This window comes from Leucopleurus acutus (genome assembly GCF_964270905.1).
Source record: "Leucopleurus acutus genome assembly, chromosome: 19".
NCBI lineage: Eukaryota > Metazoa > Chordata > Mammalia > Artiodactyla > Delphinidae > Leucopleurus > Leucopleurus acutus.
In genome coordinates this window covers 23,052,781-23,120,489 of record NC_139161.1, presented here as the reverse complement: position 1 = coordinate 23,120,489, position 67,709 = coordinate 23,052,781, and the positions used below count along the sequence as shown (strand labels likewise).

The following is a 67,709-nucleotide window of genomic DNA, read 5'->3' as shown; positions in this document are numbered from 1 at the left end:
AAAACTTGTCAACAAGAAAATTAACTTGGTATGATGATATTTTCATAAGTAATAAAATAGAGACAAATAGGATAAGAGTTTTTAGGTGATTAAGAATAATTACATTTTTAAAAATTAATTAATTAATTTAAAAATTTTATTTATTTATTTATGGCTGCGTTGAGTCTTTGTTGCTGCTCGTGAGGTTTCTCTAGTTGTGGCAAGTGGAGGCTACTCTTTGTTGCAGTGGACAGGCTTCTCATTGCAGTGGCTTCTCTTGTTGCAGAGATCAAGCTCTAGACACACAGGCTTCAGTAGTTGTGGCATGCAGGCTCAGTAGTTGTGGCACACGGGCTTAGTTGCTCCATGGCATGTGGGATCTTCCTGGATCAGGGCTCAAACACGTGTCCCTTGCATTGGCAGGCGGATTCTTAACCACTGTGCCACCAGGGAAGTCCCGAGAATAATTACATTTTACGGTATGTCTATTTTTTTTTTTTGGCCACACCACGCTGTTTGTAGGATCTCAGTTCCCTGATCAGGTCACAGCAGTGAAAGCCCAGAATTCTAACCACTAGACCACCAGGGATCTCCCTGGTATGTCTACTTAAAAATAGGTTCTCCAAATTTTGGGGTTTTGCTAAATTAATTTAAATAATGGAACTCATTGAATATTCATATCATTTCCAATTAAGATAAAATACTAAAACATTAATTGCTAAGCAAGTCTAAGTTTACCTACTTTGTCTTCTTAGATGTTTGGGTTTATTGGAAGAGAAAATGTATGTTTCTAGAGGTTTGGAAATATATTCATAAGTTCACCAATCAGGAAATGTTGGTATGACAAACAGTTCACAGTGGCTTGCTTCTTGGTTTCTTAATCTAGCAACTAAGGTTTTTTAAGGGCTAAAAATTATAATACATATGTAATTAAAGCTACTAGAAATAATATGGGAAACGTTTCAGTATACAAGGAAAATAGGTGTGTGTTTTAAGTAAAAGAAGGTATGAGGAGGGACTTCCCTGGTTGCACAGTGGTTAAGAATCCAGCTGCCAATGCAGGGAACATGGGTTCGATCCCTGGTCCGGGAAGATCCCACATGCCATGGAGCCACCAAGCCCGTGCACCACAATTACTGAGACCACGTACTCCAACTACTGACGCCCGCGTGCGTACAGCCCATGCTCTGCAACAAGAGAAGCCACCACAATGAGAAGCCCGCGCACCTCAATGAAGAGTAGCCCCTGCTCGCCGCAACTAGAGAAAGCCTGCGTGCAGCAACAAAGACCCAATGCAGCCAGAAAAAAATGGTATGAGGAATGGAAATGAATTTTGTTAAGGGAAAAGAAAGTAATTTTGTCCTAAAGTGTCTCAAAGGGAGATATTAAACTAATTGGGCTTATTTGTTATGTTAAATTACATGGGAAGCATTGTCAAATAAAAGGTAACATTAAGCCTCCTTTATGTTATGCCTATATAAATATATATTATAAACGTTCCAGAAATTATGTGAAATTCCTGGAAGTCTTTTTTTTTTGGCTGCTTCAGGTCTTAGTTGTGGCATGTGGGGTCTTTGTTGTGGTGCGGGGGCTTCTCTCTAGTTGTGGTGTGTGGGTTTTCTCTCTCTAGTTGTGGCATGTGGGCTCCAGGGAGCGTTGGCTTTGTAGTTTGCAGCACGTGGGCTCTCTTGTTGAGGCGCACAAGCTCAGTAGTTGTGGCTGGCGGGCTTAGTTGCCCTGTGGCATGTGGGATCTTAGTATCCTGACCAGGGATCGAACCTGTGTCCCCTGCATTGGAAGGTGGATTCTTTACCACTGGACCACCAGCGAAGTCCCTCCTGGAAGTCTTATATGTCCTCACATAAAAATGTCATTACTCATTAAAATTGAGGTTCACACTAAAGGGACTGAACCGAAGTATTAGAGAAATGCTCTAGCTGACTTTCATACAAAGGCAACAACAACAGAATCTGTAAAGGTTATGGCACGTGTAGATAAAGTCCATTCTGCTTTTGCAAAAATGAACCCCTTGCTGTCAGACTTTTGCCATCTTGATGTCTTTGTAACATGACAACAGTCTGCTCCCAAATCAGAGAAATTAAGATGGGTAAACAATAGCTGTAAATTAAACAGTTGGGGCTGCTATGGGAAACCCAATACAGCTGCTTGGCTCTTCCTGGCTCCCTGGCAACCCCCTTTTTGTTTGATGGGTTAAAGCCTTCCCTTGCTGCAAAGCTGACATCCTCCCAAGGACAAAGAAACTGTTAGAAAATGTATTTTCCATGTGGGGTATGCTTTCCACAGTCTCCAGTGACCAAGGCACCCACTTCACTGGGCAAATCATAGGAGTCTTCTTTTTATCTTTTATTTTTAAAAATAAAACTTTTTTATTTTTTATTTTATTTTTTATTTTTTGACCATGCCACATGGCATGCGGGATCTTAGTTCCCCAACTGGGCATCGAACCCGTGCCCCCTGCAGTGGAAGCACAGAGTCCTAACCACTGGACCTCTAGGGAATTCCCAATCATAGGAATCTTAAAAAAAACCTTACAAACTTCTTAAAATGATTACTGTCACCATCATCCTCAATCACCAGGCATGGTCAACAAAACTAAAGGAAAAACTAAACTCAAGCAGAACAAAAATCAACTACATGGGATTTGACTAATTGGTAAATGTGATTATGATTTTTATGACTTTTTATCTGAAATACTACTGGCTTTTGGGCTTCCCTGGTGGCGCAGTGGTTGAGAGTCCGCCTGTCGATGCAGGGGACACGGGTTCGTGCCCCGGTCCGGGAAGATCCCACATGCCGCGGAGCAGCTGGGCCCATGAGCCATGGCCGCTGAGCCTGCGCGTCCGGAGCCTGTGCTCCGCAACGGGAGAGGCCACAACAGTGAGAGGCCCGCGTACCGCAAAAAAAAAAAAAAAGATCTACGATCAAAAGGGGGAAATAATGGAAGAAATTTTCACATAGAGGTATGGGGAAGTCATTCTGGCTTATAGATGATTTATGTTGAATTTTATGCTAATACAGACTGTTTGTGGCCTATCAAACATACATGATGCATCTGCTTTACTCATCAAAGAAAAGGGGACATTGACCAGAAGTAAAGAATATCCATGTTAAAAATAAAGTTCCTGGGACACCAGTGCTGGTACTCTTCTGATGATAAGACTCTCTTCCCAGGTGCTAAGGCCATACTGACTTGCTGTGTACATGTTGATCTGGTTTTTTTTTTTTTTTTTTCCTGGAAACCTTGAAGGAATGTATCTCTGACTTGTTTGATGTTCTTTGTTCTGACAAGATATAAAACTGTGCTGAAAACCATGCTTCTCCAGAGCAGTTCCTCAGAGATATCTGAGAGGCTGTCTCCTGGTTGGCTCAAATACAACTCTTTTATATTCCTATTATAGTTTGGTTATTGATTATTTGTGTTGGCAATTCTTTTTATCAGACAAATTGTGCTGCTTTTTTTGAACCAGCTGAACGATCTGACTATCTGACTATCTTCAGTGAATAAGTTAAATAACATCTTTAACATGCATTCACTTTTATGCCAGTATGGGTCATGGTTTTACCTTTTTTTGTTTTGTTTTGTTTTTTAATTAATTAATTTTATTTTGTTTATTTTGGGCTGCATTGGATCTTTGTTGCTGCGCACGGGCTTTCTCTAGTTGCAGTGAGTGGTAGTTGTTGCAGTGCGCAGGCTTCTCATTGCGGTGGCTTCTCTTGTTGCAGAGCACTGGTTCTAGGCGCCCAGGCTTCAGGAGTTGTGGCTCGTGGGCTCTAGAGTGCAGGCTCAGTAGCTGTGGCCCACAGGCTTAGCTGCTCCGCGGCATGTGGGATCTTCCTGGACCAGGGCTCGAACCCATGTCCCCTGCAGGCGGATTCTTAACCACTGTGCCACCAGGGAAGCCCCGGTTTTACCATTTTTGGTGAACATTCTCTTAGTATTTCAAAATTTTAATGCAAACAAATACATGTTTGACATAATTATAGTCATAGCCTTTATAAAATTATTTTTCACTTACTACTATTAGGTAAAAAATTCTTTTATACTGCTGTAAAACTTCATAATGATTGGTTTTGTTTTTTTTTTGGTTGTTGTTACATAAGTGATTCTACCACACTTTACTTCCCCATTCTCTAACCATTGAATATTTAGGTTATGCATTAAACAAACTTTATATATTTATTTATTTATATTCTTTTTTGGCTGTGCTGTGCAGCATGTGGGATCTTAGTTCCCTGACCAGGGGTTGAACCCATGCCCCTGCAATTGGAAGCACAGAGTCCTAGCCACTGGAATGCCAGGGAATTCCCTAAACAACTTTTAAAAAGTAAAGATTCTACATCTATTTAACTGCTTTGTAATTCTTGAATTTGACTATCATTACTATTTTTACCCTATAAAATGACAGCAATGTGTAAGTGAGAGGAATCCATACTATATACCCATGTCACACACATAAATATTGTTTGGCCCACCAAAAAGGAGTGTTGATGGGAAATGAGCGTTCCAAGCACTTTGAAGAAAAATAAAAAGGCAACTTTGCAGAGGATCCTTTGCTACATGCAGTGCACTTATAAGTGCATGTGTCTGGGTGTCTCCCATGGCACCCAGCAAACTGCCTTGCACATAGAAATTGTTCAAGTAATGTGCCTGTTATTTCAGCTGCAGTCAGGGCACTTTCTATGGAACTTGTTTCTAAGAGCATCTATGCCAAGAAAAGGGTGCCCTAAAAACAACCATGAATAGCTCCTTTCAAGGAAAGCTGTTTTCCCCAGAAGGCAGAGGGAAGATGAAGAAGGACAAGATAAAAACAGAAGCCTGGAGAGCTTCCCTGGTGGTGCAGTGGTTAAGAATCTGCCTGCCGATGCAGGGGACATGGTTCAAGCCCTGGTCCAGGAAGATCCCACATGCCGCGGAGCAAGCCTGAGCACAACTACTGAGCCTGCGCTCTAGAGCCCACGAGCCACAACTACTGAAGCCCACGCAGCTAGAGCCCATGCTCTGCGACAGGAGAAGCCACCTCAATGAGAAGCCCGTGCACCACAACGAAGAGCAGCTCCAGCTCGTGGCAACTAGAGAAAGCCCGCGGAGCAACAAAGGCCCAATGCAGCCAAAAATAAATAAAATAAATAAATTTGAAAACAAAACAACAAAACAAAAAAACCAAAGAAAACCCAGAAGCCTGGAAGCTCCATTGCCCTCGTCAAGTAACCCCATTCCCAGGGGCTCTCTCAGCCCCACCAGATACACACCAAAATGGGAGACATCAAAAGAGGTGCTGGACAGCAACTTCTGTTTCTGTTTCACCAATAACAGTACTAAGAATGTGTGAAGGAAGGAGCCGTTCTCTATGAAACCCTGCAAGGCCTTGGCCAAGCCACCATATTTTTCTGGGCCTCACTTTCCTCATCTGAAAACAAGAGAAATACCAGGGTCTTTAAGATCTCTTCTGATTTAACAAGACTTCTGATTCTGTGATTGGACACAGTTCTATAACATTCCCTAATACATTGCAGCATTTCAACTCCCTACTTCCTCCCTGGTACATATACCAAGACTTTCTTTTGACTGGCACAGGAAGAGAGAGCTTCTAGGCGGGACCTTGGTTCAGGGGAGCAAAAGCAGGACTCTCTCTTTTTTCATTAATTACTTAAAGGAAGCATCTCAAACTGAGAGTGTGTGTCAACTGTAAACAACCTTCTGAGGGGTTTGTCATTGTCTTACTATTTATTTAGTCAGGTGGGTGCCTTCGGCACAAAAAGTGAAAACAAAAGTTTCAGACCTATATTTTTTCACACAATCTTTCCTCTGAGTTGGAGCTCAGAGTAGGTACATAGTTCACATTTTGCAACAACCGGAAGGACCCTCCAACACACTGCTTCAACCTTCATACCCAGGCTCAGAAAACCCCTCACTTATTTGTCACGTGTATTTTTCTGTTTCCGGTTTGTCTGCTACAAATCGCTGATGCTCTCAGTTCTCCTGGCTGTCACTCTCTGGCCCTGGAGAGGATGCCCAATGGGTTCGAAGCCTGCTTTGTTCTACAGTGGGGGCAGCTCTACTATTCACCCTGCGTTTGTTCTTGTCATCACCCCTGAAAGGACAGCAGTGCCAGGCTCTGGCCTATTAGCTCCCACTGCAGCCAACCCTCTCATAAATAACCCGTTGTCAGGGATTTTAATGGAAGCCCTCTGGAAGCTGTAAATCTCTGCAGCTCCCTCCTGCATCCTCTCCCTCATTTCCATCACAATATCACTCCACAGGAACCAGAGACCAAAGTGTGAGCTTGCCAGAGCAGATTGGTAGGACACTGGGGAAAGAAAGAGGCAGGATGGGGGGAGGGGAACCAAGCTGGGACAGTTGGTCTTAGGGAAGCATCTGCTGAGTGACAAGTCGATGATGGTCACCTGGGTCCTCGAGGCCCTGGAGAGGGGGAAGGGCAAGATGGCCTAGGGCCACCTGGAGGGAAGAAGGAAAAGGGAAAAGGGAAGAGGACAGGATGGCAGAGAGTTTTCTGGAAGAGCAGCAGATGGGCTGCTGGTTCCACCTCGGGCCCTACAGTGTGAATTTAAGTACCACGTAGCAGGATTTCAGTGTCTGCTTCGGGTTAAGCTATGCCTTTGCCTCTATCCTCCTGCCTGGGCAGATCAGCAGGTAAAGGGGCAGTGTCCTGTGTTGGCAGGAAATCTTTTCCTCTACCAATTTACGTCTGAAAGGTAACAGTTTATATGCATACGAGAGCAGTCTAGAGTGAGTAACTCCCCCGATAGCTAGGAATTAAGGTTTATACATCAGTTTAATAAGGGTGTGTGCGGGGGTGCTCAAGGCTTCAAAGGATAGAAGGCTCTGATGAGACTTATTTAGACAGTTTGTTTGGAATATCCGTGTATCCCGGGATGGTGCCTCCCTGACTGGAGGTCTCCCTGGAGGGGTGGGGGTGTTGCTGGGTTGTAACTGCTGGCTCTTGTAAACCTCTGCATTATTCAGATAAGGGAAGTTCAGATAAGATTTCTTTCTGCATCTGCTGTAGCTCAAATGTTTCCACCTTAAAGTAAAAACCATCCTGAAGGGTTCTTTTTAGTCCCTTCACCTGCTGCTTCTCCAATATCCTGTCACAGCATAGCATGAAGTCCTGGGCATAGTCACTGACCAGAATGTTCCCAGTGAATCTGCTAAAAGCTTACACACTCTAAGAAACACTCCTGGACTAACTCCAACATGCTTCACATCAGAGACGTGGACTTTGCCTCTTCCCTTAGTTGTTTCGACTACAGGTTTTCTGAGATGGCCTTGTTTCTCCTTTTTACATGTCTCCCCTCAACTGCTGGAAAAGAGCTCTACCCTCAGTGGAGAGTAATGATCCAAATCTTACATAAATCTTACTCCTTGGGACTAAATGATTTTTTTTACAGGAGCAGTTACATTTCAGTGGCATCAAGTTAAGCATCTGGAAAAATTTCAAGAATGAAGAGGGATGGACACAGGCAGCAAGACTCCTCGGCTCAATCCATAAGGGAGTTTCTCCAAATCACTATGGTTCAAGACCTTAACATCTATCCTTTGTTCAATCTTTCACCAATCCTGAATCAACCCAGGCAGAAACAGCCCTACTGGCTGCCAATCCTTTGCAGGCAGGACTCTGAGCTTAGACAGGTGGAAACATTAGGAAACCACAATTATTTAAATCCAGTCACTACTCTGATTCTCCACCTAAGGACAGTCAAGGTGTTGCTTCGAGAAGCCAAGACCCCTGAGCCCTGGGCGGCCCTCTCTTATTGGCCAGTTCAGTGCAAGGGCCAGGACCCCCCACACTCTGAGGAGATGGCATGATTCAATAAGCCTGAGCTGTTCATCACAGGTTTGTGATGCCCATTTTACTGCTAAAGAAGCGAGGCCTCAGGTCACGTCAGCTGCCTGAGGTTACACAAGCAACCTGAGATCTTGACTTAGGTCTCAATCCAGTGCTCTCTGCAAGGTGCCTCCTGCTCCCGGTTTTGGCTTTTTATCCTCCGCAGAGGCCCGAAGGGCAAGGCGCCCCTAGCTCGGCGCCACCCGCGCCGCCGGAGCTCCGGAGGTAGACTTGCGGATCTGCGTTAGCCAGGACGTTCCAGCCGCGCCTGCGCACGACGCCCCGACGGCGCGGGCCCGGACCGACGCGGACGCGGAGGCGGGGCGGACCGGGGAGGGCGGGGACCTGCGTAGGGTGAGCGGTAGTCGCGCCTCGCGCGCTGGGAGCGCGGCCCGGCGTCCCCGCGTCTTTGGCGTCTCCCAGGGCGACCTCGGGCGCTTCCTTCTCCGAGCGGTTAATTGGGGAGCGGGATGGGCGCGCATGTCAGCCTACCGCAGGGGCCAGTCGAAGGCCTGGAAAGCCCTATATGCAAATAGGAGGGCCGGGCAGACCCCAAGTTAGGAGGGGCGCGGGTTGGGGTTACGGGTTGTCTGGCAGCCAATGGGAGCGTGTCTCAATCCTTCGAGCAGTGGACCCACAAGTGTGGTTGCGAGCGGTACGGGTGGCAGAGCGGGGCCGAGACGGGAGAGTAAAAATCGCGGGTAAGAGCGCCCCAAAGCTCGGTGCTGTCCCCAGGCCGCGGCTTCCTAGTGCCTCTCCACTGAAAACCAGGTTCTACATGTCCCCGTTGGCCCCCACGGTGCCCAGTGCCTCAGGGCTACCCCCTCTGCCCTCCCTGGTGGCGTTCTACCAGGTGGCAAAAGCCACCCGCACCGCACCCGCTTCCTCTCGGCTCCATAGCCCACCGCTTCTCAGCAGGTCTAGGTATCGCTCACCCTCTTCCACGCCCCATACTGAGTTCACTGCTAAAATATTCTCACAACCTTTTCTCATCCTCAAGACCCCCATGCCCAGGACCTTTCTCGCACACCGACCCTTCTTTTCCCAGCTCCTTACTCCCCTCCTGTCCTAGCTTTTCTCCCGAACCCGGGTCGCCCTTTGTGTGCACCCTCACTTCCTGACCTCCCTCGATTTCCCAAACCCGGTGCCCCCAGGGAGCAGTCCCTTAGATACAAGAGATCCCTGGGAATCGCACAACCCTCTCCACCTCCCCCTTCCCCATCTTTGGATCCTTCTCTTGATAACCTTTCTTCCTTTGCCTGGAGAATCCTTAACAGAAAGACGCTGCTGTTTTTCTTGGCAGCACAGCCCTCTGCAAATAACCTACCCCCTTTCCAGCCTCTTTTTCTTTCATTTCCAGATGTTATTTCTCACCCTCCTGAAGGAAGGCTCTTCTAGGCTTGAGAAAAGTTCTTTGGGATATGAACCCTAGGGAAAAATGTAACTTCCATTTGGGGATGACGCAGGAAGGGAGCTAACAGTTTACTAAGCACTGGTATGTGCCAGGCACTTAAATAAGTTATTTATTGTATACACCAATGCCACCATTATATTTTCATTTGACAATATAGCCCTTATTTTGAGCCAAACACTGCTTTAAGAGCTTTAGAAATATTAACTCATTTAATCTTTAAAGCAACCCCATGAGATGAATATTATTATCTTCACTTTACTTATGAGGGAACTGAGGTACAAAGAAACTCAGTTACTCACCCACAGTCGCCCTTGTAGTAAGTGGTAGAGACGGGATTTAGATCCAGAACCATCTGTCTTTGTTAGTTATGCACTGCGTTTTGTGGAGAAAATGGCTGGGCATGAGCCTGCTCTGAAAAGTGCATCTTCCAGTCTTGCAGAATTCCTCAGTTTCTAGCAGAATAAAAGGTGGCATCTGAGTCAGCAAGATTCTTATTGTTCCCAGGGAATGTGGTCAGTCATTCTCAGCACTTACTGGCAAAGCCCTTGAGTACTTGAGTGTCCCCTCCCCTCCCTTGTTAGTCCACGTTTTGCTAAGGATCCCTTCAGGCCCTGTGCTGAAATTCAAAGGGTGGCTAGAATGCAAAGCCAAAGACCATAGAAGGCATCTTATTTTATCCTGCCTGCTTCAAAGCTCAATGCACTTTTCTGGATATGAAGCTTTTATCTTCCTGGTGATTCTGTAATGATGGAGAAGACAGGGAATGAGGGAGGAGATAAGTACTGGCTTCTTATGACATACTGTGTCAAAGAGGCAAAGCTGAAAGCAAGATTCAGGGGTCCTACCTCCACATCTTTTTTTTTTTTTCCCCCAATCTACTTCGACCTTTTCCAAGGACTACCCACTGAAAGCCTTCAGAGGATGCATCTAGAAGGGGAATGAGGACCAAAAGATGAGAAGAAGAGGGGAGTGCAGGAAAGCCTATTATTTGGGAGAAGAGAAGGAAAGTCACAGGCAGACACAGTAGGAAAAACTCTTCAGTGCCGTATGAATTCCTACAGACTGAAAGAAAAGTCTAGGCTGTGAAGGTCAGGGTGAAAAAACTTGGCGAAAACTTGAAACACTTAACTACCAAATGATTCTTTTCCTCCCATTTACAGAACACCCATATTAATTCAGCCTTGCAAAGGAAAGCACTAAACATTTCCCACCCTTCTGCAATACCCTTAGAGCCAAGAAGAGTAGTCAACATGAATAGTCCTTCAGAAGTGGAAACGAGTCCCTCCAAGAAACCTGCAAAAGTGTTTGTTTGCGTGGAGCCATCCCAGTGCTCATCCCCTCCCCCTGGTGGCCAATGAAGGTCATTTTCATGCTGCGTAACCCGGCTTTAGTTGGCAGCCTCTGACTTGGAAGATCCCAAGATCAAATCCCATACCAAAATGGAAGGAAACATCAGGGTTTTTTCACTGTCTTAACTCTCCTACTTGGGAAGGTGAATTGAATGTGTCTTGTGTCATCAAGAAAAACTGAAGATGGTATTTTCTATGTTTGCTACATATATCTGTACAACATAGTGTTCTTTTTTGAACTCCCCAAATCCCTTGGTCCTCATTGCCTGCCCACCTACCTGGCATAATGGAAAGCTATGTAGAAGGGCAGGAAGCTGGGGCTTTGATCCTGGCTCTGCAGACTTCTCTCCGGCTTTGTGCATGTCCCCTCCAGTAGCTGGGAGGGGGGATTTCAAAACCTTTAAAAAGCAAACAGATTGAACTAGACACTCTCCAAGGTCCCTCCCAGTTGTAATATTCAGGACTTCCACTAGAAAATGTTCTAATTACACTCCAAATAAGAGCCCTGGTACAGCATGGATACTGGTGAAAAGAAGGGAAAGAAACAGAGTGAAAATAAATGCGAAGTAGAAACAATAGGGCTGGTCCCAGATTATGTCAAACCTTAGGAGACCTAGGCCCCTTGTTGGAAATGGGAATTTAGAAGCACTTGGCTTTAAGGAAAACAATGTGGGACCAGCTGATTCTTAAGGGACTAAAGTCACTGAGACTGTTTCTGGGAGCTAAGAAGTCAGTTGCTTCTCTTTATGGTCACAATCATTTATAGGTGATCAACAGAGAGGAAAAGGCAGTGCATGGAGTATAGAGGAGAGACAGCTGGTGGGGTCAGACAGACATGGCTTCTAATCCCAGCTCTGCCTCTTAACCTCTTCATGTTTCAGCCTTCTCATCTGTAATAGAGGGAAGAGAGTATTTGTGATATGATATTATGAGGATGAGATGAGACAGTATGTATATAAAGTGCTTTAGTATAGTTAATACCTGTTACTTGGTAAGTAGGTTGTAAATTGTATTTACTATTATAAGTGAATGAAACTAAGTGTTTTAAGTGCCTGCTATATGAAAGGATGCAAGGTGGATGCTTTAGAAAGTGTTTTTTATTTTTATTTTTTAATGCTCACAGCAACATTTCTATTATATAAATGGGGAAAAAAACCTTAGTTAGGTGAAACTAGTTCATGCATTTATTCATCCTTCCAGTCCATTCATTCAAGAAGCATAGAAACCTCTGCTATGCGCCAGACACTGTGGTAGGAGCTGAGAATTTAGACATAGCCTCTTCCATCAGGGAGTCCACGGTCCAGGGCCACACAGCTGAGAATGATAGGTAGCAATTAGTGAGCACCTACTATGTGCCAGGCACTGTTCTAAGCACATTGTATTAACTCAAATGAATTACCTCATCTAATTCCCATGGCTGGGGCAGACCATTTTACAGATGGGAAACTAAGGCAGAGGGCTGTTATGATAAGTAAATTGCCTGAGGTCACACAACTAGGAAGTGGCAGAGCAGGGATTTAAATCCAGGCAAATAGACTCCAGAATCTTGAATTCTTAGCCACGTCACTACAGCTGCCTCTTAGCAAGTGATTTAAAGCCGCATCCCTGACTGCAGAGGCCCTTAAACTGGGAAATAGATATAGTATTTCAGGATGCCAGCAGCAGCCCCCTTCTCTCTTTTGTATTCTCCTTAGCCTTGTCCTTTGAATCTGTGGCCCCACCTCTTTTGATTCCCCGAGGCTGCAAGACTGCTTTTGAACAAATTTTAAGGCAGGAGAGGAACCCCCAGGTTAGCAGGGAGCAGTTGTTGAGACTGGGAAAGAGAAGTAGAGATGCGCAGGTGGAGGATGGGTAAATTCAGATGTCTGGGGTCAGGTGTGTAGCCTAAATGAGAGAGAAGTGATCTGAGGCATATGAAAATGTTCCCTCTCTCTTAATGCTACTATATGGAAGATAATAGCACAGGGGCAGCTGTCACTTGGCTCCTGAATCACGGAGACAATAGGGAAAGACAGGGACTGGGACAGGCTGGAAAATGGCTAAAGAGGGAGCCATTGCTCGGCCCTAGTTGATTGCTGGCGTGAAGCAATGGGGACCTGCTTTTCCAAAGAGGAATGGAAATCTAGATTTTTATGAGAAATCTACGTTTCCTAGTTATTGGCAGCTACTTCTAGTTTACAGCTATAACAACTACCACCACCACCGTGGCCCAGTAAACATTTCTGTAGGCTAGATTCAGGACGCAAGCCCTGGTAGGCAACTTTTTCTTTTTTGGCGGTACGCGGGCCTCTCACTGTTGTGGCCTCTCCCGCTGTGGCGCACAGGCTCCGGACGCGCAGGCTCAGTGGCCATGGCTCACGGGCCCAGCCGCTCCGCGGCACGTGGGATCTTCCCAGACCGGGGCACGAACCCGTGTTCCCTGCATCGGCAGGCGGACTCCCAACCACTGCGCCACCAGGGAAGCCCGGTAGGCAACTTTTGAGTGAGCCATTCTCTTTCGAGGGTTGGAGAGAAGCCAGAAGGATTTAGCCTTGGGGATAAAACAGGAAGGAGAGGGCTGGGAGAAGAGAAAGCCCCCAAAGAGAAAGCAAATATAGTTACACGTGGCACTGACTGTTGTCTGCCGTCTTGCACCTGTCTCGGGTGCCTTCCAAGAGGTTCTCGTGTCATAGGTAGCCTAGTTTACAGGGGAAGGTGGGCAAGGCTGCCGTGATGAACCAGCTCCTGCAGAAGTATCAATACATGGGCTCCATCCCTTCCTTGCTTACGTGCCTGAGGCCCTCTTGTGCGAAAGTAAACAGAATTTGACTTTTTTGTTCTTCTCTTTGAGGCAGACACATATAAGCAGCCACGGCTTGTTTATACCACTTGGGCAAGGATTCGAAAAAGGGCACAGACAGCTCACAACTCCAGAGGCCAAATTCAGGGTCAGTTTTCTCTCCTCAAGTTAACATTAACATTTAGGTAAACGGAGCCAGTGCTCCTGGAGGGCTTGGTAAACAGGAGCTGTTGTGGAGGCCATGGGGGGGGAGATGGCCGTTTACCTGGCAGGAAGGGAGCAGCCCAACGTCAAGATCTCATGTACTATTGTCCTCTTGAGCTTTTGCCAGGAATGTGCCCGTTCACTAAGAGAAACTGACTCACAAGACCCAGGTTTCATCGTTAATTGTGCTGAGCACAACCCTTTCTCCCCCTGTTCCGGTGTCACCACAGAGGCCTTGGGTGTTAAGGGACAGCCCTCTTCAGCAAGAGAGAGAAACAAGTGGCAATCCCTGGCCATTAAAAAACTCTGCTCTCCCTCTGAGAAGTGGCTACGAGCATTCAGTGAGATCGTATATGTGACAATTCTTTGGAAAGCCTAAAGAATGATGCCCATGTAAGGGTTTATCATGAAATTATTCATAGGTAGCCTCTGAGTTAGAGCCCCCTTCCCCATTCTGGTTTGAGAAAGAAGCAGAGAGAGGTGGCAGGGTGTATTAAAGTTAAAAAAAAAAAAACCTGGCCGTAAGGTATAAAAGTTGTCTAGAATTAGCACGGTTGGGTACAGAGGGGAGATGATTCCCAAGAGATTGTGTGACTCTGGTGAGCCTGCTATCATTGCACATTGCTGGTGGTAGTCGAAATTGTTGGAATCCCTCTGGGAAATAACATGGTGATATAAATAAATAAATAAAATATCAGAGGCTACATAATTTTCATATTCATTAACTTAGTAATTCTAGTTCTGGATCAATATCTTAAGAATATAATCCTGAAGAAATACAAGCTCTTCTGTACATGAAAGTGTGCATTTTAGAGCTATTTATGTCATAGCAAGATTGAAAGCAACTTACATTGCCAGTAATAGGGCAATGGTTGGTTAAATTCAGACACGTTCCTTCAATGGGATATTATTACACAACCATTAAAAATTAGAACTATGTAAACTTTGCCACAGCCAAAAGGATGGTTATGTTATGATAGTAAGTGGGCAAAAGCAGATACAGAATTGTTTATCTATTATGGTTACAATCCTATAAGAATAATTATGCTTAGAAATTTAGAATAAAGAAGAATACACAGTAGGGCCAAAGTTGCTATGTTAGCTACGGGTGACTTCCCACACTGCCCTTTTCTGAGCTTCCTTTAATGTTATGGTATTTCAATGATAATAATACATTAGAATAAATTATAATAAAGATATTATTAATACCTTTTTTCAAAGCCAAAGAGTTTGTGAGGAAAGAACAGGGTAAGTAGCAAGAAGAGAGAGGGCCTGAAATAGTGAGGAGGTTGGCGGGCTTCGGGAGGTGAGGAGAGGAGGGGAAGCACCAGAAATTTGGCCTTATGGTCGTAGAAGCCTCAGATGCGAAGAGGATATGAACCAGTTTATTGGGCCTGGGCAGTTCTGGGTACCCAAAGGCAGACTAAGCACATTCCTAAGGATTAGTGAAGCAGGGGCATTAAAAACCATGTCAAAAAATTTGATATTTGAAATTTCAAGCAAACATCACAGAAGTCATCATGGGGGCGGCGGGGGTGGGAGTGGAATGGGAACTTTGCTGGACTTCCTTGTAGGTATTTTACAATTTGGTCTTGCTTTTATTTTGAATTGGATGGTGAGGGAGACACTGTAGCCCCTTCTGTGGTTGAGGTCTCCGAAGGGCTGCATCTGGCCCCGGGCTTGAATCTTGTTCAACCAGCTACGAGTCAGTCCTGCACTCCTGAGCGCCAGTTGTGTTCACTCTCAGGCCAGCAGATGGTGGGAGGGAGGTTTGGTGCAGAGCCCAAATAGTTAACAGACCTCCTCAAAGCACCTCGTCTGCACCCACGGGGACTAACTCCCTCAGCTAGGGAGGCTTAGGGCTTCGTTCTGAGGCTGTCTCCAGACGCTCACTCACTTTAATAATAAGATTGTTTATGGCATGGTGCCATGCATAGCATCTCAGCTTGCTTCTGAAAACCCCAGGAGGGAAAAACCAAGGCCAGTGTTGGCTGAATGAGTCCCCAAGGTCATAGTCATGGCAAAAGGTGGAATCAGCTCCTTGCTGAAGCCTGCACCAACTGTGGAGGTGGCGTGGCATTTTATAAACTGCAACCTGTTGTCTGGTCTCTGAGCGCTGGTCCACCGCCCACAAGAGCAAGGGAGGGGGGTCCCCCTGCAGGTGGATCCGAGTAACTGCCACTCCATTTACCCTCTCTCCAGGGGAGGACCCGTGTTTCCCCAGAGCTTCCTCCAGGCAGGGGAGATGCTCCAGTGCCTGCTTTTGGAAGGAGAGGAAGGGACAGACTCGGAAGAGAGAGAGGACAGTTCCATAGAAGATTCAAAACAAATCGTCACGCTGGCTTTTGTGAGAGAGAACACTGGGGCTCAAAATGGGCTTCAGCATGCCCAGCAGCAAGGCAAGAAGAAGAGGAAGAAAAAGAGGTTAGGACTGAAAGATGAGGAATGGGGATCCATGTTGGTAAGAGCAGGAGGGACCTGGAGCGGGGCGGGCCTCGGCTGCTAAGGAGTGGGTAAAGGAGAAACTGTGCAGAGTAAAAATCACACCACTTTTGGTTCATATAAAAAGAACCCACTTTTGATCATCTGTTTTATAGAATCAAATAATGGTGTGTAATATAAAACCGTGCCCGTCCTAATCTTCATTCTGTTTGTGTTTAGAATCCCTTTAAAAAATTGTGTGGGGAGAGACGATGGATTTCCTTGTTTTAAGAAAGTACTTAAAGTACTTGTAACAGAATCACGCCGACTTCTCAGGATCTGACCGCAGCTTCCACATTCTAGTTCTTATTTAATATCTTGCCATACCTTTTGCTCCATTCTGGAGGGGGAGTGAATTCCTCCTCAGACTGATTGATGTCTGAAAGCTTGTCTGCTTTCTAACTCACAGCTTCCCTTAATGGGGGGGGCAAGAGGAGGGAGGCCATGAAGTATTTTGGCCAAAAAGATATTCACTTCCTGTTCCCGATGGGCCACTGGAGTAAAAGGATTGAGGAGGCGATGATGTTAATATGAAGCTTCAAGCAAAATCAGCTATAATCACAATACAGAATTTCTAGCTCGTGGGCAGAGTAACAGTACTCTGAACCCATGTTTTCTGTCACTCTGCAACCCTGGGGATTTGTGTCCTCAGTAACAGGGATGGTCAAACCGGGCTTAGCGGGACCACTTAGGTATCAGGCAGCTCCACGTGGGACACGATGTTTCTACGTGCAGCCCCTTGTTCTGGCATGTGTGTCTGTCTCTGTCTTGGTGTTTTCCCCTTTCTCTTTTCCAGATGATTGGTGATCAATCTATCCAGCTGCCGATATGAGAGTGGTGAGCACCTGCATTCAAGGCACCCACCATGGGGACCCACTGGATTCCCCCAAAGAGTTGGGAAGGCTCACTCATATATTCTTCTTTCTTTTTTTGTTTTTGAAGGGTGATTTTTTAAAAAAAATTATTTATTTTATTTTTATTTTCTGACTGCGTTGGGTCTTTGTTGCATGCCCAGGCTTTCTCTAGTTGCCGCGAGTGGGGGCTACTCTTTGTTGCGGTGCACGGGCTTCTCACTGTGGTGACTTCTCTTGTTGTGGAGCACGGGCTCTACACTCATGGGTTCTAGAGCACAGGCTCAGTAGTTGTGCCACATGGGCTTAGTTGCCCCGCGGCATGTGGGATCTTCCCGGACCAGGGCTTGAACCCGTGTCCCCTGCATTGGCAGGCGGATTCTTAACCACTGCACCACCAGGGAAGTCCACTGTTTTCATTTCGAATTTGGGTGCTTTAGCTTGGTCCTGACTCTCCTGGTCACTGCAGGCCCTTCTTTTTTTCCAGGCTCTTGAAGGCATTTGAGTTTGTGTTGGAGTCAGCTCCTAGTTATTAAGATTAATGGGGACCGGGGAAGAAGGACGTGATAGCACGTATATGGTTTTGAAATACACTGCATAGTTTTTTCTGTCAATTTACCTTGCTAATTAAGCTTGGCTCTGGTCGACGTTAAGGATTAGTTTATATCCCCTGAACATTCAGTGCTAGTGCTTGGAGGAAACCCAGAGGCCTACTTCCTGGCAAGGGTGGTTGAAACATTCACCCCAGAAAACCTTCTGTGGAGGTCACTGGGCACAGGCTGTGTTCTCCAGGAGCTTTCCACTCTCCGTGTTCCTTTCTCGGCAACGGTGTGTCCAGATGGGGCAAGATGGCTTCCAGTCCCAAGGAGCCCAGTTGTCTGGCTTCAGTGTACGGTCTGGGAGCACCTAGAAACATAACCTCCCCACCACGTGCTCCTCCCCCACTTCCCGGCTGATGGGCCTTTCTTTCTCCACCTGCCACGGCAGTGCGTAGGGCTGCCCAACAGTATGGCCTTCGAGAGGGAGGGGAAAACGACGACTGGACTCTCTACTGGACTGACTACTCGGTGTCGCTGGGGCGGGTGATGGAAATCAAAAGTTACCAGGTATCTGGGTCAGAGCTGGTCCTCTGTGTAAGCGTGGCATCTACCCCGTGGAGCCCCAGTCTTATGACTGTCCCCAGGGGGAGCTCATGGGTACTCCCATGGGCCCCCTTGTTCACGACTTCCGGCTTCCTTTGCAGAAAATCAATCACTTCCCAGGGATGACTGAAATCTGCCGCAAGGACTTGCTGGCCAGGAATATGAGCCGCATGTTAAAGATATTCCCAAAAGATTTCCACTTTTTCCCTAGGACCTGGTGTCTTCCTGCTGAGTGAGTGCCCACCTGCGCCCCTTTGTCCACTCCCCACCGCCAGTTTACATTTTCCACTTGCCCCCGAGTCCCTGGTTGCTACTTTCCCTTCCCATAGGGTCTCCCATCTCTCTCTCCTCTTCAGGAAGAGAAGGAATAAAGGGTGCGTCCAAGGTTGAGAAAACACAAGGCTCTGCCTATACAATTAGATGACATTTAGGGGCTGGGTGCCTTGGAGCCTGTGCCTGCAGTTGGGATGAGAATTTGTTCTGACCTTGAAAGCTGTTGATTTTGAACTTGTTCCAGCCTTTTCACTGTGCACTTTCGGAATTTTTAAGGCCCTCGAGCATTTCTGGAGGGAGTGAGGTAATCGTTAGCACCCAGGTTAGGAGCAGGGAGGGACACCTAACCTCTGACCCATGGCAGTGCCGTGGATGGCATTCAGCCTTTTCCCATCTCTGGTCTCACTATATCCACCTGGAAAATGGACATCCTTCCTGGTACCTAAAATACTCTGGACCACATCACGAGAAGCAGGAGGAATGTGAGATGACGTGAGCATGACCTGGGTACAGTCTGGTGTTTGGGACGAGGTGGGGGAGTAGAGAAGCATTGACATCAGAATTATACCTACTCACAAAGGCCCCCCAGGAATCCCACTCTCCCGTCTCCCCCCAGTGCTTTCCCAAACCAAGCGCCCCAGGGGTTCTCAGCCTTTCCTAACTTGTCTGGAACAATTTGCAGAGCTTAGCAGCAACTTCAGAGAAAATGTGTTTGCCATCGGGTTGACAGGCGCCTCCAGATTTCATGGCCACTGAGGGACATTGCAGTCATGTGACTTCTCCAGGGGTGGCAATGCTCCTTTGAGTTAAAATGCAAAACAAGAAGTATAGCAAGCCTGCGATTTATAATCCTTTAAGTTGGTTTCTTTCTTCTGAATATACTTTCTTCAAACTACATTCAAAGATAGTACTTGCCCTGTCACGCTCTAGCTGGAGTGGAGGTGTTACAGAGGAAAGGCTGAAGCCCAGAGCAGGGGAAGAGACGGATGGATCCAAAGTCACATCATTTGTCAGGGCCTGAGTCAGATTCAGAACTTCACACTTCTTGTCTGCAAACTCAGAGAGCCGAAGCGCTCGGATCACAGTTACCTTTGTGGGGTGTGCGGCGTGGACCGGCACCGTGCCCGCATCGTGTCATGTGTGAGATAGCTGTCATTGTCTTCCTTGTGTAGATGATGGAATTGAGGCTTAGAGAGGTCAAGTCCTGGTAAAGGGCTACACCGTTGGTGAGTGCTGTTGCCGGGGCTGAAATCCAGATCTGAATTCCCTCCAGAGCCCATCTTCTCCGCTGTGTGTGCTCGACGGCCTCTCCTGTAACCAGATCTCTGGGCGTCTGTCTGTCAACTCCAGGGCTTTTGTCACTTTTTTCTTTTTTTTTTAAATAAAGAGCTAGCCTTCATTTTCACTGATCTCCCCACTAAAGGTGTCTCTCATTCTCTTCCTGCTCTGGTAGCTGGGGAGATTTGCAGAACTACAGCAGGTCAAGAAAAAATAAGGTGTACATCTGTAAGCCGGATTCGGGCTGCCAGGGCAGAGGAATATTCATCACCCGGACAGTGAAAGAAATCAAACCGGGGGAGGATATGATCTGTCAACTCTATATCTCAAAGGTACTTCCTCCTCGTGATTATTTATTTATCATCCACGGCAACCTCAGGCTGTAGCTCCGCTGGACTGGTTGTGAAAAGAGGGAAGGGAGGGTGGGGTGGGGGTGGAGCCAAGTCCTGCCTTGGACTTGGTCGGACCAAGCCTTCTGACCAGAGACGCGACATATGCCTGGGCCAGAGCGCCCTTGCCCTTGCACTCTTGTCGATTGGTCTGGCGCTGCCATGCTGGCCCCTTGCCTCTAACAGACGGCAGCTGGGAGAGCCCCTTGGGTCTGTGGAGGCCCCACCTCCTTTGGGAGAGGGAAGTAGCCCTGGAGAGAGCATGGTAACCAGCTGTCCATGACTGGAGGTATAGCCCTTTACAGGGAGGGAGCCTTCTAGAAGATGCGTAGGAGACCTGGCTGGCATTGCAATCCATACTGCAACTGCAGGGAGAACTCTGGCAGAAGTGCGACGGTAGCAAGCCCTGGGTGGTGACAACATGGCCTTCGTCACAGGCCTTTTTCATGTTATTTTGTCTTGTTGCCAGGAAAGCTCTTGGAGGTGGTTACTCATGCCATTTGACAGATGAGGAAACTGAGACCTGGTGTGGTTAGTGGCTTGCACAAGGTCACATAGCCTAAATCCCCTTGTCCCCCTCCCCAACCCCAGCCCAGCCTGGCCTCTGTAACGCAGGTAACACTGGAGCTGAAGCCATGAAAACAAGACAGGGCGCTAATGGGCTTCAAGTCGGGGTTTCTCCTCTGACGCCGTGTGTCTTCTGTTCTCTCCTCCCAGCCCTTTATCATCGACGGGTTCAAGTTTGACCTGCGGATTTACGTGCTCATGACATCCTGTGACCCTCTCAGGATTTTTGTGTACAATGAAGGACTGGCGCGCTTCGCCACCACCTCCTACTCCCGCCCCTGCCCAGACAACCTGGTGAGCTCGGGGACACGCCGCCTCCCCTCCTCTCTTAGCTGGTAAAAATTCCTAGTTGCACCTACATTCTCAAGGCATGGTGGATGTGGTTGTCACTTGCTGAACTGTGGTTTACTATGTGCCAGGGTGTATCTGTTCTTTTGTTTAGCCCTCCCCAAAGCCCTCAGTGATAGGGATTATCATCTCCAGTTTACAGATAAGGAAATTAAAATCCAGTTATAAGGGACTTGTCCGAGGTCACAGAGCTAGGAAGAGATGAGGTGGGGACTCGTGGCCTGACTGCAAAGCCACAGTTCCGTGGTGCTCAAGGAAAAGAAGGATGTGGGCAAGGCCCCAGCCCTCCCCCAACATCCCCAGGCCCTCAGGGCTCCTGAAGTCCCCCCTCAGCAGAGCGCCACCCAACCTCAGGAGTGGGAGTTTCTTATGCTCCAGGCTGTAGGATACGCCTTCTTACTTCCTCTGTTTTGCCAGTGTAAGTAAGCCCTAAGACGCCCCCTTTCTTTTCCATCTCCTTAAGCCCCAGGGGCCATGGAAGGGCACAGAGAGGAAGTGGAAGGCTGCCCTTCCTCCTGACCCCACAGACTTGTGTCTCTTTCCCCAGGACGATATCTGCATGCACCTGACTAATTATTCCATTAATAAGCACAGTTCCAATTTCCTTCGAGATGCTCACTCTGGCAGCAAGAGGTAAGGAAGCGGCTTCCCTTCTCTTTTCTTTCCCTGCTGGGCTCCGAGCTGCTCTCTGAGATTCTATCCAAACCCTGTCAGTCCCCATCAGTGTTTCCATCTTGGGTCACATGGTGTCAGAAAATATTTCTTTGCCTCTAAGCCCAGAACAGACTCCTTAGTCTCTGCCCTCTGGCTGTTAATCATTAAAAGAAGGCCACATCATAAACCCTAGGAGGTTGGGAGGAGGAGAGGTAAACACGAACTGTTTCCTCAGCAGGATACACACACACACACCAAAACATACTCTTATTACAGTTGGCCCTTCTGACATTTCTAGACCAACAGATATTTATCGATTGCTGGTCTGACACCGGAGAAGGACCTGCCAGGCCTGTGGTTCCCTGGGGTGTTGCTCCAACAGAGATTCTCAAGTGATGTGTCACGATGCCCCTGCTCTTTCTCTTGCATCAGACTTAAAGGACTGATAAACAGGCAGTCTGTTTGGCTTCAGAGCATCAGAGAAGCACAGGAAATTTCATGACTCCCTTGGTAGCAGAGTTCCAAAAAGCAAATGGAAAAGGTTAAGCCTGCTGGAAGGGGACGTGTTGGGCTGGCAGGAGGCGATCTCCCCCTTGTTGGAGGGCGCTGGCCACCCGACTTTGCCCACAGCTCCCACACTTCCTCTTTGCCCACCTGGTCTGTGGGCACCCTCTGGCCGCCTGCGCGGTTGCATGTTGAACATCGGGGCGCAGTGAGGCCTGGCTTCCGGTCCCCGCTCTGACCCACGCCAGCTGAGTCAGCTGGAGCAAGTCCCTTCACCTCTCTGAGCTTCCATTTCTTGGTCTGTAGAATAGGGCAGTGAGACGCCCTGCCCTGCCCACCTCGTAGGGTCACTCTGAGACTCAAGTGACCTGTGACAGAGCGCAGATATTGCTTGTAGTTACTGTGATTTCTCCTTCGTCTAAAGGCATGTCATCAAAGGGCCCTCATCTCCTTCCTCTTACGAGAATGGACACCCCACTAACAGGCTTTGGGCCCTCAGGCTGTGATGGGGGGGCGTGTTATGTGGCGCCAGGGCTAAGGTGAGGGTGTGGCGTATTGTTCTGCTACCCTAATTCCCCCTCCCCCCTTCCCCTTCCTTCTCCTCGCCTCACTCACGGGGGCCTGGCCTCATCCCTCTTCTCCATCCTCCCTCCTGCTGGAGCTGTCGGCTGCCCCCCCTTCCCCTGCCCCTGCATTACCCCCCACCTGTCCCCCTGCGGTGCTCCAGGCCCATCTCTCCTCAGCTGCACCTGGATGTCTCCCCGTTGCTTCCAGCTCAGCATTTCCCAATGTCACGTGTTCTCTCACATCACTTCCACCTCAGCAGTCCAAACTTCCCCCTCTCTAACTTCTAACCTGCAGGACTGGAGAGTTTGATGTCATCTTAGATGTTTCCTTTTCCAGCATGTCATTGAATTCTGAAGTTTCCTCCTTCAAATGTCCCTCCATCCCTTCCTTTCCACCAGACGTAGCCTCATCCTCATCCTCGACAGCCGCACGGCCTCCTCACTCTTCTTAGCCCCAGCCACCTCTGCTTAACCTTTCTGTACCTCCGGTTTCTCCTCTCTAAAATGACGCAATAAGGAATTCCCAGGCAGTCCAGTGGTTAGGACTCTGCAATTCCACTGCAGGGGGCCCGGGTTTGATCCCTGGTCGGGGAGCTGAGATCCCGCAAGCCGCAGGGCGCGGCCCAAAAATAAATAAATAAAATGCATCCCGGCTGGCCAGCCTCACAAATATGCCGTAAGGACCTATTGAGATGATGGGTATGAATAGGCCTCAAAAACAATACCCCCTATGCAAGTGGGTGCTGTTATTATTACACATTCCGTATACTCATTACTTCTGCTCTCAGGTAACCAGTGTGGCTCCCAGGTGCCTAGAGCATCCGATTCAAACTCCTCTGCTTGCTGTATGCTTTGACCAGACCCCATTTCCCACTATTATTATTACTACATTAATAGTTACCATTTTATTTGTTGAGCGCTTCCTGTCTGCCAGGCACTGCTCTAAGAAATTTACATTCCTCAACCTATTTAATCCTCATAACAACACTATAAAGTTGGCGTGATATGATCACCCCGATTTTGCATATTGGGGAACAGGTGTAAAAAGGTTAAGAAACTTGCCCAAGTTCGCACAGCTAGGAAGTGGCAGAGCTGGAATTAACCCTGGAGTCTGTGCCCTTAACCACTAGCGGTACTGCCGGTGCCACCCGCTCCGTGGTGTTCTCCCAGGACACTCTTTTGCTCATTTTTTTTTTTTTTTTTTTTTTTTTTGCGGTACGCGGGCCTCTCACTGTTGTGGCCTCTCCCGTTGCGGAGCACAGGCTCCGGACGCGCAGGCTCAGCGGCCATGGCTCACGGGTCCAGCCGCTTCGCGGCACGTGGGATCTTCCCGGACCGGGGCACGAACCCGTGTCCCCTGCATCGGCAGGCGGACTCTCAACCACTGCGCCACCAGGGAAGCCCTCTTTTGCTCATTTTTGATACACAGGCCTTGCTCATTCCCATCTCTCTGCCTTTGCTCAGCTCCAACTGAAAACATGGGAGAACGTCCTTGAAGGCCCTTTTGTCAAACTAAGCTTCCGTGTTGCCTTCTCTGACCTGGTTCTAGGTGCTGGTTCAGCCATATAACCATTGCAGTGTGGGTGAAACCCATCTTCTCTGTGGGCCTCTGATTCCTCACCTGTCAGATGAGAGGACTGGCTTCCATCTCTAAGGACAAGCCTATGGAATCCGAGTCTAACCACCCCCAGTAACCTCTCTGTCTCTGGACTCCCACCACCCTCACGGTCAGCATCAGCTGCAGCCCGTAACTTCTCTGTGCTTGGGGCACATGTTTTCCTTGTGTCCCCAATGGTACTTAAGTTCCTTGTTGGTTAGAATGGTGCCCTGGCCTTCTAGGTGCCTCCTGTGTTGCGGGGCAGAGTCCTTTCCTTTTCTCCCTCCTGTTTGCTTTCACCTTTCCTCATCTTCCTCTTCCCCATCTTTTGAGACAATCTGCTTCTCCTACTAGTCCATCCCCTACCTCAAATTCCCCCCTCCCTAGCCTGAGGCCAGCTGTACCAGCAGTAAACCCCTGCCAGGCTGCAAACTCAGTAGGAGCAATGAAGAAGAAGAAAAACTGGAAACCTGGCAGGCCTCTGGGGCAGAGACCGGGTCCTCTTCGTCTTTCAGGGTGCCTGGCACATAGCTAGTGTGTTCAATTGAATGGACTAGCCACTGGCCGTTATGAAATTGCACAATTATGTGTATTCATTGTGATGTGCCTGAGTCATCAAGAAGAGGTTATGTTATGATTCATAACGTCTGTTATAAGAAGGTAGAGGTGTGTATAATCTACTCTGGGAACATTTATTTTCCAGTTAGGCAAATTAAACACTTTTTTTTTTTTTTTTTGCACTTGAAAGGGTTGCTTTCAAGCGACCTGGAAAATTCATGTACGTGCAACACTCCGTCCTTGACAATGGCAGGTAGAAAAGGTGCCTCTATATTGAGTGGCCTCTGTTTATCTGTCGTGATATAAATGCATCTTTGGTTGTCTCATTGTGTGCTGACTCCTCAAATGGTCCTTAGGCTTCCCAGAAGAGAAGTGCTGGTTTCTTGGGATCCCCTCATTGCATGAGTTTTGCACACACAGCAGGTCCTTAGCAAATGTGCATTGGCTCCATTGACGGGAGTCCATCTAGCTCTTTGGATGGCCCGGCTGAGCTGTGTTTCCTGTCTTCTCATCCTTCTCTTTGTTCTTCATTCCCCCGCATCGCCCGTATTTCCTCCTCCAATATTTCCACTTCCCACTTTGGCTCTCTGTGCACACCTGTGTGCGTGTGAGGGGGTGAGTGTCTGTCCCCGCCATTGCCTTTGGGACCTGTCAGATTCTCCCTGTCTCTGTACTGCCCAGCTCAGAGCTGATCGGAGCATTTCCTCAGATGTTTCCTCACAAACCTCTCCTCATGGGGTAGATATCCTCTGATTTCTGTGATAGGGTGACCAGCCATCTAGGTTTGCCTGTGACTGAGGGGTTTCCTGGGATGTGGGACTTTCAGCTCTAAAATCAGACTGTCTGGTTTGCCCTGGGACAGTTGGTAACCCTATCTGTTGAGATGCCCTGGGGTTTCCTTTCCCCTCTGGTCAGCCCTTTAGGGGGTTAACAATGAACAAAATTTCTGTGTCTTTAGCGTCCCCAGAATCCCCTCAGATAGCTGAGGTGGAACCCAGGTATCGGTGGCCTTAAAAGCCTCCCTAAGTGCTTCTAATGAACACCACAGGCTGAGAAACCATTGCCTCCAAAGCAAAACCATGATGTAAGGTATTTTTTTTTTTTGCGATACGTGGGCCTCTCACTGCTGTGGCCTCTCCCGTTGCGGAGCACAGGCTCTGGACGCGCAGGCTCAGCAGCCATGGCTCACGGTCCTAGCTGCTCCGCGGCATGTGGGATCTTCCCAGACTGGGGCACGAACCCGTGTCCCCTGCATCGGCAGGCGGACTCTCAACCACTGCGCCCGGAAGCCCGTAGGGTGTGTTTTAAAAAAATTTTTTATTCATCCATTCAGCTTTCACCTGGGATACCGAATGCCTGCCCCAGCCCACAGGTGCTTTCTATGTTACAGTGAAAGTGCCCAGGCCAGGGCTTACATGTCAGTATATCTCTGCCCACTCCAGGACGGTGGAGGCTTGAGGAGTACGGCCCTGCGGCTCCTGCAAGGTCCTCCTGAGCCGACACAGCCCTGGTATGACCCTGGCTCCTGGGTGTCCCTCCCCACTGGCTTTGGGGCCTTATCTTCTCCAGAAGTTTCTGGTTTCCAGCATGCCATGGCCTTAGATGACCAGAGGTGGGCTGCCCTGCCTCATGGCCCGTGGTTCCCTTCCAGGAAGCTCTCCACCTTCAACGTGTACATGGAGAGCCACGGCTACAACGTGGGGCAGATCTGGAGAGAGATCGAGGACATCATCATCAAGACGCTCATCTCGGCTCACCCCATGATCAAGCATAACTACCACGCCTGCTTCCGCAATCACACACTCAACAGCGCCTGCTTTGAAATCCTGGGCTTCGACATTTTGCTGGATCACAAACTCAAGCCCTGGCTGCTGGAGGTGCGGGCTTGGGGCGAGGGGTGAAACTGATGCCTGTTACCGGGGTGAGCCGGCCGGGCCCATCCTTCCACCCTCCCGCTCAGCCAGGATGTTGTAATCCACTTCCCAAGCCACTGCCCCCCAGAGGCGCTTGCTGCCTGGTGGCCACCAGAGGGAGGTAGACGGCCGGGAATTAGAGAATTCCTTGTGCCTTCTCGAGGTCCACCCAGACTTAGAAGCTCTGATCTCAGGCCCAGAGTGATTCTGAAGACAGCTCTACCTTTCATAACAGAGTCATCTCCCAGAAAGGGGTGGTTCTTCACCAAAGCTGGGTGGAGGATGTTCAAGATCAGACAGGAGCCACCAGGCTTGGTTCTCAGGGGCCTGGACCACTCAGTCCCAAGCACCAACGGAGAGCGGCCCGGTGTCTGTGGGCACGGGAATGGGTGGGGAGCCACTCAGTGAGTTTCTTGCCTCCCCCAGACCCATGGCGTGGTGGGAAGAGGAGGAAGAGAAGCTCCTGGGTGGCCTCCTCTCTTCCCGATTGGACCTGTGCAAGCAGCCCTCTCCCGTGGCTATTCAGGGTGCACGCCGGGAGTGGGGGTGGGAGTGGGGCTGCGGTACAAATCAGAGGTGCTGGTGACAGCTGCCAGTGACACAGCGTCAGCCCTCAGAGCGCAAGACCCAGATTTACAGATCAGGTTCCTGGGGCCTTGCCTTTCCTCCATTCCCAGCCCTTATTCCCAAGTGTGGCTGGGAAGGAGAATATGGCCGTTTGGAGCTCTCACCTGAAGAGCAGAATAAGCCACCAGGAGCAGGCCTTCAGAAACTGCTGGAAACCTTCAAATGTCACACAGTGCCTCTGAACAACGTAGACTCTTCTGTGGGCAGAAATGAGTCCTCTCCGTCCTCCCACCAGTCTCCCTGTCAACCCCGGTCAGGATCCCGAATGCATCACTCTCTCCCCACCTCCCAGCCTGGCCCCTTCCATCTACTCTCTGGGATGCACAGTGCACGGGACGGGGCACACGCACACCAGGTGGAGGGGAAACCAAAGACAGCCCCCCCCCCCGCCCCCTGCCGTGCTTCTCAGGAAGACAGGACTAAAATGAAAGCTAGTTAAACTGGAGGGGGTTCTGCTTCCTCCTTTCTTCACTGTGGCTCCAGTCTAGACCCTCTCTCCCTCTCCTTTCCACTCATCTTGGTAGCCAGGGCCCCGACCGAGGTGGGCTCGGGTGGTTCCCTGGAGGGGCCGTTTCGCCTCACACCCTGTTTGCACCCTGCCCAGCCTCCCCAGCTGCCGTCCTGCCCTCACAGGTCAACCACTCTCCGAGCTTCTCCACTGACTCCTGGTTGGATAAAGAGGTAAAGGACAGTCTGCTGTATGACACTTTGGTCCTGATCAACCTGAGAAGCTGTGACAAAAAGAAAGTCTTGGAGGAGGAGAGACAACGGGCGCAGTTCCTGCAGCAGTGTCGTTCTCGGGAGACCAGGTACAGTAATGGGTCAATTCTAGCAAATGATAATCCTGTTTGGAAAATTAATATATATTGGCAGGATGTGGCAGTTTGAACAGTTTTACTGTGGCTATTCCTTTGTTCCTAAAAATAGGAGATTAAGTTATAGACATAAATACCTGTGATGGAGATGAGTTTATTAATATCATATGAAGATCCAGGGATTACCAATTCAAAAGTAAAACCATTTATCTATACAAAAAGGAAGATTTGTCCATCCTCCCCTTGCCACTGTGTGGGCAGGAGCCTCTGTCGCCCTGCTCCCTGCTGGGTAGCATTTACCTTTCAACAGAGGCCTTCCTCTGTAGAGTGAGAAAGAAGACCGGAGCCTGGCCAAGGAGTGGCTTTGTTGCTTTTCAGATCCCACGGTGGCCCGCTGCCCCCCGCATGAGCAGAGCCAGCCTGATCCTTCGGGACTGAGCTTCTGGAACCGGGGCATGGCATCTCGGTTTGGATGGCACTGTGTTTCTCAGAGCGTGTTCACGTGCACTGTCTTCCCTGGAAGGGGGATGGGTAGGTGGTAGCATGGGGTGTTGTATGGTCCTAATTTTGGAGCTAAGAAGACCAAGACTCTGGAAGGGGAACTGCCTTGTACAGGTCACCTCGCTGGTAAGTGGCAGGTCTGGACACCGAGCCCGCTGGGTGGGCTGCCTTCCATTAAACTCCTGGAGAAGGAGGCAGCGTCAGCTAAGGGGCGGCCAGGGCCCTTCTCTGGATCAGTCTCCTCGTCATGACTTGCCCCTGGGTGGCTCAGGAGCTCCTGGTTTCCCTGCTGTAAAAGGGGCTTATCGTTCCTCGCTCCCTGACCTCCACCTCCCCGGGGGGCTGTGAGGAAGAATGAGATCATCACAGCTCATAAAAGCTCATCAGCCTTATCCACGAAGCCCTCAAATTTAGCAAAACACAAGCTGTCAGTTCGCCAGAGAAGGGTAGCAGGGGCTGTGATTGGGAAGATGGCGACAGTCTGCCTCATCAGAACAAAGCCAAGGGGGAAATAGGCTCTACTTGTAACGGGAGAGAATTTGGTGAGCTGTCAGGAAGACCGTTCCAACCAGCTCTCAGTACACTGTGACACTTGCTGTCCCGGGAGGGCTAGAATCTCCTTTCAGGGAAACATTCATGCGTTCATTTATTTAGGACTGACCACTGTTGCGTGCGAGGCCTCCGTCTGGCCCTAGATGACATCCGTGTCCTTGGAAAGGCCATGTCCTCTCCAAGCTCGGTCCCAGGAAACCCTAACTGCAGCCCTGTGTTCTGCTTCCCAACAGGAAGGAGGAAGTCAAGGGCTTTCAGGCCGTGCTTCTAGAGAAAACTGAGAAGTATGAAAAGGAAAACTGTGGAGGCTTCCGCCTGATTTATCCCAGTGTGAATTCGGAGAAGTATGAGAAGTTTTTCCAGGACAACAACTCCCTCTTCCAGAATACAGTTGCCTCCAGGGCTCGGGAGATGTATGCCCGGTAGGAAGGCTCCTGGGGCTAGGGGAGCAGGGTGTTGGGGGAAGAGGGGTTTGCCTGACCTGAGGGGTAACCTTGGGGCAGCCTTGAAGTTGTTTTGGTCTCGCAAGGACCAGGAATCGTAAGATTCTTTGGTGTGGGATGTTGTTAAGTGGATATGGGGCTGTTTCTAGAAACTCACCCATGAGACAGGCACCCCCACCCCACTCCAGCATGCCCAGCCCCTCAGGGCTGCCTCCTGGATTCATGCAGGTGTCAAATCTAAGGACCGGAAGGGGCTCATCCCATTCGGTCCATTCCCCGCCCTCCACCTCATTTCATGGAGCAGAAAAAGGATCGTACAGCAGATAACAACAGAAGAGGCTCTAGAACCCCTGTCTCCTGAGTCATGTGACTGAGTTATTTCCGTCACATCATTGGCCAGAGAAGCCCAGCATGTGAAGGGGTCCAACGTGGGAGCCCCTAACTTTAGCGTCCTACCGAGACCTTCTTCCCAGCACCTGCCAGTTGTGGGATCTGGCCTACTGGGAAGTGAAGAGAGAAGTGGGGTGTGGTGAGTGGGGTGCAGCCCGCCACTCCACTCTATGAGGTGGGCAGGGCAGGGTGTCTCATTGCCCTCAAGGAGAGTGTCCACATTCCCAGCCCATCCCTAACCTACATGACTGTTCCTCACTGGGCAGGCAGCTGATCCAGGAGCTGAGACTGAAACAGGAGAAAATATCCTTCCAAACGAAAGATAAGAGGGTGGAAATGCAGGGGGAATCAGCAGGCGAGCGAGCGAGAGGCAAGAGCACGCAGAACTGGCGACAGAAACAAAGGCAGGAGTCCAAGACCGCCACCAGCCCGGCCTCCAAACAAGTAAACCTGGATGGGAGGGGAGCGCGCATGCCCAGCGCCCTTCCCTGGCTGGGGCCAGTCCAGGGGCGGGTGCTGAGGAGACCGCTACTGAGATCTCAGGCACACTGAGGGAATGGGGCCGCATGGAGAGCTGGGCCCCGGGAGGGGAGCCCGGAGGCCTTCAGAGGATCCCTCCATCCAGGCAGAGAGGACTCTCACTGGTCTGCCCTTCTTCCTTCAGCTGGAGTAAAAGCAGCTGGGAGGCTGACCACCATCCCCATGTAGGGAGTAGGCTCTAAGACTACCTGTGGTCATGGTCCCCAACTCTAGTTTGGGTTGGAATGCTCCCCTCCAGCAGGCCAGGGGCACAGCTGAGAGAGGAGGCCACAGGGAAAAGCTTCTGGGAGGCAGGACCTCAGAACACTACATGGGGTGACTGAACACAGCTGGTGCTTCCAGCCTGCTCTCTGCTCAAAGTGTGGACCAGCCTCTAGGCTGGGGCCAGCTATCCAGTTGTCCTATCATCTGAATCTCTGGATCCCCTGCTTCTCTGCCTAGCTCTCTCTTCTGGCTCCCTGGAAAGATTCATTGACTTTTCAGTCTATCTCCTTCTCAAAGACTTACCTGAAGGGACAGGTTTAGAGCAGGTTTTTATTTTTTAAAAAAATAAGTTTGTTAGGGTCATAGACTCTTAGAGAATCTGATAAAAAGCTATGGAATCTCTTGCCATAACGTATACAAAGATACAATTTTAAAACTGCAGTTTCAAGTGGCTCAAAGGCCCCGTGAAACCATCCGTGAGCCCTTTAGGGGTCCTTGAACCCCAGGTTAAGAGCCCCCGATTAGAGAGACTTTGATTCTGATTGCTTTCCTCTCCTCCTCATCTCCTTTGCACCTACCCTCGGGTGCAGATGATCTGGAAGTGGACAGAGCTGGGTTCCCATGGGCTATACGTTTGGTTTCCTCCTTCCCAGTACCTCCAGCCATTGACATTAGAGTCCTGCACACCCGACTTGCTGTCGAGCATCAGAGACACAAAGAAAAATGAGACAGACAGCAGCCTCGAGCAGGAGGCCCCCAGGGAGGAGGCTGGCCCTGCTCCCCATAAGCCTACATCTGCGAGGCCTTACAGCTCTATTACTGACTTGAGGAATTCAAGCCTCCTCAGCTGCTCCAGGCCAGAGCTCAGTAAACCCGTCTCCGGAATCGAGGAAGCCAAGTCCACCTCTGCAGGGAACACAGTCACCAGCACTGTGGTAAGTAGAGCAGTCTGCCTTCCCTGAGGGCCGAACTGGTGGTGGGGTGGGGTGGGGGGTGAGGTAGGAGTCTGGCTTTCTGGTCCCTTCTCTGCACGTACTATGGCCCTTTGAGTAAGCCACTTACCCTCTCTGGGCCTCAATTTCCCCACTTGTGAAGCCCAAGTTGTGGAATGGCATACTGTTAGGAGTCTAGACCTATACCTTTAGGGCTTTTAGAAAGGCCGTCTTATGCATCCCCTCTTTTGGGCAGGTTACCGCCTGTTGTGTTAGTTTCTGTAGGGCCGCTGTAACAAATTACCATAAACTTGGTGGCTTGAAGCACGAATCCATTCTCTCACCGTTCTGGAGGCTAGAGATCTGAAAACAAGGTGCTGGCAGGGCCACACTCCATGTGAGGGCTCTCTAAGGAGGATCCTTCCTTCTTGCTAGATTCTGGTGGTTGCTGGCAATCCCTGGCATTCCTTGGCTTGTGGCAGCATAACTCCAATCTCTGCCCCTGTCATCACATGGACTTCCTGTGCTTCTCCTCTGTGTTTCTTCACGTGGCTTTATAAGGACACCAGTCATTGGATTTAGGGCTCACCCTAATCCAATATGAGCTTATTTTAACTTGAGATCTGCAAAGATCCTATTTCCAAATAAGGTCACGTTCTGAGGCTGTGGGTGTCCATGAATTTTCGGGGGGATATTGTTGAACCCAGTCCACGACCTAAACAGTGTTTTTCAAACTCCATTGTTGTACGGACACCTTTTGAAGGAAAGAAAGCTCTTTTAGATTCCAATTGTAAACTTAAATTATTTGTATAAATATATGCAAGTATAAAACCAGATATAAAGTCTTTACACGTATATAGCTCTTATGCAACTGCAAAACAAAACAAGTAGCACCAATAAAATTTGCATAAGATATTAATTTAATATGACAGTTGATTTTCTATTTTTCTGGAAACTAAGCTGCCACCTGAATGTAGTACCAACAATGCTAACACAGGTTCTTTTGTGTTCATCATACCTAGGCCCACCAAGAGCTATGTGATGACTCTACTATAACTACTGGAAAATCTTCCGCGTTGTTGGGTCTTTGCTTGGTCCAAATGCAGTGCAGAGTAGTGCAATGTTTTTCAAATTTCTAACCATAGCCCATAGTAGAAATTCATTTTATTTCATAGTCCATCACATACACACACATACAACTGGAGAAAATTTTCTAAAACAGTGCTTAGCCACACTGCATATAGTGACTCATTTTTTTTTTTTTTGCGGTACGCGGGCCTCTCACTGCTGCGGCCTCTCCCGTTGCGGAGCACAGGCTCTGGACGCGCAGGCTCAGCGGCCATGGCCCACGGGCCCAGCCGCTTCGCGGCATGTGGGATCTTCCCAGACCGGGGCACGAACCCGTGTCCCCTGCATCGGCAGGCAAACTCTCAACCACTGCGCCACCAGGGAAACCCTCATTCTATTCTTTTAAAAATACCCGTTACATGGGCTTCCCTGGTGGCACAGTGGTTGAGAGTCTGCCTGTCGGTCCAGGGGACACGGGTTCTAGCCCTGGTCTGAAAAGATCCCACATGCCACGGAGCAACTGGGCCCATGAGCCACAGCTGCTGAGCCTGCGCGTCTGGAGCCTGTGCTCTGCAACAGGAGAGGCCGCGACAGTGAGAGGCCCGCGCACCGCGATGAAGAGTGGCCCCCGCTCGCCGCACCTAGAGAAAGCCCTCGCACAGAAACGAAGACCCAACACAGCCAATCAATCAATAGAAATGCTGTAGAATTATTAAAAAAAAATACCCATTACAGTCCACTAAGTTAATTTCCTGACCTACTGGTAGGTTTGCAACCGTGGTTTGATAAACACCGTTACAAGAGTATGCTTTGGAGCTTCATCACATTGGATTTGGCAATGATTTCTTGGATATGACACCAACCCCACAGGCAACAGAGGCAAAAGTAGATAAGTGGGACTACATCAGACTTAAACAGTCAACAAAATGAAAAGGCAACCTGTGGAATGGGAGAAAACGTTTGCAAACCATATATCTGATAAGGGGTTAATATCCAGAATATATAAAGAACTCTTACAGCTCACAATGACAACAACAACAAAACAACCCGATTAAAAAATGGGTAGAGGCAGGCTTCCCTGGTGGCGCAGTGGTTGAGAGTCCGCCTGCCGATGCAGGGGACACGGGTTCGTGCCCCCGTCCGGGAAGATCCCACATGCCGCGGAGCGGCTGGGCCCGTGAGCCATGGCCGCTTAGCCTGCGCGTCCGGAGCCTGTGCTTCGCAACGGGAGAGGCCACAACAGTGAGAGGCCCACGTACTGAAAAAAAAAAAAAATGGGTAGAGGCTTAAATAGACATTTCTCCAAAGTGAAATCAGCCAGTCACAAAAAGACAGATACTGCATGATTCCACCTATATGAAGCATCTAGAGTAGTCAAACTCTTAGAAACAAAAGGTAGAAGGGTGGTTGCCAGGGGCTGTGGAGAGGCAGAAACAAAAGGATGTTTAATGGGTTTAAGTTTCAGTTTTGCAAGTTAAAAAGGTTCTAGAGATGTGTTGCACAACAGTGTGCATAGAGTTAACACTACTATACTGTACACTTAAAAATGGTTATGATGGTAAGTTTTACATTATGTGGGTTTATGTGAGCCACAGCTACTGAAGCCTGCATGCCTAGAGCCTGTGCTCCGCAGCAAGAGAAGCCACCGCCAGGAGAAGCCCACACACCACAACTAGGGAAAGCCCGCGTGCGGCAACGAAGACCCAACGCAGCCAAAAATAAATAAAATTTTAAAATAATAATAATGAGTAAAGAGTATACTTTGGGGAATCTGGCTGCCACTGTTTAGATCCTGGGGTCTCCTTTTATTATATGTATGACTCCCATCTAGTCACTCTAATCTGCTTAAGCCTCAGTTTCCCCATCTGAAAAATGGTGTTTTCATAATAGTACCTACCAGCGGATCATCGTGAGGAGTAAACGAAAGGAGCCAAGAAAGTGGATCCACGAGTGGTGTTTATCACACAGGAGTCAGTACGCATTAGCTATTATTTTAATATAACTACTTCTTAAGACTGCCCTTGTTCTTTTTGCATTAACTTAAGGCTTAAAGCAGTACTATTGAACACTAAAGAGATTAAAAAAATAAGGCAGCTAACAACAATTCATTCTTTTTTTTCTTTTTTGGATTTCATGTTGATTTAATCAAAATCATTGGTTCAGGATGTTGTATCATACTTGGTTCATTCAAAGCCTTTGACTGGTTTGTTTATTTACTTGTCCCTTTATCCCTATGCTCACCTCCCATTCATCTATCCACCATCTTTTGTTAGTTTGTTTCCTTGTAAAGAAGGGATTTCTAAATTTTTTTATAATCTTTATTTTGTCATTTTTATTTAAAAAAATTTTTTGGTCACGCTGTGTGGCATGCAGGATCTTAGTTTCCCGAGCAGGGAATCTAACCCGCGCCCCCTGCAGTGGAAGCACGGAGTCTTAACCACTGGACCACCAGGGAAGTCCCAAGAAGGGATTTTTTTAAATACATGCATTTAAAATCTGTTTAAATGTGATTGGGTTATTTATCTCATTCTATGTCCTATTTTTTTTCTTATTGAGCCCCACTTTTTTTTTCTAAAATCTTAACTGTACAATTCTGACAAATAAATACACCTGTGTAATCCATATCCCTATCACAATATAGAACTTTCTGATATTTCCCCAAAGTTCCCTCCTGCCCATTCCTAGGCAATTGCCCTCCTGCTCCCTGCATCCCTCCTCAAGGCATCCACTATCCTGACTCTGACTTCTTCCATCTTAGAGTAGTTTTGCCTGTTCTAGAATTTTGTGCAAATGGAATAATATAGTATATATTCTTTTGAGTCTGACTTCTTTAGTTCAGTATTATATCTGTGAGATCCATTCATGTTGTTGGGTATATCAGTTGTTTGTTCTTCTTTATTGCTGAATTGTGTTCCATTGTACAAATACACCGCAGGTTTTTTTTTTATCATTCTCCTGTTGATGGACATTTGGGTTTTCCCAGTTTTTATTCTTTTATTGCTATTGTAATTAAAGCTCTTATGAACGTTCCTGTACAAGTCTTTTTGTGGACATAGTTTTCATTTCTCTTGGATAATTACCTAAAAGAAGGATTACTAGGTCAAAGGGTAGATCTATGTATAACTTTATAAGAAACTCCAAAGTCTTTATTTAAAGTGATTGTATCTTTTGTACATTTCAGCCAACAATGAATGGAAGTACCAATTGCTCCACATTTGTCAACATTTGGTGCTATCTGTCTTTTAAATTTTAGCCACTCTAATGGCTATGCTGTGATTTCTTATTGTGGTTTTAATTTGCATTTCTCTGATGATTAAGCATGTCAAGCACTTTGTCAAATGCTTATTGGTCATTCTTTTATGTTTCTTTATGGAGTGTCTGTTCAAGTTTTTGCCTTCCTCCCTTTTAAGAAATGGGATTATTTACGTTTTTACTGTTGTGTTGTAGGAATGCTTTATATAGTCTGGAAACTTACCTATTCTTTTTCTTGATAGTGTTTTTTGATTAGTGAAAAAACTTAATTTTGACGAAGCTTATCAATTTTTCTTTTATGGTTTTTGCTTTCTGTGTCCTATATAAGAAATTTTCATGCACTCTCAGGTCACAAAGATATTCTCCTAGGTTTTTTCTAAAAGCTTTATAGCTTTAGCTTTGTGTATAGTTCCATGATCTGTTTCAAATTAACTTTTGAGTGTGCTAGGTGATGGGCACTAGGATTTTTTCCCCATATGCACATCTAGTTACTACACTATTTATTGAAAGACTTTCCTTTCTCATTGAATTGCTTGGGTGCCTTATAAATTCTAGTAAGGATTTTTGTTGTTGATTCTGTAGGATTTTCAACAAACAAGTATGTCATCTTCAAATAAAGATGGGTTTTACTTCCTTCTTTCCAATCTTTATGCCTTTTATTTCTTTTTCTTACCTTATTGCCTGGCTGGGATTTCTAGTACAGTGTTGAACAGGAGTGGAGAGAACAGATATCCTTGCCCTGTTTCCAGTCTTAAAGGGGAAACATTCCAGTCTTTTATCATTAAGTATGGTGTTAGCTGTAGGGTTTTTGTAGATATTCTTTACTAGGTTGAAGATGTTCGCTTCTATTCCTAGTTTGCTGAGAGTTGTTTTTAATCATGAATGGATGTTGAATTTTGTCAAGTGCTTTTTTGGTATCAGTTGATAGTATCATATAGTTTTTCTACTTTAGACTGTTAATATGGTGGATTACATTGATTATTATTATTTTTTTTTTGGCCACACCTCGTGACGTGCAGGATCTTAGTTCGTGGATCGAGATCAAACCCATGGGATCAAACCCATGCGCCCTGCAGTGAAAGCACAGAGGACTGCCAGGGAAGTCCCATCATTGATTAATTTTTGATCTTTAGCCAGTCTTACATTCCTGGAATAAACCCCACTTAACCATGATGTATTGTTCTTTTTATGCATTGCTGGATTCAACTTAATAATGTTTTGTTGAGGATTTTTTTTTTTTTTTTTTTTGCGGTATGCGGGCCTCTCACTGTTGTGGCCTCTCCCGTTGCGGAGCACAGGCTCCGGACGCGCAGGCTCAGCGGCCATGTCTCACGGGCCTTGCCGCTCCGCGGCATGTGGGATCTTCCCGGACCAGGGCACAAACCCGTGTCCCCTGCATCGGCAGGCGGGCTCTCAACCACTGCGCCACCAGGGAAGCCCTGTTGAGGAGTTTTATGTCTGTGTTCATAAAAGATGTTAGTTTATAAGGTTTTATTTCTTCTTTTACTTTTTTTCTTTTTTTTTTTTTTTTGGTCTGTTAGCTCCATAAAATAAATTGGGAAGTGTTCCCTCCTCTTCTGTTTTCTGGAAGAGATAGTGTAGAATTGTCATTATTTCTTATTTAAATATTCAGTTAGAGTTCTCCAGTAAAATTATCTTGGCCTGGAGATTTCTTTTCTGGAATATTTTAAACTACAGTTCAATTTCTTTAATGTTATGTATTTTATTTTGAGTGAGTTTTGGTGGTTTGTGGTTTTTGAGGTATCGGTCCAATTTATCTAAGTTGTTGGATTTATATGTGAAGAGTTGTTTATAGTACGTCCCTATTATCCTTGTAATGTCTGCAGAGTTTGTAGTGATACCCTCTCTTTCATTCCTGATATGGGTAATTTGTTTGTTCTTTCACTCTCTTTTTTTTCTTGGTAAGTGTTGCTAGGAGTTTATCAGTTAATTCTTTTCGAAAAACTGGGTTTTTGTTTCATTTTTTTTCTATTATTTTCCAATTTTTTATTTCACTGATTTCTGCCCTTGTTAATACTTATGTTCTGCTTGCTTTGGATTATTTTTCTTTTCTTTTTTCTAATTTCTTACGGGGGAAGCTTAGAATGTTGATTAAGACCTTCTTCCCTAATATAAACATTTAATGCTATAAATTCCTAAGAACAACTTTAGCTAGATACCACAAATTTTGATATGTTTTCATTTTCATTTAGTCCAAAATATTTTATAATTTCACTTGAGATTTTCTTTATGACCCATGGGTTATTTAGAAATGTAGGGTTTTTTTAATTTAAAAAATTTTATTTTTATTGAAGTATAGTTGCTGTACAATATTATATAAATTACAGGTATACAATATAGTGATTCACAGTTTTTAAAGGTTATACTCCATTTATTTTATGTAAAATATGGGCTTTATTCCCCATGTTGTGCAATATATCTTTGTAGCTTATTTTGTACCTAATAGTTTGTACTTCTTAATCCCCTACCCCTATATTGCCCTTCACCCCTTCCCTCTCCCCACTGGTAGCCACTAGCTTATTCACTATATCTGTGAATCTGCTTCTTTTTTTTTTATATCCACTAGTGGGTTGTATTTTTTAGAGTCTACATATGAGTGATATTGTACAGTATTTGTCTTTCTCTGTCTGACTTATTTCACTTAGCCGAATGTCCTCTAAGTCCATCCATGTTATTGCAAATGGCAAAATTTCTTTTTTTATAGCTAAGTAATATTCCATTGTAAATATAGACCACATCTTCTTTATCCATTTGTCTGTTGATGGATACTTAGGTTGCTTCCATATCTTGGCAATTGAGAAATGTGTTGTTTAATTTTCAGTTGTTGGGAGATTTTCCTGGTGTTTTTCTGTTACTGCTTTCTACTTTAATTCCATATCGTCAGAGAACATACTTTATATGATTTCCGTTCTTTTAAATTTGTTAGAGTTTATGTTATGACTCAGAATATGGTCTCTTTTGGAGAATGTTTCACGTGCACTTCAGAAAAATGTCTATTTTGCTGCTGTTGCGTAGTGAGTCAATTAGATCTGTTTGGTTGCTGATGTCGTTCAGTCCTTCTATATTCTTATTAATTTTCTGTACACTTAGTTCTGTTAATCACTGAGTTCTATTAATTACCGAAACCCTCCTCAGGATTTCATCATGGACATGGGGGTACAGAGAGCGGAGAAAAGAAAAGACGAAAAAAAGGTCTTTGAGCCACAGCTATAGGGCTTCTCATAGAGCTTTCTCTGTCTACTCCCCAGTAGCCACTTTTGAGTTTTGAGTTGCCTTGAGTTCAGGTCAGAGGATACTGGAGGAAAAACAGTAGACTCACTGCTCTCTTGCTGGTACTTTAAATTCTCATCTTCCTCAATCTGCCTGCTACTGTTTACTTTTCAGAATTGTCAGCTAGCTACTCTATGCGTGCATTCTGTGCAGGTTTTATAGGAACAGTCAGTGGGAGAGACAGATGCAGTATGCTTAATCCATCTCAGCTAGAACCAAGACTACTGTCCCTTCTCATTGTTTTAAATTTCCTTATCCCTTTGATGTCTGCATGATCCGTAGTGATATCCCCTCTTTCATGGATGATAAAAGCAATTTCTGTTTCCTCTTTTTTTAATCTTGATCTTACTATGGGCTTATCCATTTTATTAAGTAAAGAACCAGCTTTAAACTTTGTTCATTTTCTCTATGGTTTATTTTCTATTTCATTGCTTTCCAGTATTATCTTTGTTACTTCCTTTTTATTCTACCAGCTGTTAGTTTAATTCGGTCACCATTTTCCAGCCTTTTAAAGTAGAAAGTTAGGTTATTTACTGTAAGCCTTTCTCCCTTTCTAATATGTGTTTAGCACTATAAATTTCCCTGTAAACACTAGTTTATCTGCATATGTTGCATTTTTATTATCATTGTTTGAAATATTTCCTAATTTCCTTGTGACTTCATTTTTGTTCCATGGGTGACCTAGAAGTATATTGTTTAATTTTTTAATATTTAGGGATTTTCTAGATATCTTACGGTTATTAATTTCTGATTTAATTCCTTTGCGATTAGTAGAAATGCTTTGTTAAAATTTATCAAGACTTATTTTACGGCCCAGCAAATGATTTATCTTGATGAATGTTTCATGTGCACTTGGAAAGAATGTGTGTTCTACAGTTGCTGAGTATAGTGTTCTGTGAATCAATTAGATCACTCTGGTTGACAGCGTCACTCAGATTTTCCATATCTAGACTGATTTAGTTTCTACTTTTTATATCAGTTGCTGAGAGATGGATGGTAACATCTCAACCCCAATTGTGGATTTGTGTATTTCTACCTTTTGTTCTGTCAGTTTTTGTTTCATGTGTTTTGAAGCTCTTTTATTAGGTACACATTTGTAATTATTTTGTCTTTTTGATGTAGTGACCCTTTTATCATCATGAAATGATAAAATCTTCTTTATCCCAGGTAGTACTCCCTGTCCTAGAATTTATTTTGTTTGATATTAATATAACCACTCCAGCTGGTTGTGGTTAGTGTTTGCATGGTATATCTTTTTTTAAAAAATTCTTTTAATTTCAACTCACTTTTCTCATTATATTTAAAGGATTTCTCTTACATACAGACATAAGTGGGTCTTGCTTTCTTATCCGGTGTGACAACATCTGCCTTATAATTGGAGTACTCCATTTTCATTTAATGTAGTTATTAATACAATTTAGGGCTGAAATTCTGTTTGTTTTCTATACATATTTTCTGTTTCTGCTTTTTCCCCGTGTTCCTCCTTTTCTGCTTTCTTTTGGATCAATCAAAAAGTGAGTATTTGTTAGTTTTAATTTCTCCGTCATCTTTTTAGTTATAAGTTTTTGCCTTTTTGTGGGGGGTGTTATTCTATGGATTGCAATATTCATCTTCAGCTTGTCAGAATCTACTTAGAGGTAACGTTGTACTTAATTTTAAATATGGCAAACTTATTCTCTCTTTTGTACTAACATACACTACTAGTATTTATTGTAGTGCACATCTGTATACTGGTGATGAATTTTCTGTTTTTGTTTATCTGAAAATGTCTTTATTTAAAAGCCTTCATTTTGAAGGAGATTTTTGTTGGACCTAGAATTCTGGGTTAACGTTATTCTTGAAGCACTTTCAAAATGCTGTTCCAGTTCTTCTGATCTTCTTCTTTTTCTTTTTTAATGAGAAATTAACTGTATTCATATCAGTGTCCCATGTATGTAATGTGACATTTTTCTCTGGCTGCTCTCTTTACCTCTGAATTTCAGCAATTTGAAATGCAATATGATGTAGTTTTATTTGTATTTATCCTATTTAGGATTCTTGAGCTTGTTGGTTTTGTATATTGATGTCTTCCACCAAATTTGAGAAGTTTCTCTCCATTATGTCTTCATATATCTTTCCTGCCTTATTTTGTTCCTCTCTGTTGTATTTTCTGTCTCTATCAGGACTCTAGGTAGCTCATATAAATAGAATCATACAATATTTGTACTTCTGTGTCTGGTTTATTTCACTTAGAATAATGTGTTCAAAGTTCATTTATGTTGTAGCGTGTATCAGAATTTCCTTCCTTTTTGAGGCTAAATAATATTCCATTGTGTGTATACACCACATTTTTTTTTTTTTTTTGCGGTATGCGGGCCTCTCACCACTGTGGCCTCTCCCGTTGCGGAGCACAGGCTCCGGACGTGCAGGCTCAGCGGCCATGGCTCACGGGCCCAGCCGCTCCGCATCATGTGGGATCTTCCCGGACGGGGGCACGAACCCGTGTCCCCTGCATCGGCAGGCGGACTCTCAACCACTGCGCCACCAGGGAAGCCCATACACCACATTTTTTTTATCCATTCATTTGTTGGTGGACATTTGGGTTGTGTCCACTTTTGGCTATTGTGAATAATGTTGCTGGGAACCTTGGTGTACTTGTTTAAAAGGAGCAATCTAATAACTTATTTAGCATATATAGCTAGGAGCAGAATTGCTGGGTCACAGGATATTTGCAATCTTATCTAACCAAGTATTTCTAGATGGTTCACCAGAATGGCTGGACCAGCCTACATTCTCAACAGCAGTTCATGAGACACCCCCGCCCTTCCCACCAACACTGATATCCAGCTTTCTAATTTTTGCCAGTCTAATAACTGTGAAGTAATACCTATTTCTCTGATTACCAGTCTCCAGGGTTTAAAATCTATCTCATGTTTAGAAAACCATAATTCAAAAAGAGTCATGTGCCAAAATGTTCATTGCAGCACTATTTACAATAGCCAGGACATGGAAGAAACCTAAGTGTCCATCAACAGATGAATGGATAAAGAAGATGTGGCACATATTTACAATGGAATATTACTCAGCCATAAAGAGAAACGAAATTGAGTTATTTGTAGTGAGGTGGATGGACCTAGAGTCTGTCATACAGAGTGAAGTAAGTCAGAAAGAGAAAAAAATACTGTATGCTAACACATATATATGGAATCTAAGAGAAAAAAAAAAAAGGTCATGAAGAACCTAGGGGTAAGATGGGAATAAAGACACAGACCTACTAGAGAATGGACTTGAGGATATGGGGAGGGGGAAGGGTAAGCTGGGACAAAGTGAGAGAATGGCATGGACATATATACACTACCAAACGTAAAATAGATAGCTAGTGGGAAGCAGCCGCATAGCACAGGGAGATCAGCTCGGTGGTTTGTGACCACCTAGAGGGGTGAGATAGGGAGGGTGGGAGGGAGGGAGACGCAAGAGGGAAGAGATATGGGAACATATGTATATGTGTAACTGATTCACTTTGTTATAAAGCAGAAACTAACACACCATTGTAAAGCAATTATGCTCCAATAAAGATGTTAAAAATAATAATAATAAATAAAATTGATCTCATGTTTAAAGACCTTCAGAGGAAGCTCTGTGGACACTCCCCACCATCTTCTGCCCTAGTGTTTAACCAGTTCATGGTTAAGAAACTGTTCTAACCAAAATCTTTCTTGCTGCTCATGAACTCAGCTCTTCGTCTGTTTGTTTTAATTAAAAATGGCATAGGAGGGAGCCCTTTGCTTTCCACAATCTCATTTTGGACCATTTTCTTTTTCAGCCTCTAACCTCAGTAGAAACCTTCCCAGAATTCACCACCCAGGTCTCAGACACCCCCCAGTCTCTGCTAGGGGTGACCATGGAAACCAGCTCTGAGTGCAGTAGCTCAGAGATGGACAGGGGGGCCTCCTTCAAATGCAAGCAGCAGCAGATGCCTTGGCACCTCATCCAGGAAAAATTATCAAACAATTCTCTGCCTACGAAATCCCAGAGCTTCTCAAGGAGTCTGAACCCAAGCTGGACTTTGCTAAAGAATGGCATGAAGAAGCAGCATCCCGTGTCAGAGCTGTTCGCCAGGGTCCCACTGAGGGAGAAGCTGTCCTTGTTCCCAGGTCACTACAGCCCAAAGCTGGTGCTGAGTGACAAGTCACGTGAGTGCCAGTGTACAGGGATGTGCGAAGAGCTTAGGGGATGGAGAAACCAACAGAATCTGTCCTAATCTTGGGGAGTGCCCCATCTGAGGGGGGCTGTATTCCCTGCCTTCAGGGAGACCCCAGTCTGATGGTGGAGACATAGTTTTTGTTCTTAGGGAGTCTCTAGTCTTATTGGGAAAGCAAAAAAATGATAAAAGTAGAGCTATGTCTAAGTACCCTCTTCAATCTTTCCTGTTCTCATTCAGATGAGGCCCACTCAACTGAGCCTGTACAAGTTGGGCGTGTTAAGTTTGAAAAAAAAAAAAAAACAGGGAAGAGAAACTGTTTGGAGGAAAGGCACAGTGGCTGATTCTGATGCAGCAGCTTCCGCCAATTTTCAGTGGGAGACCCTAGTGGGAGGTGGCCTTCGCCAGGAATTTGTGCTGAGTCCAGCAGCACAGACGGATGATGCCAATGCCTTTGCCTTTCCAGAAAACCCCTCCCTGCCCCGGGAGTGCTGCTTCTGCGGCCGAAGCTCTGGCGAGAAGAAGCAGCTGGATGTGCCCTCCCTCCTCCTCTTGCAGAATTCTCACAGCCATGCTGTTTCCCTGAAGGACCTGCTGGTGGTTGCCACTGCAGCCCGACTGGATCCGAGGCCTGGCAGAAGCCATACAGGTGCTGTGCGAGACCGGTGTACACAGGATCAGGAAGCGTACAGCCACTGCCTGACCTCTGGCCAAAGAGGATGTGAGAGGAACTAGGTAGGCCCACCCATATTCCCTTCATGTGTCTGGTGCACTGGCAGGCACTGTACATATACTTCTAGAACGTTGGGTAGGTAGGTGGACTGATAGATCCATAAATACATACAGGTAAGTAGACAATTAAGACTTAACCTCAGTCAAAATGTGACCCCCTTGCAATGTATATTTCTGCTATGACTGATCCGGCCCCGCTGCTTTAGGTACACTTAGCCTTGTCTTCCACTCATGGGTGAAATTGAGACAGTCGCTGATGTCGGTCCCATAAGTAGAACCAGGCCAACCGTGAGGGGTTGATTTCCACACCTTTCGTGCTCTGCCAGCCTGGCCTAGGTCCAGGTCATTTGCCCTGAGAGCTGGCCCTGTGATGGAGTGTACTGAGGGCACGGAACACCAGGATGGTGGTGTCTGAGAAGATCTGGAAACAAAGACCCTTAAGCTTTGATTCCACTGTGTAAAAGGACCAAAGAGATAGCAAGGGAGCCCTCTGTCAGAAAGTTAGTGCTTCTAAAGGAAGGGGATATGTAAAAACTTAGGAGAACTCTACAACATAGTATTGCCTGTGGTGGAGGGATCTGTGCTGCTCGGCGGATTATGGAAGGAGATACATTTTAATCACCTCCCTCACTCCTGCCAGCCACCTACAGCAGACTGTGACCAGACAGTCTGCCCTGACCCCCTCGTGACCTGGAGCTCACACTGCAGAAGGGCTGGCGAGTGAACATCAGCCCATAGGGATCACTTTGGATGCTCATAAAAATGCATATTCCAAGGCCTGCTCCTGGAAATTCTTACTCAGCAGGTCCTACTGGGGGCCCAGGAACCTGCATTTTAAGAAGCTCCTCTAGGTGATTCTGTTGGTCCTCTTACCACCATCAGAGAAAAACTGGGCCTGGTGTTTCCCAAACTTCCCAGATGATATGAATCATATGGGGCTCCTTGTTAAGCCTGTCGTTTCCAAGGCCACACCTCTGGAAATCCTGACACAAGCGATTTGGGACAGGCCACTGAGAATTTGCCCGTCAAGGAAGTATCTCAGGTGTGGTAGTGAACACTGTCCTGTGTTTAGACCCAGGTCTGGGCAGAGGAACCTGTGACGGCCAGGCCTGACCTGTGGGCCTGTGATAGGAACAAAACTCCCCAGTCCTGATGGGGCTCAAACCTACCCCCACTGTCTTCGGTTCGTGATTTTCCATAATTTTAAGTTATTTATGCTCCTACTTTTACAAAGGGGGATCATGTAGCAGATTACAATAAAAACTTGTATTTAATATGACTGTTAAAATGAAGTTATAATGATCAGAAGCCACACAAGGAAAGGGAAGAGATAATTATATTGAAAGGATGTGATAAAGTGCTTCCCGTAATGACCATTGAATTTGGCTCTAGACAGAGAAAGCCAAACATAGCATTCTGTTTTGGACTTTGTGGTCTCCCCAGTCAGAATAGAGACTCCTTAAGGACATGGACTATGCCTCCACCATCGCACTGGGGTCTCTCTGAAGGCAGGGGCTTCATCCTCCCACCCCCACCCCACACTGAGCTCTTGGACATCCCTGTACACACTGGCACTCACATGACCGGTCACTCAGCACCAGCTTTGGGTTGTAGTGAGCTGGGAACAAGGACAGCTTCCCCCTCAGTGGAACCTTGGCGAACAGCTCTGACACGGGATGCTGCTTCTTCATGCCGTTCTTTAGCAAAGTCAGCTTGGGTTCAGACTCCTTGAGAAGCTCTGGGATTTTGTAGTCAGAGAAGGTTTCGATATTTTCATATCGAAAATATGAGTAAAGATAAGTTTACTCATCTAGTAAATAGGTGATTCTTTAGGGGAGACTTCCTTCCCTGCCTCTAATTTCTAAGAGCAGTTTGTCATGTGGTCGTTTGCTATTATAGACTTACTACCATCCATGGTGGATAATGGCTGAAGGTATTGACATGTTTTCTAATGAATATTAATGATGGTAAAATTTACCCCTTTTTTGGTAGCGTACTCTCTAGGCGCCAGCACTCCTCTAAATATATATATATATGTATATATATAATCTAATTTAATTCTAATCATAACTGTACACTTTAGAAAAGAAAAAACTGGGGCTCAAAGAGCATAAGGCTTAACATTCAGGAGGTTCCAGGGTGGTGGAGGAAGGATTTGAGTCAGACGTTGCCGATTCCCAGCCCTCGAGCTCTTAAAGCTACACTATTGTTCTTTCAAATGTTCTTTCAAATGTTCTTTCAATTTTTAATATTAGGCTTCAGTTAGAGCTGAGGGAATAATAAATGGCTCTTTCGTGAAGGCATTTCTGTAGGAAGTAGTGATGACCAAGGCCAAGCAGGGCTTCCTAGAATACCATGTGGTGTCACCAGATCTCAGAGCTGGTCCTCTGCTTTTGGATCAAATAATGGCTTCTAAAAATTCCCAACTAGCCGGATTGCAAAGGACTGACACCTACAAGTCTGATTATATACAGCAGAATGCCTGTCAACACACTGATTTACAAATGGAGCAGGATGTGGTGTGAGAATAGGGCTTCTGCATAATAAATAGTGGTTGAATGAAAGAGGGAAAGAGCAGAGCAGAAGTCCAAATTATGGATCATGGGCTTTCTTGGTAGGTGTAATAATAAAATCTCCCACATCAAGTTTATGTACCGTATCTCATATAATCCTCAGGTCAGTGCTGTGAGTTTGGCAAGGCAGACATTATTCCTTTATCCTCAAATTGCAGATGAAGAGAATCAAGGTTCGGCGACATTAAATGATTTGCCCAAACTCACACGAGTGGTGGGCTCTGGACAACATAGCCTGATATTTCTTCCCCTTTACCACTCTGCCATGAACTTAGATTGCATCCTGACCCATCCTGAGGAACGGACCCCTGACAATTTCCTCCATTTTTCTGCTTAAATCTCTATGATCTCATCATCCTTTCTTGGGATCCACTTTCATAGTGAGTGGGCCACTTATTCAGGGGATAAATAGGCCATTTTGTAGGATTTTAAGGATGATTTAAAGCTTGCTAAAGCAGGGTGCCGGGCACCCTACTGAATAAGTAGCTGCAATGATGATGATGATGATGATGGTGATGGTGATGATGATACTGTGCTGATGGTGTTGAGCCCGGCACTCTGGACACTTGCTTTTGGTGTACTAAAAGCTTTGCATACAGTATCTCAATCCTCAAAGCAGCCCTTTGTGGTAAGTACTGTTGTTATTCTCTTTTTCAAATGAGGAGACCAAGGTTTAGAGAAGTTAAGTAACGTGCCCAAGGGCACATAGATACCAAGAGCTAAGTTTGTACTCTTAACTGCTACCACTTGTCTGTGGCCAGCTTTTAAATGATCCATATCAAATGTTTGGGGCTGTAAGGATGCAGGAAGATGAATGTTGTATAGGAGATCAGCTCGGTGCTTTGTGACCACCTAGAGGGGTGGGATAGGGAGGGTGGGAGGGAGACGCAAGAGGGAGGCGATATGGGGATATATGTATACATATAGCTGATTCACTTTGTTATACATCGGAAACTAACACAACATTGTAAAGCGATTATACTCCAACAAAGATGTTAAAAAAAAATAAAGTTTCTGGTTACTGTGGATGTGAATCACCTGAGTGCCTCCTGACCCATTAGATAGGAATGGTGACGATGAGTTAATTGGCTTGAATATTCTAGAAGCCATTTTAAAGGAAAATCTAAGAAAAATCTTTTTTTCTTTTTTCTTTCCAGAATCAGACTGGATCTCTGCCACTGTGTCCATTTCCTCCTCTTACTCCCAGGAAATGATTTGTTTCTTCCTACAGTGTCTACAATGCCCATAGAAGCAACTGAGTTTTATTTCCTCGTCTAGACATCCTGGTCTTATGACTACCACCCATTAGCACCCTGAGGCTAATAGCCTTGCCTTTTGTGCCCCCCCCCGCGCCCCCCCCCCCCCCCCCCGTTAGCTTACAGTGCTGGAGGACCATGACTTCTGGGAGTTACCGGTGCTGCCCAGGACACACCCCAGTTGCCCCACTAGTGACATTCCTGTGGGTCTCGCATAGAGCACTGTCATCCAGAACACTCCCAAGGACAGAGCAACACGAAGGGAGGAGAGCTGCAGAGAAGGACTCACAATTTCCAGGAGCCCAAAGCCCTCAGAGCCCAAAGCCCACAGGCCAGTGTCAGTTTGTCTTCAACTCCAGAGAGAAAAGACAGAAGGCTAAGCTTGATGGAGAACTCTGAGCCCTGAGTAAGGGAGTTGAGGCGGTTGTAACTTCATCAGGTAAAGCCCAGACCTCCTCCTATGCCAGCACCTCAGTGTGCAAACATCTTCTGCCTATCTCCCTTACCAGCCTAACTCAAATTGCTGATGAAGACAGAGGTGAGGTGAGAGTACCCTGTCTGCAGGTGTTTCTCCCACTGACCTGCAGAAATGATGCATCTTCCCCTCGAGTGTGCGTTAATCAAATAAACTGCCATGCTCCATGCCAGGATGAGCCGCCTGAACCAGAGTGAGAATGGGAAGGGGCGGGTGGGAGAGAGTTCTGAGCGCCTCTCATTAAGAGAGCCCCAAATGTGTCAGGAGGCTCTGAAGAATTCTTTTGGATGAGTGGTCTTCAATAAGCCGTGTCCTCCTTGCTGGGAGCCCGCAGCCTGAGATGGCCCTTTTGGGGGCACCATGGCTGCCATGTCTCTGGCTAGCATAGGGCCTGGCTAGACTCGAGGCGTAACATCTCAGTTTGTCCGCCAGTTCATTCTCTACCCTCTCCAGGAATGTGAGCCAGGAGTTTTGCCTCACTTGCTCTTCCTGAGCTAGATCTCTGGGATGAGCTTTAGAGGAGGAGTATGGAGCACAAGAGGAGGGAGAAGGTTGAGGTCTGAAGTCAAGCATCTGCTTTGCAATGTTGACTCGCTTTGCTTGATGGATTCCCAATGGGATGAATTTCTGGCCTCAAGGATGTCAGGGGATTCTGAGATTACCCTTCAGGCAAAAGACTTTAATTATCCAAGATATTGAATGGAGAAGTTAGGCTCTAGCCATTTGTGTCCAGCTGTGAAACACACACAAAGACACACCACCTTTATCCCGACCTAGGCCTGATTATCAAGGACTCCTGGTAGAGGGTTCTTTTTAGTAGTAATTCAAGGCCCACCTGAATACCAGAAGAAGGAAGCCCTGGTTACCACTGGGCAGGCTAGTAAAAGCTTAACTGTCACCTCACCCCCTTTCACCAGCCCTTTCCTGATGCCACTGTCACTATCAGATTGCCATAGGTCATAGTCTGGCCCAGACAAAAGATGTAAGACTTGCTGAAATGGGGCTTCCTGGAAGCTCTGTATCTTTCCCCTTTTCTCCCTAGTCACCAGCCCCAGCCACTCAAGGTTCCTGAGCTGATAAAAAGGAAGTCTCTTAATAAGGTGAAGTCAGAATTATTTGTCTTTCTAAGGGACAATTTTGATCCTAGAGACAGGGTCGGCTTCCTGGGCGTGCAGTCTGTGCAGTCACCCAGGGCTCCACACTAGGAAGGGCCTTGCGTTTGGTTGAATGCTCTGCCGTTACCATCTTGAAATGCTGAATAAGTTTTCAGTGAGGAGTCCTGTATTTTCATTGGGCACTGGGTCCACCAAATTAGGTAGCTGGTCCTGCCTATAGAGACTGTAACGGCTCTGAGTTGTCAAATTAGAAGGCAAAACAGTAGTCTGCCTGTCTAGCCCCACCCGCCTCCTGCCTGGGGCTATGCAGAGCAGCTGTCTGCTGAATGCTCATGGGGGACAAAAGACGCTTGTGGTGGTCCTTGCCTCCCTGGAGTGCACAGTCGGGTAAGACAGGTCCACGGAGAACTAGCCTGAGTTAAGTGCCGCTGAAAAAGGGCATCGGTGGATGAGAAGGAAACGCTCTCACACCCAGCTGCGAGGATCAAGTCTGCTTCAATAGAAGAGGTGATACTTGAGGTGACAGAAAAAGATAAATGGACTGTTTTTTATTAAAAAGATTTTTAATGTAAGAAAGTTTTCCATTTCAGCGATGATTTATTTGCCTTTGCATGAAGTTTTGTATAAAAATTTAAGTTCAAAAAAATTTAGGTTCAAATCCCTTTCTCCTACAAAATTTTTTTTTTTAGGACTTAGGGGGCGTGGGTTCAACCCCTGGTTGGGGGAGTTCTGCATGCCGCACATGTGTGGCAAAAAACAAAGCAAAACATTTTTAAAAAATTGATGTATATAGTTGACATACAATATATCAGTTTCAGGTGTACAACATGGTTCAATGTTTACACACATTATGAATTGATCACCACCATAAATGTAGTAACCATCTGTCACCAAACAAAGTTATTACAATATTATTAACTACACACCCTATGCTGTACATTACATCCCTGTGATTTATTTATTTTATAACTGGAAGTTTGTTTCTCTTAATCCCAACTTCCTCCCCTCTGGTGAACACCAGCATGAGTCTGTTTCTGTTTTATTTTGTTTGTTCATTTGTTTTGTGTTTTAGTCTACATATAAGCGAAAAAAATTGGTATTTGTTTTTGACTTATTTCACTTAGCATAATACTCTCTAGAATAGGGAGGGTGGGAGGGAGGGAGACACAAGAGGGAAGAGATACGGGAACATATGTATAACTGATTCACTTTGTTATAAAGCAGAAATTAACACACCGTTGTAAAGCAATTATACTCCAATAAAGATGTAAAAATAATAATAATACTCTCTAGAACTATCCATGCTGTCACAAACGGCGAGATTTCGTTCCTTTTTATGGCTAGGTAATATTCCATTGTGTATGTATACCACATCTTCTTCATCCATTTATCTATCGATGGACACGTAGGTTGCTTCCATAACTGTCCTATTGTAAATAATGCTGCAATGAACATAGGGGTGCATATATCTTTTCTAATTAGTGCTTTCATTTTCTTTGTATAAATACCCAGAAGTGGAATTTCTGGATCATATGGTAGTTTTACTTTTAATTTTTTTTTTTTTTTTTTTTTTTGCGGTACACGGGCCTCTCACTGTTGTGGCCTCTCCCGTTGCGGAGCACAGGCTCCGGATGCGCAGGCTCAGCGGCCATGGCTCACGGGCCCAGCCGCGCCGCGGCACGTGGGATCCTCCCGGACCGGGGCACGAACCCGCGTCCCCTGCATCGGCATCAACCACTGCGGCATCAACCCGCATCCCCTGCATCGGCATCAACCACTGCGCCACCAGGGAAGCCCTACTTTTAATTTTTTCAGTGACCTCTGCACTGTTCTGCATAGTGGCTGCACCAATTTATGTTCCCATCAACAGTGCACGAGGATTCCCTTTTCTCCACATCCTCACCAACACTTGCTGTTTGTCATCTTTTTGATAGTAGGCATCCCGACAGTGTGAGGTGATCTCTCATTGTGGTTTGTATTTGCATTTCCCTGATGATTCGTGATGCTGAGCATCTTTTCATTTGTCGGCCATCTGTATGTCTTTTTTGGAAAAATGGTTATTCAGGTCCTCTGCTCATTGTTTTAAATTGGATTGTTTGGCTTTAAAAAAAATTCCTATTGAGTTGTGTGCTATTTCTTTATATGTTGGATATTAACCCCTTACCGGATATATCATCTACACATATCTTCTCCCTACAAATAGGATTTTTTAAAGGGTATATGAGGTGTGGGACTGAGGTATAAAGTCCTGGAAGAAAATAAGAACAACCCTGAAAATGATTAAGAAGTAAGGTCTAGTCCAATTTGGCTGGATCAGAAAGGAAAAATTGGGAGATGACGATAGAAAGATAGTTTAAAAGAAGACATTGGAGACCCAGGTGCTCTTTGTTTATGTTGTCGTTATTGTACCCTTCATGATGGTGGACCTGTTTGTGTGGCTGTCTCTCCACTGCACGGTACCATGTCTTTACTTCTTTGTATCCCCTGCTTTCAGCCTGGTGCTTAGGACATAATTGGATTCGGTAAATACTTGCTGAATGAATTGATATCGTGAAGAGTCTAAAATGTTATCCTGGGAGGTGTTGACCTAATTCAGTGGGCAGTGGGAAATCACTGAAGGTTTTTGAATGGAAGAGAGACTTTATTAAGTGTTAGAAAGGTGAATCTCATAGTAGATGGTAGAATGGAGGATTGGCAAGGGAAGAGAACGAAGGTGGGAGAGAGATTAGGAGGCTCATTACAATGACCCAGATTTCGAGCCCTTGCAGCCCCTATCAGGATGGCTGACTGTGGGAAAGAAAGGGAGACAGGTGAGAAAAACATTTTCGAGCTTGGACATAGCAGCTGAATGAATGGAGGCGAAAAGGAAAAGAGAACAAGAAAGATGGCTTCAAACGAACCGAGTCCCTCGAAAGAAAATAGGAATTTTGGGAGAAGGAGCTTTGGGGGAGGGAGATCAGGGTCATTGTTTCATAAAGCAGGTGGATGAGTTTCTGTCTCCAGATGGATTTAAAAGAGCAGCACTGAAGGAAACGTTTCCAAATACAAAAGTGATTTCCTAAAGACAAAATTGTTAAATGTAGCCATGTTGGACTGGGTAGGTTCTCCAGGCTCAGAACTGGGTAGGTTCTCCCGGCAGCTTAAAAGATCTTTGTGCCCCCACCCATCAAACGAAAGTGGTCAGTCTGGCTGGGGTGAGGGGGGCTGTTGACCTGGATTTAGAAAGCTCCCTCAGAGGGTCCAGAGACACAGCCGAGTTTGGGAACCACTTACCTGGCTCATCCCACTGGACGGCCCCAGCCCACCTCAAACAGGCTGGGTAGCTCTCCCTAGCCTTAAAAGAGCCATTTCAGATTCCAGTTTTCCCTCCACCCTGGCAGGGAGTGTGAGGCAGGCAGACTGGCAGCTGTTCCAGCGTCCTCCCCCACCCATACTGACTGATTACATGAGCCCAATGTAATCATTCACAACCCTTGTCTTCACAGCTGGCATATCACTTAGCTTAATTACAGCACACAGTGGCATTTCAACTCGAGGAATCTAAAAAGGCAATAAAACGGGTTTTGCAAATTGTTAGGAAGGCAATGAAGACCTTGAAACTGCAATTTACTAAGCATTGCTTTCAATTATTTTGCATTCTCCAGCCATGACTCTTGCTATTAACCAGCAGCCTGGGAAAGCGGATCAGGCCATGTGTCCTGTGGAGGGTATTTCACGTCTCCTGAGAACACGCTGTGTGCTGGAGAGGTGGTGAGAAGCTCCGGGAGCCGCCTTGAGGTGGGAGGGGATTGTTCGGAGCATGTGTTTCTCCCACCAGGCACCTACTAATCCTGCTTCCGCCATGACTCTCCCGAACCATGGGCCCTGACTGGTCTGGGGTGGTCTTCATCAAGCCCCCTCTTCCTCTTTATTCCTGAATATCTACTGTCCCCAAAAAGCATGAGGAAAGAAAGCAAAATCTAGGATTTAATTTTAAAAATCTAGATTTGGTGCTTGGTGTCTTCAGCTCTCTGTCTGACTTCTTTTGCTGGCTTATTTCCCGGCTCCTCTTAATTCTTGAGTATGTACTACTTGGGCAGCCATTTTATTTTATTTTTTGAATTTTATTTTATTCTTTTATACAGTAGGTTCTTATTAGTTATCCATTTTATACATATTAGTGTGTACATGTCAATCCTAACCTCCCAGTTCATCCCACCACCGCCACCCCCCGCCACTTTCCCCCCCTTGGTGTCCATACGTTTGTTCTCTACATGTGTGTTTATATTTCTGCCCTGCAAACCGGTTCATCTGTACCATTTTTCTAGGTTCCACATATATGCGTTAATATACAATATTTGTTTTCTCTTTCTGACTTACTTCACTCTGTATGACAGTCTCTAGATCCATCCACGTCCCTACAAATGACCCAATTTCATTCCTTTTTATGGCTGAGTAATATTCCATTGTATACATGTACCACATCTCCTTTATCCATTCATCAGCCATTTTAAAGGGAAAGACTATGGTGTCTCTCCAACACCCTGCTTCCCCAAGCCTAGGCGTCTTAGTAATGATAATAAAAAGGGACCCTGCCCATCTGAGAAAGGGGCGGAAGCAGCAGGAAGTCCAAGCAGGCACTGAGGTTCCCTTGCTATGCGCAACATTGGTCAGCATGATAATTGGGAGCAGAATGCCCGCTGCCTCCTCAGTCATGCCGGGCGGGAGAGCAAACACCCAAATCCTGCTAGCAAACCAAGCAGGGTCGTCACAACGTGGCCAAAGCAAACAGGAGCTGAGGCAGCCCGCTGTGATGGACTCTCACTTCCCCTTGGATCTGGTAGAGGGTGAGACTGAGGCAGCCAAACCCAGGTGTCAGGGCAACAAGTAGCCATGGGGACACTCATCTCCATCCCCAGGCTGGGGCACAAGCTGGACCCTTGCTCTCCTTGCCATGATCCCCTTTGAATTTGGCACAGGCCAAGGAAAGTCTGATAATGATCAAGCATGTTCACACGTATTACTTTGTTTGTTCTTCACAGCAGTCTTGTAGATCAGTATTATCCCCATCTTGCAGATGAGAAAACTGAGGCTAGGGGACATCAAAGACAAAGAGCCTGGACTTTGTCTCAGGGCCTCTGACTCAGTGTCTGCTGCACTTCTCATCCCCTCTGCCTTTCCACCCCAAACTCTCCCATGTCAGTTCCCAGTCCCATCACTGGCAGAGCTCCCACACTCTAAGCGGGACTTGAGTTCTTTCTTTCCATTTCTGAGAAAGTGAGCAGCCGCTCAAAGGAGGGAGAGGGGGTTCTTTTTGTTTTTATACCAGGAAAGATTCTGTCTGCCACACCCACCAACACAAACGGAGGCCCAGTGAGATGAATTTGTTTACAGATATTTTCAGTTATTTGGATATTTCAATAGTGTTTCTGACCCCCACCCCTTATTTAAACAGGAAAGATCTGAATCAAGATCTCTGGTTTTCATGTTAAAATTTGGTTGTGTTTGGACATCGTCTGAATAGACCCTCTTCTGACTTGCAGCCTCTTGGTGTCTCTAGGGCCCAATGAAAATTCATATCCCTTGCCACCTGGTTGGGAAATTTATATTTCACGGAGAGTTGCACAGTAGCTATATTCATATCTAATGGAGGCACTGGGCTCCTATTGAGAAAAGAAAAGCCAGCTGTTGGGATGGCTGTTTCCTTCTGGGTCCCCATTCCTCAGCAGATTCCCTGGTTATTTGAAATTTCCTGATTATTTTTCCAACATGACTGTTTGAGGGGAAGGAGGGACAGGAGGAAGAAAGAGAAATCGTTCATTGGACTCGGACCCTGTAACCGGTCCTTTTCCCCCTAACATTTTCATTTGCTCTTCTTCTGGGAACCCTGCAGGGAAAAGCCACTGTCAGAAGGGGTCCGGGAAAGTGGAGGTGGAGGGCGTGACTGGAGCAAGTCCTCCATCCCCTTCTCTGGAGAGAAGACTTAGAAGGCAGAGTGGGGCTGGGGGTCCCCAGGAGAGAGCGAGGTCTGTGCGGAGCTGGTTTGCAGCTTCTGTTGGAGAAGGTGCGGCCCCGGAAAGGCGCATCAGGGCGAATTTGCCGGTAACTGGAGATTAGGACACGCGGAGTAAAAACCTCGCTCCCCACCACCCAGACCCGAAGCGCGGTTGCAAGCAACCCAAGCAGTACGGCTGATTTGGGGCGCTGAGCCCCGCACACCCCAGCGGGGAAAAATCGCGGGTGGACCATTACTCCCAGCCTGCTTCCCCGACACCGAGCCTCACGCGCGCTGTCCGGCCGAGCGCATCAGGGCTCTGGCGCCGGACCGGGCGGGCAAAAGGGCTCCCCGCAGAGAAGCCAGGCCTTCGCCCCAGCGGGGTCGGAGGAGGATCTGTCGGGGCCGGAAGCAGGACAGAGGTTGGGGGAACTGTGCCTGAGCTCCTGCTGAAAACGCTCGTGGCAGGGCCGGAAAGCCGGTTACCAGGCGCTTCCCTTTCGCTCCTCTCCCGGCTTCGGTCCACAAAGGCGGAGAAGTAAAGTCGACTCCCCAGAGGCGTGAAATTGGCTTCCTCCGGTACGGACTTGAGAATCCGAATCAGTATGCATCGCTGCTGTTTATTTAACAAATATGATGTTCCAGACCCTGGGGCAAAGCACATAACGAGCTTTATTATTCCCCAAACCACCTGATAAGGGGGCTACTATCCTCATTTACAGATGAGAAAACTGAGCCTGAGAAGCAGAGTAAACCAATACGTGTCAGATTCAAGATTGAACAGTCCATGTCTCCAAAGCCAGGGGAGACCTTGGACTCCTGGACCACCACTGCTTGAACTTACACTTCAGGCTTGGAATTAGTTTCTAGTGTTTAGATCTCGTGCTCCCACGCAGGGAACAGAGCTTGGACATTCCAGCGTGGTCACCTCCGTTCCGTTGCTGCTCCCATAAGGACTCCCATGAACACAGGGTGGGAATGGGCAACCTCAACCTCAGAACTGGGCTTAGTTACATCCAAGTTATACTCTAGAGAAGTTTCAAGGAAGGTCTTCTGATGTCCTAAACCCAAGAAGAGCTTTCAGCCCGGCTGTTCTCCTGACTTATTTTCAGCCTCGGAGTAAAACACAGACTGTTAGGGGTGTCTCTGCCCATGGTAGCTGTGATTTACTAGCATCTGTCTCTTCTCAGAGCCATTGGTTCTCTTGGTGTGGTGGGCTACAGCCTGGACACCAGAAGAAAGGGAACTGAGCTCTCTCCCTTTCCCTCCCTCCCTCCTTTCCTTCCTTCCTTCCTCTCTGGGGGCTGTGGAGAAGAGTGGAGTTGGATGTTACTTTTCCTTTAATTCACTTCTCAGTCATTCTAGTCACTCGGCTGGGACTAGACAGAGGGCGAGTGGCTCAGGGTTTTCCTGGGACTCATGTAATTGGGGCCTTAGCAAGGTCTGAGAGGAAGCTGAGGCTGGTGGGATATTTTTGCTGACACAAAGTCCTCGGCTATACCTTGTTGATATGATTCCAGCATCAACACTGTAGCTGTTAGTATCATCCCTCTTTTACAGATGAGAAGGTTATGCTCAGGGAGATGAAGACTCTTGCTGAAGCTGGTGGGGAGAGGGATCCGGGTCTGTGCTGGATCTGTTTGACCTCACAGCTTCTCCCTACTCCGCCCATGGCCCAAGAATGACTTTGAATTGAGAGTCAAAACAGGCTCCCTCCACATCATCTTCAACATTAAAAATGATAGTCATAGTAACTATGTTCTTAAAGTTTAGTGACCAAGTCCCTCCCCAAACAGTGAGGATTTCCTCTTGTTGGGTATGTGCCCTTAACCTTTCACAGATGCCCAGTGTCCCTTCAAAAGGATGTCCTTTGAGGGATGGGAATCCAGCTGGTACCTGCCAGCTCTTTCCTGCTCCCCCCATCTCCCAAGGCTGGAACCATTTTCAAAGTCCCACTTCGGAGGCCCTAGAGAACCAATTCTTTTTTTTCTGATCATGTTAATTTATTAGTGGACCCTCACTTTTTTTTTAACATCTTTATTGGGGTATAATTGCTTTACAATGGTGTGTTAGTTTTTGCTTTATAACAAAGTGGATCGGTTATACATATACGTATGTTTCCATATCTCTTCCCTCTTGCGTCTCCCTCCCTCCCACCCTCCCTATCCCACCCCTCCAGGCAGTCACAAAGCTCCGAGCCGATATCCCTGTGCCATGCGGCTGCTTCCCACTAGCTATCTACCTTACGTTTGTTGGTGTATATATGTCCATGCCAATTCTTTATCTAGCTGGAGAGAAACAATGCCCCCATGGGATGCTCCTTCTTCGGCCTCGAGCAGGCAGCCAGGCTACCCTCAAGGAAGGCCGCCACTGGATTCTTGGCAGGAGAAAGAGAGAGAGGATCTCAGAAACTTCCCTCGTCTCAGTCTCTCTCTTTCCTCCCTCCCTCTCCCAGCCACCCCCTCGCTTTCTTGTCTCACCAGTTTTCAAAGTGGAGAGGATGTTTACCCTCTGGAGTGTGGCCGGGATGGCGCTGAGGTCAGAAGCCTGATTCACCACAGGGAGGCACACGAGCCCGGCCCCCAGCCAACGGCCCCGAGCTCGGCAGAGGGTGAGGAAATCCAGCCTTGGAAACCCCACACAGCCCTGCCAATGACTTGCGTCTGTGACTCCCCAGCCTCCCAGGCATCCCTCTAGCGACCCGGCCCTTCCTCCCAAGCCTGCCTGCTAAGCCCGGATGCTCGCTCAAGCGTGGGAGGACTCCGAGGGGCGCTCCCAGCCCCAGTCGCTGTCAGAATTGAGGGCTCTAGAGAGGACGTTCTCATAATCCACCCCACCTCACCCCTAGTTTACTTTAAGACTTTCCTGGCTTGTCTGGTGCATCCCTGTCCAATGGCTAGAGATTTCTGCTCACCTCCCCCCACCTACCCCACCCCCCAACCTAGCTGAGCGACTCTTCTTTGCCCTTGGAGAGAAGGAGCCAGGCGGCGGGGTAAACTCACGAACTTGCACCGTCCCAAAGGCCAGGGGTTGGGGATTCAAAGGGTTTGGAAGTGAATCTCAGGATGCGGGGAGGAAGGGGTAGCAGCCTCCCAGCTGTTCTAGTCCATGACCTCCGAGGAATGGCTCCCCGCTTCAGAACCCAGAAGGGGTTGATATTTCACCAGCTACCCCGTTCCTCCCACCTGGAGGCTCCGGGATGGACTGTCCCCTAGCCCAGCCAGCCGCCACGTCCCGAGTGGGGTCAGCGTCCTCACCTGTGCAGCTCCACCCCGGGCCCTGTCTGCCCGAGCATGTCGCCTCGGCCCCCGCCTGACCCCGACCCACTGATAAGTCCCCAGACGGCCAAACGTCGTTAACTTCTTTGCCTTTCTAGACTTCTCTGCCTGTCCTTTCCACGAGCCCGGCTGAGGGCTCAGCTGGTGAGTCTGCACTTCCCCCAGGGGCTGGACTCCGGTGCACCACGCTTTTGGCCTTTCCCCCCACATCCCCTCCCCCATCCTCATGCTTCAGGACCCGGAGCCAGCTTTCTGTGAAACACGGTTGGTCTAAAATAGGGTTCCTTCACCCTCTGTCTCGCCACAAGTCCCCTTGTCTGTGTAGATTCTGTCTCAGAAGAGCTCCAGGGAACAGTAAAAATTAAGACAAAGAAAGGAGAAATTGATGTCAGAGTGTCAATAATGATTTCAGAAACTGAAGCTTAAAACCCCTCTCAGCTCCACCTTGAACTTGGGCGGGGGTGGGGAGTGGAAAGGATTGGACTGCCCACTGGGACTACATAACCAGCAGATAATGTTCTTGCTTTCTCAGTTTCCTTTGCTTTTTGAAATTTTGGTCACACACACACGAAAAGGGAATTACGCTAATAGGAGACCATCTGCATCAAAACAACCAGCTGCTGGGAAACATCAGGATGCTGGTGGTTTCCCCCTGGTATCACAGGAGCATGGACAAAGCCCGTGTGGGTCATGGCCCCAGGTTCGCAGACCCTCTGTCCAGGGTGGAGAGAGCCACCGTTACAAAGCTGGGTCTTCTCGCCGCAGCTGCGTGTTTCAAGCACCCCGGCTGCCACCAGCGACCCCGGTTCTGCCCTCAAATCCTTCCCTAGATCTCTTCTCTTCACTCCTCCAGAGGAAGAGATGGCTACTGGAAAAAGACCCCAGGAAGACAGGCTCTGGCCAAAGAGGAAGTGTGGGGTTGTGGGGAAGTGGCATCCACAGGGAGGGGCAGAAGGGTCCCGAGGGTGGGGATGGGGAACTCTTCTTCCTGGAGCTGAGCACTTAAACCCAAGTATGTGGCTTACACTAATTCAAGCAAATATTTGGATAATTGGATCATTTCCTCACCTGAAATAATGCAATAAGGGGACCAAGAAGTTAAACGTCCTTTGATCAGAAATCAGGTAAGAAAGCCCCTCACGCCTCTCCTGGGAAAGAGGTCTTTTGACTGAAAAATAAATAGATAATGTCATTATCTAATTTTTTTAAAAAAAACCTTTAAAATTCGATTTACCAAATCCATACTTCAATTCTGACAATTCTGACGGGATAAAACTTTATAACAAAATCTTGGGGAAGGCATATCTTGTTTTCAAATCTGAAACACTGCCCCGAGGCATTTGACTACCTTGAAATTCCCCCAAATTCCAAGTTGTTAGTCTGGGTCACAAAGCGCTCAGTGTCAGCGCGCGTCCTCTCCTCCTTGGGTAGATCCGGCTCCTGACGAAGGAACTCTGCAGGGCCCGAATTCTCTCTTGACCTTTTCTCTACAGAGCTGCCTAACGTTTTTTGCCCAGGTTCTTTACACTGCCCAGGTAGGATAAAGACGCAAACCATTCTGCCTTCCAAAGAGTTCCTGAAAGTGGTGGGAATGCGCGGCTAAGGTCCCCTCACCCCGCCCAGCAAAGCGCTGGCAAAGGCTCGTTGGTCCACCAGCGGAATATCCGGTGCGGTAGAAAGAGGCTCTGTTTGCGACCTGGGATCGCGGAGCCACGCCTGGAGTTTTGGGAGGCAGGATGCGGGGAGGTCGGCTCGTTGCCGGGATCCCGCGGTTGATGGGCGCCTCTGCGGAGAGCGAGACGCCGCCTCTGCAGCACCTCCGATCCCTCCGACTCCTCGCTTGCCTCCCTCGTTCCCCATCTTCATCCCCGCCGACCCTCCCGACCCCAGGCAGTCCTGGCCGTCCCAGATATCGTCTGGGGAAAACTAAGCGCGTGGTGATCACTAAGTTCCGAGACGGAGCAGCTTTTTCTCAGTTTCCAGAGAACCAAAGGCCAAGTCGACAGACGGCCCCCCCCAACCCCCGCCGTCCAGAGTGGAAGGGCCAAATCTCCAAAGGCCCATCTGCCAGGTGTCTGGAGGAACCGTATCTTAGACCCCACCCCAATTTTCTAGTGATTTCTAAGTTCTTGGGTGAGAGTCTGTGACCTGTTGAGGGGTTTGCCCTGGGCTGAGGCTTCGAGGGAAGGAGACAGAGGGGGAGCCAGGCCTGAGGTCTTAGTTCTGTAGCGCTGAAGCCGTTTCCATCAGAGTCCAACCTGGGACTTTTCTTTGTCTTCTAATCTTAAGGAGAGTCAGAGGAGATGAGGAAATGATTAAGAAAAAACAATTCTATCCCCACTTTCCAATAAAAATGGAATTCTGCAAGAGAAAATCCAAATGGGCACTAGTCTGAAATCTACACTCTATTCCCTCCAGAAAAAAAAAAAAAATGTCAGGAAAACTCTAATACCTATAAACTCCAAATCCTCAGTCACAAGTGTAATCATAGGGAAAAAAACCACAACCTCACATTTTAGTAAAATATCGTAAAAAACAAATTAGTAGGAAACTAGATTAACAAAAAACAATAGAAAAATGGGAGGACAAGAAGAGACAGTTCTCTGAAAAAGGACATACAAATTGCTTTAACACTGTGAAGCAATGTTCAACCTCTATGAATATTAAAAATTCACAAAGCCTCAAAGATATCAAATACCTCCCATTTCTAAGAATGCATCATACAGATACACTTGCATATATACACAGAGTAGTGTATTTTGGTGCAATAGCAGAAAAAAGAAAAAAGGAAGAGAAAATTGGGAACAATCTATATCTATCAGTAGTAGCCTGGTTAAATAAATTGTGGCACATTCATACAATAAAATGGAACCATTAAAAAGACATTAGTAAAGACATAAAAACATCATTAACACTTAAAAAAAAGACAAAATGCAAAGCTATGTGTATGGTATGCTGCCTTTTGTGTTAAAGGTATTTGTAAGGGTACAGAGGACTGAGAACAGTGGTTGCTTCTGGGAGGAACGGAGGTCAGAAGAGACAGAGAACTACTTTTCAATCTATGTCCTTTTGTAACTTTGGAATTCTACTTTTAGCATACATTACCTAATTTTTAAAAAGATAGATTAAAATCTGGTATTTATTATGTTAGTAGTATTCATTTTTAATTTTATAGATAATAAAATTTATTATGGAAAAATTGAAAACAGAAAAATTAAAAACGAATTACATTTCTGCTTATGAGGTCTGATCCACACAGTCTTTGTAACAACTAAAATGTAGACTTCTCTCAGAATTAGAATAAAAATCAGGCCGTTGACTTATTCGTTTTAAAAAATAAAAACTAAGGGTTTTTTTTTTTTTGGTTGTTTTTGTCTTTTTTTTTTTTTTTTTCTGAAGCAAGTTTTCAGAGTTTAACTCGATGAGAACGATGCTACAGCAGGCACTTAGCCTGTAGTCCGAGTAAAAAGATTTATTTGGCGTGGTGGGGGCGGGGGCAGTAGGAATTAACTTTTAGCTCCCAGACCAGGTCTGTACATCTGCGATCTCCGATCGGAGAGTGAAAAGGGGACATTGTTTGCACCACTCAGAGCAAAAATTAAGCCAGACTGTAGCCGTTCATTTTCAAGTTGAAACATATATACTGTTGCGGGACTTTCCCGCCTTCTCCCTGTCGGCTCGGCTCTGTAGATCTTCCGTCCATTTCGCCCAGGGACCGGCCGAGGCGCTCTTGGAGATGCTGTTTCGGCGGCCGCTTGGCGGGGAGTCGGCAGGCGACTTGAGCTGGGGCTGCCCTGGGGCATCTGGGGATGGAGACCGAGCAGAGGTAGAGGCACCTCCCCTGATGGGAGTAAATGCTCCCGGAGGGAAATGCCTCCCTCTGCGCCCCTCGCGGCCTCCCCCGTCCCTGGCTTCCCAACCCACCTCGACCGCCGGACCGCTTCGGGCCATCTCAGCGGGTTGGGCCGGCTACCGCGCGTCGTTCTAAAGAAAGTCGGCCCTTTAGGCCAGGTATCCTAGGATACGGTGAGGAAGCCAGCGGGCCTGAAGTTCTCCCGATCCCTGCATTGAGCTGGGGGCCGGGGGTGAGCTGGGGGACACGGGGCGAGAGCCAGGCGGCTTCTGGGGCGCCTGTGGGTCCGCTGCTCCCACCCGCTTCGGTTGAGGTGGCTTTTGCCACTTGCTCTCCGTGCCACTGGAGCGACCAGCGACCGACTCCAATCCATGCAGGAGAAACATGCGTCTGTGGCCCAAATCCTCCCCTGCCTAGACCAGTGCCTCGGCTCTCTTCCCAGCCTCCCTCAATGAAAACATAGGGAAACTGAGGCACAGGGAGATGCAAGACATTTGCTGGAATTGGGTCAAGAAGGAGATCTTGGGGACGGTTTCTTGGCCAGCAGGATATCTGGCAAACCCAGAGGATGAATTGTGTGAGGCGGAACAGACAAGTAAGGGAGGTCCGAGTTGGGGGTCAGGAGAGGGGTTGCTGGAGGACACTGAGATCCCACACTCCCGGAGCCCCTCACGAAGAGCCCTGGGGAGGGAGATTTTGATTTAAAAGACAGCAAGGCAACCCCCCACACCCCGTGGCTCCTCAAAGAGCAGCTGCTCAGAGGCTGAAATGGTCCAAACGTCATGGGAATTATAAACTGACTGGATTTACCCCCAAACCATGAATTTCCTTCATTCCCTCCCTTCCTGGGGATTCTGCTGCCCATTTTCAGCCCTCTCCAAGGAAACTTCTAAATGAAGGAAAGATCGGCGTCAGCCCAGCAGGGCCCTTGGCATCTTGCTCCTCTGTCACGTTCTCCCCCACCTGACTGGCATGGCTAAAATGGGGGTGGTGGTGGCTTGGCATCTGAGTATTTGCCTAAATGCCCCAGCCTTCTTTATGTAAATATGGCTGTGGCTCTGTCACACCAGGCAAGAGGAGATGACCAAGAATAAGACTAATAATAAAAATAAAATAAAAACTCATTGGCTTTTTGGGACTTGAAAATTATGGTTGGGCCTCTGGTCCTGCTTCTGGCCTATAACCTGATCAAGGAAATAAAATTGAAGTTGATAAAACTTCGAGATCATTCAAGGTTGTTTTGTTTATACGCAACAAACCAAAGCACTTCCTCTCCAATATTGAATCAGTAAAGGTGAGAGATTATCCCCCATGGGAGTTGTGGGAAAGAGTGCAATCCTAGATTGGAGCAGAAGGGGCCTGACCACCTCCCTTCAGGAGTTAACAGCTCAGGGAAAGCTGTTTGGTTGAAGAAAAGACAAACAATGGCTCTGGCTGATTCCTCCTGGAACTGGCTGAGCTGCCTGGGCATTTTGGCATCTTAGAAGGCCAACCTAGCGGGTGCTGAACTAGGATATCTGTACCTGTGTCAACACAGGTTATGGAAGATCCCAGCCCCCGCTGCTTTCCTGTCCAGCTCACTAGGACTTCCCCTCTGTTCTGCATGCACTGAAATTTCCTAATTTCTTTGCTCCAATTTCGATCCCTATTCTTTTCTCTATATATGCTCCCATCCGGCTCTCTATCCGTCTCTCTGTCATAGACTGCATCCATTTTTCTAGGGGGCTTCCGCTGAATTCATTCACTCCTGGTGAAAAAATTAACAGGTCACTGGTTAATCGGCTCACATGTTCGGTCAGAGCATCTGTGTGATGATGCAACTGCTGTCTGTGGTTCTGTCAGACTGGTTCTGTCAGTCTGTCCACAGGCGGAGCTTGTGGGTACTGTTTTGGATGTATTATGGACTGGACGAGTTGTCTTCGTGGGGAGGGTGACCCACCTACCTATGCTTATTAAATTCCCACATACTTTGAAATGATATCAAAATTTCTTTCCTCCTGAAACTGAAAATATGAGTGAGCCAGAGAGGGAAGGCAATTTTATTTCGTTTCAGTTTGGAGTCTCCTTGTCTTGGCTATGTCTGGAAAAAAAATTCCAGGCTGAGATTCCAGCTGAGACAGACTTTCCTCTCCATTTGGAAAGACCCCACTTCAGGGATCAGCCAGGACAGATTTCTGGGGTCCGGAGGGAGCTGAGGGGTGTTTGAAATCCAGCCTCCCTTTTCCTAAAAAAATAATAAATTCTGGCACCCAAATCAAGGAAGGAAATTAAAGGAGGCAAAAGGGAAAAGAAAACAAGCTGGGGGAGGCCTCTCTTGGCTCCCATCTGGCTCAGTACAGGTCCCCTGGCAGAGCCTCCAAGCTCAACTCAGGGGCCAGACTAAGACTAAGAGAAAACACATCACCCTGCTCTTCTTTTTAAATCTCCCCCTCCTTTCTTTCCCCCTAAAGAACCCCACTCTTCCCTAGGGCAGGAACCCAGACACAGTGCCAGAATCCCCCACCTCTTCTTGGTTGAATTCTGGGTGGGGGGGCTTTAAATCGACCTTGGACCCCCGTCCCTCTACTCCCCTCCCTGCCTCCCACTAGCACTGCCTTGATCTGGGGAAGGAGCTTAGCAAACACGTATCACTGCTCAGAGCAGCCAGACTGCTCCCCCCACCCACTATACCTCCAGACTCTCTTTAAATGAACACGTTCAGCTCCCCAACCCTACTCAAAAAAGTCTAAAAAATGTAGCCTCCCTGATGCTATGGACCAGCCCTGCAGTGCTAACGGCTCTATGGGGATCCCACACTCGTTCTGGGAAGGAGCCTGTTTTGTAGGTGTGGGGCCTGGGGTAAAGGGCTTTTAAGTTAAACAGAAAGGAGTGTAAATCCTAGACAAGAGCAATTCTGTGCTTGCACAGCAGAGACCTCATGATAGGCGGCAAACATGAATCTTGGATGATAAACACTGAATTTCAGAGGCCCCAGCAGTAGGAGGACCAGCAGATGCCAGGTTAGCTGAAGCAAAATTCAGCTTACATTTCTATTCTGCAATGAGATGGCTTCCCGTGTCCTTTGCAGACATTGCAAAACAAGTGACTAATATACATAAATGTGCATGTGTGCACGTGTACACAAAACACCAGATTTTCTAAGAAAGAAACTCTGTCAAATCAGCAGTTGGAAAAACAAGACTCAATCTCTTAGTACCGCTGTCCGACTTTAGCTCTTTAAGATAAGTCACACTTTAATTTCACCCCAAGACCTTCTAAGGATAAATATGAGTTTGGTGTAAGTCTCTGGAGAGGACCACAAACAGCCTGTTACTCTGAATGGATTATGTGAGATTCAGTTTATGAGGGCAAATTGCATTTCACACATGAGTCACCTTGAATAACCCAATAATTAATTAAAACCATGTTCTGCAGGGGATAATTTATTACATTCACCAGCTTTTTATGAGCTAAGTGTAGTTTGGAAATGAAAAATGTGAGGGCTCTTCAATGATGTTTGCACTGCATTCTGCACTGGCTCATGGAGATTCCCTCTCACCAGATCCCAGAGAGCAAAGTCGGGGCGGGGGAGACTTCAGCTTGGAAGGGTAGAGCCCATTTATTGCAACTGAGTTGGACCCTCTTCAGCTCCTGTAACCAGGGCCCGGCCAGTGTTTCCTGGACTTCCTCTTGGAGATGAGTTGGGGCTTTGGGGTGGCTGAGGCACCAAAGCTGGGAGCCCTGGAAAGAGGGAAGTGGTGTGGGCAGTGGGGAAAGGGTTCAGGGATGAAACAAAATCCTAGCTCCAGGCTCCTTGGCAGTTCCTGGGAGAGAAAAGTCAGCATCATGGTACACTTCTCCATGCCAGGAGGTCACAGCTTCTCCGGTTGGGTACCACCAAGCCCAGATCTCTTAGTTTGGAGGTGGGGGGGGGCATTGCTGTATGTGTATGGAGGTGCTTTTCCATAGACGTGGGACCAGAACAAGCTTGTAGGCTGGTTCCTCTTCCCCCAGTAGAAATCCTCACATTCTCCTCGGACACCACCAACTATGAGAGAAACAACCTATTGGTTATATGTATGTTGTAATCTTTATACAGAATCTCCACTTCCCTCATCTTTATTGTCTCCAAGAAGCCCTGTGTGGAAGGCTGGGCAGAGACAATCACTCCTACTTTACAGATGAGGAGACTGAGGGTTGGAGAGAGATGGCCAGCCCAAGGACACACAGCTGGCAACATGGGCCAGAGCAGGGAGAGACGTTCAAGTTCCCCATGTCAATAATGCCCTAGGGGCAGGAAAGAGTAACATATGGCAAAGCTAGTCTGGCCACTACACCTTGGAAACAGACCATGCTCTTTGGTTCCCTTGGGAAGCATGGAGGCCTCTGGGGGCACCCCCAAGGAAGGGACTGGACAGTCCTGCCACAGTGGCAGTAATCTTGCCTCTAGATCTGAAGCTGTGTATCAGTCTCCGACACTCCTCAAAACCTGGATAATCCAAAGACTCATCAGAGGATTCCATTCTTGGCTGCCTGGGAATGGGAAAGGGAGGGAGGGCCCCCATTCCAAGGGCAATAAGGGAACCAAAGGGGGGCAGAATATGGCCTGTGGGGAGAGGGGCATTGCCTGGCCCAGCTCCATTTTCTTTGGGAGGGGGTACAGGAAACTGTGCAGCTCTCCTGTCCACAGCCAGTTGCCCTAGACAGTGGAGCAGAAACCTGTAAGAATAAGTTGTTTGGTCTAACATAGAACAGTAATCTTTTTTGAAGATGACCAATACCTTTGGGAATATGGTTGACCCAGGGTTTTTTTTTAATCTATTTATTTTAATTAGTTTATTTTTGCCTGCATTGCATCTTCGTTGCTGAGCTCTGGCTTTCTCTAGTTGCGGCGAGCAGGGGCTACTCTTCATTGCGGTGCGCGGGCTTCTCATTGTGGTAGCTTCTCTTGTTTCAGAGCACGAG

General features: G+C 47.0%; 1 protein-coding gene across 1 annotated transcript; it reads left to right on the top strand.

Annotated features, from left to right (window-relative positions):
• Positions 1 to 15,838: 15,838 nt before the first annotated feature.
• TTLL6 (tubulin tyrosine ligase like 6) lies at positions 15,839 to 48,028 on the top strand (the record flags this gene model as incomplete). Its single annotated transcript, XM_082860824.1, has 13 exons — positions 15,839 to 16,017; positions 16,874 to 16,911; positions 17,913 to 18,031; positions 18,169 to 18,299; positions 19,794 to 19,950; positions 20,725 to 20,868; positions 21,470 to 21,555; positions 26,453 to 26,678; positions 27,975 to 28,150; positions 29,443 to 29,631; positions 30,309 to 30,486; positions 31,440 to 31,721; positions 47,972 to 48,028. 13 exons carry the CDS (start codon positions 15,839 to 15,841, stop codon positions 48,026 to 48,028), a joined length of 1,962 nt encoding a protein of 653 aa, XP_082716950.1.
• Between the last annotated feature and the right edge of the window lie 19,681 nt (positions 48,029 to 67,709).